This window comes from Phalacrocorax aristotelis, unplaced genomic scaffold (assembly GCF_949628215.1).
Source record: "Phalacrocorax aristotelis unplaced genomic scaffold, bGulAri2.1 scaffold_119, whole genome shotgun sequence".
Lineage (NCBI taxonomy): Eukaryota > Metazoa > Chordata > Aves > Suliformes > Phalacrocoracidae > Phalacrocorax > Phalacrocorax aristotelis.
In genome coordinates, this window is record NW_027441177.1 from 103,496 (window position 1) to 170,734 (window position 67,239).

The 67,239-nt window shown below is 51.2% G+C and overlaps 2 protein-coding genes and 1 long non-coding RNA gene across 3 annotated transcripts; 2 read left to right on the forward strand and 1 right to left on the reverse strand.

Annotated features, from left to right (window-relative positions):
• Positions 1 to 4,956: 4,956 nt before the first annotated feature.
• Positions 4,957 to 30,411, reverse strand: LOC142050998 (protein ELYS-like). The gene is made up of 24 exons (XM_075080192.1): positions 30,291 to 30,411; positions 28,829 to 29,082; positions 25,878 to 26,058; positions 24,883 to 25,090; positions 23,494 to 23,610; positions 22,448 to 22,532; positions 20,311 to 20,461; positions 17,738 to 17,870; positions 17,469 to 17,650; positions 16,934 to 16,995; positions 14,183 to 14,273; positions 14,006 to 14,095; positions 13,699 to 13,843; positions 13,194 to 13,198; positions 12,833 to 12,928; positions 11,977 to 12,070; positions 10,379 to 10,502; positions 10,193 to 10,249; positions 8,833 to 8,979; positions 7,458 to 7,645; positions 7,142 to 7,286; positions 6,934 to 7,047; positions 5,775 to 5,922; positions 4,957 to 5,689 (listed from the first exon to the last, which is right to left on the reverse strand). The coding sequence occupies exons 1-24, from the start codon at positions 30,409 to 30,411 to the stop codon at positions 5,553 to 5,555; spliced, it is 3,075 nt and encodes a 1,024-aa protein (XP_074936293.1). The 3' UTR covers positions 4,957 to 5,552.
• A 15,922-nt stretch (positions 30,412 to 46,333) lies between these two features.
• LOC142050994 (uncharacterized) lies at positions 46,334 to 47,264 on the forward strand. Its single transcript, XR_012658245.1, has 3 exons — positions 46,334 to 46,459; positions 46,547 to 46,728; positions 47,204 to 47,264. It is a non-coding gene; the product is annotated as an uncharacterized LOC142050994 (long non-coding RNA).
• A 4,932-nt stretch (positions 47,265 to 52,196) lies between these two features.
• Positions 52,197 to 55,402, forward strand: LOC142050995 (forkhead box protein J1-like). Its single transcript, XM_075080189.1, has 2 exons — positions 52,197 to 52,713; positions 54,602 to 55,402. The coding sequence occupies exons 1-2, from the start codon at positions 52,213 to 52,215 to the stop codon at positions 55,400 to 55,402; spliced, it is 1,302 nt and encodes a 433-aa protein (XP_074936290.1). The 5' UTR covers positions 52,197 to 52,212.
• The last annotated feature ends 11,837 nt before the right edge of the window (positions 55,403 to 67,239 follow it).

Genomic DNA, 67,239 nt, shown 5'->3' on the forward strand with positions numbered 1-67,239 from the left:
CAAGGCAGCCCTTTCTCTGCCCCTCGGGGCTCCCTCCAGGTGTCCCTGGGGCTCCAGGGGAACCTGCTGTGAAACAGCCTGAAGTCATCCCTCAGCTGGGGAGAGACATGGCTTTCCAGCACTGTTATTTCTCCTGTGAGGAAACGATTTGGGCACGACAATCACTTATATTGCCCCATCGTTAAACAGGACAGCAGGAAGGTGACAGGGAAGGATCTACTTTCTCCAAACAGGCATGTGGTGTTCCATTGAAGAGCCAGAGCTGTGACATGGTTGCAGAGCTCAGCACAGCTCGTCTTCAAGGACAGCATCTTCCAAACTCAGCAAGGGTCCAATTCCAAACTCAGTCTGAACTCGAAAGGCAACTCAAGGGCACCATAAGGAGTGTTTCCTACTTCAGGAACAGTTAAAGGAGAAACAAAGACACTGTGTGGGCACTGCTGGATTTAGTAAGGGCAGGGGTAGAGAGATGTGAGATTCTCTGTGCCCTCTTTGCCTCAGCCTTCCCCAGCAAGGTCTCCCGGCCTCTGTGACTCAGGGCAGGACTCTGGAGGAGATCAGGCAGCGGGGGATGGGATCAAGCCAGGGGTCACTTGAGCAAACGCAATCCTTCCCAGCCCATGGGACAGGAGGGACAGCATCACGGGGAGCTGAGTGAGCAGGCCAGTGTCCCAGGGAAGCCTCTCCCCATTGTCTTCCAGTGGCTGTGGAGCCTGTGGGAGCTCCCTGAGCCTATGGAAAATGCCAGTGTCGCATGCACCTGGCACCAGTTCCCAAAGGACGTGCAGAGGAGGGAAAGGCCGTGCCCCAGGCCGTGTTCACTCAGATCCCATTTCTGAGTGTCTGAAGGAGAAGGTGACTGGATTTACTCAGGTTGGCTTGTCTGTCGCCATCCTCTTTGTCACCAAAATCATGATATCCAGGAAAGATTCAACCAAAGTCCTGCTCCTAAAGAGGATGTAGACTCGATGGTGTCACAGGACAGGGACTGCCTCGGCGGGTAGTAGCTCTGCAGGGAAGGGTCTGCAGGGCTTTGGGTTCCCTTAGGCAAGAGATGAGCCATCAGCAAAGGTGGCCACCAGCACCCTGGGCTGTAGGAGCGCTAGCACGGCCAGGGGAAGTGATTATCTCCCTCTGCTCAGCGCTTGTTACACCACACCCAGAAGACTTGCCCAGGTTTTGGTTCTACACAGTGTCAGAGAGACACGGGCAAGCTGGAGGGACACAGAAGTTCATTGGAGGGCCACAGAGGTGGTCACGGCTGGAGCACTTGTCCTCTTAGGAGAGGCCAAAGGAGCTGGGCTTGTTCACCCCGGAGAATGGAGGCTTTGCGGGGAGGATGTACTAGACTTGCATTGCCTGTGGCGAAGCTTCCAAGAAGACTCTGTGGTGCAAGGCAGGAGCACAGGAGGCAACGAGCTGAAACACGAGTGGCTCAGGCTCAATATAGGGAGAAACGTCTGCAATGTGAGGACAGTCAGACATGGGAAGCCATCCCCCAGAGAGTGTGCGCTGCCTCCATCCCTGGAAGTTTCAAAGACCCATCTGGATGAAACCGTGAGAAAGCTGGTGTGATCCTGCTTTGAGTAGGATGTTTCCTACAGATATCTAGGAAGGTGCCTTCCAGCCTGAATGAGGCTCTCATTCCTCCCCGTGGTGAGTAATTTTGTTGCCATTAAATGGTGACAGTTGGAATGGAGAGAAAAAGTGCTGTTCTAAAAACTTCATGCCAGAACATAATACGGAGAAATAACTGTCTTGTCAAGGAAGAATGTATGGGAGGCATAACATTAAAGAAATAAAGTTTACTGTCTTCAAGAAGAAGAAGAAATTATTTGAGAGCATAGTACTGCTGCTGGATTTACTAAAAGTAGAAACAAGGCAAATTACATGGTAGGTTGACCCCAGCTGGCAGCTAAGCCCCTCCCCAGCTGCTCGCTCACTCCCCCTGAGCGGGATGGGGGACAGCATTGGAAAGTCATAAAAAATCAAGGGTCAGAACAAGGAATTTGTCTCAGGTTGCTTTCCTTCCTTGGCCTTTGCTGAGGGGACTGAATAACCTCCTCTTTTGATAGAGCCAGAGAATGGTTTGGGTTGGAAGGGACCTTAAAGATCATCTAGTTCCAAACCCCTGCCATGGGCAGGGAAGGATGAATCTGTCCCTGGGTGGGATCAAGCCACCAGCCTTTCAGTTAACAGCCAAATACGCTGGCCAATGGCACCACAGAGACTCCCAAAGTGAGCTGTGTAGTGCTTCCCATCGGCAGGCAGATGCTCGGCCATTTCCAGGGAAGCAGGGCTTTGTCACGTGTAATGGTGACTTGAGAAGAGAAACACCATCACCCTGAATGTCCACCCTGCTTTCCCTGACCCCCAGACCTCCCCTCCATGGCATTTCTGGAAGCAGCCCTGTCTCGTTCCTGCCCACTGCAGACCAACCACCTGCAGTACAGTGCTGGGCACCAAACGCACTCCTCCTGCAGCCTTGCACAAGCGCTCCGACCTCAAAGAGCACGGAGGTGCCTCGGGGAGGTCCTCCCCTCACCAAGGTGAGCTGCCTCAACTGGTGTGTTTAGGATGCATGAATGGTGACTGGAGAAACAGGGACATCCTTTGAGGATGAGATGAAAAGCCTGGAGAGCTTTTTAGCTCCTCAGTTAGTCATTAGGTAGTGATTGGCAGTGCCTACGGATGCAAGAGGCGGGTGGAGGGAACTCTAGCAAGATCAAGGCGTTGGTTGAGGGTTTTAGCAAATAGGATCATAGAACCATAGAATCAATAAGATTGGAAAAGACCTCTAGGATCATCAGGTTGAACCATCAGCCCAACACTACCATGTGTGCTAAACCATGCCCTGAACTGCCATGTCTACACATTGTTTGAACACCTTCAGGGATGGCGACTCCACCACCTCTCTGGGCAGCCTCTTCCAATATCTGACCACTCTTTCAGCAAAGAAATTTTTCCTAATACCCAAATTAAATCTGCCCTGATGCATCTTGAAGCCATTTCCTCTCATTCTACACTAGTAACCTGAATGACCAACACCCACTTCACAACAGCCTCCTGTCAGGTACTTGTAGACAGCGATAAGGTCTCCCCTCAGCCTCCTCTTCTCCAGGCCAAACAACCCCAGGTCCCTCAACCTCTCCTCATATGACCTGCTCTCCAGACCCTTCCCCAGATCCGCTGCCCTTCTCTGGACACGCTTCAGCACCTCAGTGTCCTTCTTGCACTGAGGGGCCCAAAACTGAACACAATATGCAAGGTGTGACCTCACCAGTGCTGAGCACAGAGGCACCATCCCTGCCCTGATCCTGCCGGCCACATTATTCCTGATACAAGCCCGGGTGCTGTTGGCCTCCTTGGCCACCTGGGCACTCCTCAGGTTGCAGGCAAGGCTTCCCTCGGGCAAGGAGGAGCTCTGAGCACATGGAAGCATCAACAGGGCAAACATAAGTTCTGTTTCTCCTTGAAATGCTCCTTCATTCTCTGATGCCTGCTCTTATTTGCTCATTTCCATTTCTTTCTCCCGTTGCAGAAGACTTGAGGAACGAGAGCGACTTTCTGGGAGAGCTGGTGTTTGGGGGTGGAGATACCGTTGAACTTTCCTGTGACAGCCAAGGCTCTTCTGTGTCTGTTTTCTGGTTTAAAGACGGTATCGGGACTCGTCCATCCTCCTGCATCACCCCCAAGTGCACCCAGGTCCTCGAGCAAAAGCAGTGCCACGAATGGGTTTGCCTTTGCCTGAGGCAGGAAGAACCCAGACTGTTTTCCCCAACTTATTTTTTACGTGCACTACAGGGACTCTGTCCCCTTCCACAGTGCGTAAGGGGGCTGCCTGGGCAGGGCCAGCTCGACTGGCAGATCCCCTCATGCTGACTAACCAGGTGGCTTTGGCTAAATGTGTATCCCAGTGTTTAACTGTTCCACCCCCATTTCTCTCATTCTATTCTTTAACAGTCCGTTGCATCTTTCCATTTTCCCAGAGGCTGGTGCGTGACAGGGGGTGTGATACACCCGCTCCGTGCCGTGCCCTTTGGCCCAGGTGTCTGTGAGGGTGTTTCAGAAATGAGTCCCATTGTCTGACTCAGTTCTCTCTGGGGTGCCATGTCGCCACAGGACTTGGACTTGTTTTTCGAGCCCCAGGAGAGTGATCCGGGCGGTGGTGTGGGGCACGGGGTATGTTTCCAGCCAGCCGGGCGTTGCTTCCACCATTGTAAGCCCATGGCGCTTGCCTTGGCGGCTCTGTGGGAGTGTGATATAGTCAATCTGCCGGGCCTGCCCATATCTGTATTTCAGCCATGGTCCACGTCCGATGCTTCCCCACAAGGCGACAGGACCCATCAGTGAGCAGGGCACACTGCTGCTCATTTTCTGGCAGTTTGTTCCACAGTGGGGCCTCTTCAGCACGTGGCACCCCCTCCTCTGGGGATATTCCAAAGCCTTTGCCCTCTGCCCAGTCCATGGTCACTTCCAGGATTCCTGGGCGACTGGGGTTTCCTATTCAAGCCCGCTGGGTGATCAGTGCGACCCATTTACTCCATGTAGCACCACTCTGTGCTAATCCCACCTGGCACTGCTTGTGGTTCTCCCGAGTGCGGGGGGCTTTGAAGAGCTCTTGGCGCACAACGGGCACCCAGCCTCTGTTCGCACCATACCCGATCGTTGCTCATGGGCTCTTACCTGAGCCGGTCACACACCGACTTCCTGCATCCTTCTCTTCCTGCCTATTAACATTACAATTGTAGTATCAAACTACCAGCAATCAGGCTTGCACTAATAATCCATGGTTTCGTCTGGGTTTAAACCAAGTTCGAGAGCAAGGCACACCACACCGATGGCTGCTGTGGGATAAGCCTGCTCTTGAACCACGCCGGGTGATGCACGGCCCAGGAGTGAGTGACCTGAACCAACAGGCACATCAGGAACCGTCACCTGCATTTTTCCCTCTACCTCACGTATGGGTCACCCACACAGCTCAGTGCATTGGAAAACGCTTTTTATTTGAGGAACAGCTGTAATTCAGAAGGAACCGCAGAACATTTCTCTCCGAGCATCTCAAAGGCACTCGTTATCTTGACTGCTTTGGTGAGAACAGCATTCCTGCGATGGAAACCTGCAAGTTTTGCACAGAAGACAAAAGTACCAACAACATAAGAAACAAATGCAATCTTACTACGTGAAATTCTATTCTTTTCTTGCATTTTCCAATTGGCCTAGACTAAGAGGTCCAAATATACCAGAACTGAGGTTGATTTGGCCACACCACCTGTAGGAAAAACATCTGACAGCTACTGGCCTCTTTCCTGCTCTTTATCGTTCTGCCTATTTTTAAGTAAATAAGGCAGAAACAAAGCAGAAACATGGCAGCAAGTGGGAAAAGGTTACTATTTGATCACACAATCAAGTCTAGCAGGATCCATACACCAATAGCTTGATGGTAATCAGGGTTTTAGTTTTAGCCATCTTAAATTCTCTAAACATATTTACCATAATATAAATATATGTTTTTTGCATAACAAACATTATCATAACAGAAAAACTCTCTCTCAACTGGGTTTCTGCTCATTTCCTACCCATAACTCTCTAACTTTGGCCAACACACGACTGCTGAAAGGTGCCCTTGGATGCACATTTCCTGCATTAGCTGGTTTTGTTACTGTCGAGGATGGCTTCGGTCTTGCAGCTGTAAAGCACGAGGGAAAAACGATCAGCCTTGTGCAATCAGAGCGATGGTTAGTTGTGCGTTATATTCCCCCCCTAAAAATTACCTTCTCTTGGTCCGGACGAAGGCAGATGGTAAGGCTTGGCTCTCTCTACAGCCAGCTGCCTCTGACCTCTAGGAAGGGTCTTGCCGTGCTGGGCCGAGAGAGAATTTCTGGCAACTGCTCTCTGTCTCCAGCGAGGAGCACGATCATTCTGGTGAACAAAAAGCGTAAAGCAAGAAGTTTCACCCTGTATCTTTAGCCAAGTGGAAGGAAGACTAGAATAATAGCAGAACCTACAACTTTAAGGTAAAACCATGCCGGCACCCTGCAGAACCTGATTCTGACACACTTGTCAGCACCCACAAGTTTCACGTGGCTGACAAAACAGCAGCCTTTCCCTTGTTTTTCCTGAAACGCCACTGCCCCAGGTGACTGAATCTCCAGGGCAGCGGCGGGTTACATTGGACAAGAGGAAGTGAGGATTAAAATGAGGAAGAGAAAGCTACCTACACACCCCTTCCCCCTGGATGGAAGCTTTCAAATGCAGGACCTCAACCTTCCAGAACTACCCCATAAGTTTGCTTCCCTGGAGAACTATGGTTCCGGAAAGCAGCACATGGATCACAGAACCACAACAGAAGTTCACATAACACAGAATTTGATATGGCTACTTTGAGATACAGAAGTTAGGTAAGAATTTCTGTCCAAAAAGTGGTAAAACGAAAGCTGTGGAATTGCAGACCTCACGCTATAACTTGAGGAAATAATAAAAACATCAACCCATGATGCAAATGTTGCCTGTGGGTTGGCACCCAGAGCTGCGTGTGAGATACAGGAGATGACATACAACACACTCTTCATTCCACAGTGACCCAAACAACTTCCAATCATCCGAACCCTACATAACGTACGTCCCTGAATATCTGAATGGTAAGAGTGGCTGACAGGAGATACTTATTTAATCCTCAGACACAAACAAACTGTTCAAAGTGGAGTCAACAACAGCCTGGAACACAGAATTTCCAACTGCACGGGGTAGCTCTGGAGTAGTGACACATTCTGTTCAACTTTTAGGTTCAGCTGTAACGTAAGGTGCAGAGGCTTATTGCAAGTATTTCAAAGAAGGGTGTAATAAAGAAAGCAGGATTCTTACTGAGCGCTGTTAAACCGGTCAGTAACCCCTGAGAGAAACTGGCACACTTGGCAGGACTTTTACGCTTACCATGAGATGAACGTTCATCGCCTGGTTCAGCCGTGCTGCTGCCATACAGTTGGCACGCTGCAGTTGCCGGGCTAAAAGAATTTCATGACTCTGTAAAAATTTCTCCAAACACTTCTACGAGAAATAACACATTTTAAAACATATATGATGACCCTGCCTCTTCTCTTGGCAAAGAAGGGATTCAGATTTTCCTCTTGCCCACACTTACTTGTTCAGAGTCTGTGAAAGGCAGCCTCAGGAAGTCTCCCACTAGTCCCATCTCCCGACAAATGTCATACATGTCTTTTAATAGCTCTTCCTCCTTTAACTGAGCGGCGTCTTCCTGCAGCAGAGCCCAAGCCTCCGCCATGCACCTGTAGTTAATTTTTTGAGATGTAAAGGCGTATTAATAGTATAACTAAAAAGATGCCCCACAGTTATTGTGCTCAAAGTTTAAAGGAAATTTAGGGGATTGTGATTTCTAGTGTTTGTTCTCCACCTTTCACAGTATTTCAATGCCAAAATGGTGGCAGATATTTCTTTACCTATTGGACAACAGCACAGTGAGGAAAAGTCGCTCTTCACAACTGCTTGCGAATGGTGGCTTCATCACCTGCATGTATCTGAGGGCTCGCCCATGCTCTCCTTGGCACATGAGGGACCGAAGAATTCTCACGTGTTGCCACGACACAGGTTTGGTTGTAGCTGGGTGAAAGAGCAGGGCCAGGGAATTCTGCAGAAGGTGGAGATCAGGTTTACTAAGATCACAGAATCCCAGGTTGGAAGGGACCTCAGCAATCATCTAGCCCAACCTTTCTGGGAAGAGCCCAGTCTAGACAAGATGGCCCAGCACCCTGTCCAGACGACTCTTGACAGTGTCCAACGTGGCCGAGTCAACCACGTCCCTGGGGAGATTATTCCAACGGTGACTGTCCTCAGTGTGAAAAATTTCCCTCTGGTGGCCAGTCGGAATCTCCCCAAGAGCAACCTGTGTCCATCCCCCTTGTCCTCTCTATGGGACTCCGTGTAAAAAGGGAGTCTCCACCTTCTTTGTAGCTACCCCCTAAGTCCTGGTACACGGGGATGAGATCCCCTCTGAGCCTCCTTTTCTCAAGGCTGAACAAACGCAGCTCTCCCAGCCCATCCTCGTATGGCAGCTTCCCAGTCCTCTGATCATCCTGGTGGCCCCTCTCTGGGCCCCTTCCAGCCTGGCCACAGCCTGTTTGTATAGAGGGGATCAGACTGGACACACAAGCACACAACAAAACTGTTCAAAAGTTTCTTCAGTAAGGGTGAATGTCCCTGATACCGGACAGGTAAATATACATTCTTTACTATTTGCAGGAAAAAAAAATCAGTTAGCCATACAGAAAAAAACCAGAGTCTTTTAAAAGGAGTGATTCACACTCGGCTAGGGTAACCTAATCCCCATAGGCAAACATCACTTCTTATAAATACAAGTTATTCTCCAAAAGAGGTTGTATTAAAATTGTGACAGGCAAAGAGCAACCTTCAGCATCAGAAGGAACATGAATTAGATTGAAGAGTCACTTTCGCGGTCTTCTGTCTCAAATCTTGCTGCTAGGATGGTCATTTGACTATTTAAAGTACCCAAACCACTGCTTTTGAGAAAGCGCTCGACTGCTCTGCTGAGAACAACCTGAACAGATGGCTTTGGCAAGTCACACGTCAAGCATTAACGCTGACTTCTTCATTGTCTTAATCCATTTCCTCTCAACGTAATTAAAACCAAACTGCAGATCATCACGTATTGCTGAAGGTGCTGCTGAAGCAGGATTACAAAAGAAGCTTCCCATGTTTTATCACCTGTTATTAGCTAAGCACCAGGTTTTTAAAGTCATTTGCTAGATCATAGCCTTGCACTACAACGTATGCCTAACTAAACTGTCACATGCTTACTTCATAGTCCTTGTGGTCTAGAAGCCAAAATCCTTGGATAAGCTTAACAAGGCCCGAAGGGATGGCAAAGGCAGCTGCGAAGGAGTCAACGGAAGGTTCTGTTTTGTTCGGAAAGGAATGTATGATGTCCAGCAGCAAGTAAATTGTCTGATATCAAGTATCTAATTAAGGCTGATAAATTTGCAAGACCAACAATTTATCACATGAAATAATATTATTCCTATGATTAATATAATAGGAATAAATAATAAAAGGAAATAAGAATATATATCATAGTGGTAGGACGCAGAAAATACTCATGTATTAGTCTTGCCGTTTTATGCTGTTGCAACCTGAAGATAGTCAGGCCCTAACAACAAAATTGCATTCTGAATAAATAACCAGAAAGACAGACTCTCTGATTTCTCTAAGGCATTCAGAAAGGTTGCCTTTCGATATTTAAACAGTTCCGTTGGAAACTCAGGCTCCCTCTTTAGTCACTGCAGCCACCAGCTGGACATTCAAAACACGAGAACGGCCAATGCTTGATTATTAAAGCAAACAAATTCTACAGTTGGTTTCTTCCCTCCTTTCCAGCGTATATAAAACAAGTGAAATTAGGGTGTCCTTACAGCACAGCTTAGCTCTGAATGATTAAAACTGGATTTAAACCAGTATGTGGATCACTCATCGGCAGTGTCACTTTCTCTTTCTGACAGCTGGTTTGGGGGGTCTATTCTCATCAGAGAGCTCCGGGGTGCAACAGCTTTAAAGCCCCTGCTCTCTAGGCTCCCCTCTCGGCTCAGGCAACAAACAACCAAAGCAACACAGTGTATTTCGGCAGCTTAAAAATTCAGTTTCTGCCCAATGACTTTTCTCTTCTCTCTATTATTGTGTGTGCCTACACTTGTAACAGCACAAAAGCAAGCCCTCTTAGCTGTGCTGGAAAATGGATGATTTCAGCAAAATCAGGTCCTGGTAAAGCACTGTCAGAAATCCTTTTGCTCTGAAGCAGCACATTCTAGTGCAGCGCTTGAGGAAGCAGCTGTTTGCTACAGCTGTGGGTGCTTCAAAAATGAAAAACAGTTTACATTTTGAGAAAATCTAGGGGAGCTTTCTACCTTTAACATTGCTTAGTAGACCTGTTTTCTCACATCAGAAAAGACTTTGCAACAAACCATTTTAAAAATTCCTAAAAAATCCACAGTACAAAGAAATCAAACAATGCTTCTGTCTGCGACTTAATTCTTAACTACACGTGTTCATCCGCAGTGTGTTTGAAGCACAAATTAGAAAATGCATCGAACACGTAGGTGACAGACATTTCAGACCCCTGATGCGCGTATACTGGAGGTGTAACAGAAATAACTCCAAGGGATACGATTGCATGTTTGTGGCTTTCTTCAACACCTTCTAGCAAATAGAGCTCCAGCAGTGCCTGGAATGAAAAGGTAGAAGCTTTTTAAAACTCCTCTCTTTGAGAAATCATTGGCTTTGGGGGAGGGCTGGGCTGGGGCTGGGGTTTGTTGTGGCTGTTGTTGTTGCCTTCAGCGAACACAACACTCACCCGTAAACTAGGAGGTGGGTATTTCCCCGTTCCTCCTTCATCTCTCTGCCACAACTTCTCAACTCGGTCTCCTAACTGGGAAACCATCCCATCGACCATCAGGCAGTCAGAGTCCCATTTTCCTCTGGAACAAAACGTAGTGAGGATTTGCACAGAGGAAAACACTAATTCCAGCCTCTCGGTTTCACAGATTTCCTCCAGCCAAAAAAAACCCAGCTAAAGCTCCCACGACTCCAAGAAAGGAACAAACAGACAAAGGCATGATCGTGACTTGAAATAGACTGGAAAGAAATTTTGGAGTCAGGTGAAAGGTGCTCATTAGATCCTAGTGAATTATTAAAGGAGCTCCAAATAGGAATCCAAAAAGCTCCCTTATTAAGGGGAAAGTTGCAGCGACCTTTTAGTTTTCAGGTTTTCTTTTGTGCCGCATTACTTGTAATACAAGGGCAGTGTGAGCAAAGCTAACCCAAACCCCACGCCTCCAGTGGGAGCGTTCCCACACACAGCGGTGAGACCACAGCACGGAAATGTCAGGCTTTGGTCTCAGCACCTCGCTTTTGTTACTGAAAAACAGTCACGGTCAGAAAGCTGAGCCCACAGCTGAATTCTGGTATCACCTGAAGCAGCACGTTTGTGCCTCTGCACATGCCATCACAGTGACGGAGGGCTGGCCTGTTAAACACGGCATTGCTCAGAAGCCCATCGCAGGCTCCTGCGGGCTGCGACGCCAGCCTTTCATTTCCCGAGGAGGACGAGCAGAAGCAGCACGCTGGAGGTGGTGCTTCTAAGGAGCCCGTGAGCCTGTACGAGAGTTACCTGAGAAGGACGCGCAGGAAGAGGAGCTTGAAAGCCAACGCCTGACATAGAGCAGCTTCCACCTGGGCTCCTCCTGCTGCACCTTGTTCACGGTGCCATGGCCACGGCTACTTGAGGACTTTCTTTAGGTTACAGAACAGTTGCCAAAGAAAAATCTGTTCTCACCTAACCCAAGGCACATCACCATTATGCTCGTGAGCCAGCCCAGGAAAGGGAGTTCCCGTGAGGAAGGCACTTTTATCCAGTAGCCAGGAGCGCGCTGGCTGTGCCAGCTGCATGTGACTCTGCCCATCTCCTTCAATGACACCGCGGTGCTTGGGAGTAGGAGATTTGGGCCAATCCCCTTATCGCCATCTATCACTGGTCATTGAGAGAGATTATTTTTGCTTTGTTTTTTTTTTTTTTTTTTCTAAAACATGCTTTCTTCTGTGTCCAGAACAATTGCTCTGCAAAGGCCGTGCCTTGCTGACCTGGCCGTGACTGATCCTGTCCTCACCACACGACCTTTTCCAGTGGTAACAAATGACACAGAATTGCCAGTGAATTACATGCACGTCTAAACAATGATGACACCAACAAAGGGCACTAAGCAGAGGTATATATCAACATTTCAACACAGGAAAGGAACCTCTCTGTTCAGCAGGACACACGCATCACTCCAGTCAAGAGTGTTGCCAGCAAACGCATGAAGCATAGCAAATACAGCTGCTGATGGAAAAGCCACTTGCTGCCGCTTCTGAATTTGCAGCGGAACTGCTCTAGAGCTTTCCTGCACGTCCTACCTTGATAAACGCTCCAGTTTCTGTCGATGACCAGCGTAGTAGCTCCGAATCAGAGGATAATTGTAGAAAGGTCTAGAGAAACGCATCTCATCACCTACAGGCAATAAATAAGAAGTTAAAGAAGTCATATCACATTTTCAACCTACAGTTTTTGACTAAAAAGACAGAAGAACACACAAGCTGAGCATCAAAAGCACAGGCCAGCCTCCGACTTTGAAAGAAGCCCATCCTCCTTCTGCCTTTGCTAAAAGAGACCTACGACACAGGAGTCAATTCCTCCTTGTCCTAAGTGCCATTTCAAGCTTACAGGTGATGTAGCATCCAGAACATGTAGTGTCAGCTGAAGTTCACTCTAAAAAAACCCCCCAATTCTCAAAGGGAATGGGTTTTTAAATGTGTCACGTGAACACGCGTAAGACAGTTAAGGCTGACAATAGGGTTTATAACCCATCCAAATGATGAACTATTTCCAAGGTGTATTTTTTCCTCAAACAATCCATAAAAAGTTCAAAACACGCACGTCAGGCTTTTACTGTAAAATCAAGCATTCCCGTGTTGGTGCTTTAGGAGTTACTTGTTTACAATCCCAAGGATTTCAAGCTGTGGCCACGAGCAACTCCTTCACTCAGAGGCTTAGTGCTGTTTCTGAGAAACACCCCGGAAAGAAACTGCTTCCATCATTCTACACGACGGAGTTGAAAAAACAGTGAAATCTCAATTTCAGCAGCAGAACTTCAGCATCTGCTGTCACTGAACCGGCACGACTTGGTATTGATGAAGCCTTGACAAAACCACGGGGAAGCATGTGTTCATAGGAAGCACTGACTGCTACAGATGCGTGACAGTTTAGGCTTACCTGAGCCCTCTGGCAGGAGACGGGACCCACAGAACCAGAGGACCACTCGTGCATACAAAGCTGCAAGGCTGGTCACCGCCAGCTTATTTGTCAAGTCTGCAAAACATGAAAAGAAGCTTAAGAGGACTGTTGGTGTGCAATTTCTTTTGTTTTTTATAAAACTCCCCTCATTGCACTAAAGAGAAAGTAGAAAAATAACACGGTAGGAATCTTTGCCTGTGCATTTTTCACTCCGTATCACTTCCTTAACTGAAGAAAAAGCCCACAATCACAAGCAACCCCTACAAAGAAGAAGATTCACTAAAGGTTTAATAAAAAAAAGTGAAGTCGGAACTACTAAATCCACTCATGGATAAGGCACCTGTTCTTCACGTAGCAGAGAGGTTTACTCTAGCAAAGGGATTTTCTCTTTTCTCCTCAATATGCCAGGAACAAGTTCTAATAGAAACAGCTACAGAAACTCATGCAACTCACTTCACATGTTACTCGTTTAGGCTTCCTCTCTGATTTTAGTAATTTCCAGCCCAATATTTGCATGCAATTACGCACTGCTAGCTGACAATCAAAGGGAGTATTTGTCACAGTGCCACAGCCCGTTGCTGTAATTTCAAGCCGGGTGCTTGCACAGCTCCTTGCTGAACGCAGCCTCCCCACCCACTCGCACGAGCTCCCCAACAAACTCGTGCCCTGAACTCAACGCGCGTTAAGTGGCAGCCCCAACCCCTCCCATTTAAGCCCCTTCTCCCCGCTACATTTGACTTTCTGCCAATCAGCAAAACCAACAACAGCTCCTCTTTCCACAATTACAGCCCCAGCATCGTTCCAAATCTTCATAAGACACACCAGAGAGTTAGAAATACTGTGACAAACCTTTTCCAGCGAGCTCTTGTGCCTCTGTTAGAAAACAGTTTAAGACTGTGCTAAGGTTGCTCAAAAGCAACTGGCGGTGCTGCAGAGCCTGTAACCTCTCCGGGTCAACGGAGCTGCAGGAGCCGTCAAACAGCGCAACACCTTTTCAAGAACAAGTATGAAATCGTTAGCCTACAGAGCCATTTCAGAGTTTCAAAGTGCACTTCCAGATCTGCGGGCAAGACCATCTACCAGCAGATCACTGAATAAGCTCAACTGGAAAGACTGATTCTAGGTTTGCAGCATGGCTGCACTAGTACTCACAGATTTGCTCAAATTTGTCTTTTGTATAGATCACTCGGCTCCACGTCCAGTCAAGGGCCAACTGTAAATTAGCAGCAGAACTTGGCTGCTCTTTAAAAAGAGAGAACAAAAAAGAAATGAATCAAGAATTCCAAACGAAGAAACCATGCAACATAAAAACCACATAACAAGTCTTACCTTTAGATGTCCAAAGCTTAATGCAGCCAGTCAGAAGCCCTACAGAACCTGTCTGGGCAGCAGCTGACAAGACCGCCTCTAACTGCTCCTCCTAAAAGTAACAGGCGACATCAAAGGAGAATCCTACCTGCTTTCAACATCCAAACCACCAACAGTAAGTGCTTGTTTCTAACTCTACACTCACTCAGGCATCACAGGCTGGGCTGCTTGTTGCTTTGAGGAGCACATGGAATTTTCCCCATGACATGACAACTTCCCAAAGGCTAATTCTAATCTTTATTTGCATGCCTCTGCATTATCCTCTCAATTTACTGCGTTCCAATTAACTATTCCCAGCAACGTGCCCTGCTTATACCCATGGCACATGGGGTGCAGAGAAGTTTGCCATCAGGAATGCGCGAAGGGGACAGAACAAACAGAACTCTGCAACGTTTGCATGGAAACAGTGAAGCCAAGATCAAGCAGCTTTCCAGGCTATGAAGACATGAAGGAGTTACGACACCCCAAACATTAAGTTGTCATTTCCCAAAACGACAGAAAAGAAGTGAAACATTGATGTTCTAATAGGTTTCAGTTTTAGGCGCTTCAAACACTGTGTTCTAATGCCGTGGCAATCCTTCAGAAGGGCAAAGCACAGGCAGGCACAGACGTGCACTGTTAAGGAGTAGCTGAGTGCAGCTGGTGTTCTGATACTTCTTCCAGGTGAAATGATCACAGAAACATAGAATCATAGAATCATTAAGGTTGGAAAAGCCCTCTAGGATCATTGAGTGCAACTGTCAACCCAACACTACCATGTCTCCTAAATCGTGCCCTCAAGTGCCACGTCTACATGTCTTTTCAATACCTCCAGGGATGGTGAGTCCCCCACCTCTCTGGGCAGCCTCTTCCAATGCCTGACCACCCTTGCAGTGAAGGCATTTTCCCTAATATCCAACCTAAACCTCCCCTGATGCAGCTTGAAGCCGTTTCCTCTCGTTCTATCGCTAGTGACCTGGGAGAAGAGACCAAGCCCCACCTCACTACAACCTCCTGTCAGGCAGTTGCAGAGAGCGATAAGGTCTCCCCTCAGCCTCCTCTCCTCCAGGCCAAACAACCCCAGGTCCCTCAACCTCTCCTCATGAGACCTGTTCTCCAGACCCTTCCCCAGCTTTGGTGCCCTTCTTTGGACACGCGCCGGCAACTCTATGTCCTTCTTGTCCCGAGGGGCCCAAGACTGAGCCCTCAGCAAATTTTCCTTTTTAGGGCTTTTGCTTTTTGTTTGCTTGTTTCTTTGGCTTTTTAAGCACATTCAGAAGTATCTTTCCCTTCTAAATAAAATCATCACATTCAAAGCCATTTCTACACATTCGAATACACACATCAGATATCTATCTTTTTCTGAAAACCAGCCTCAGACAAGGAAACACACCAAGTACAACTTACGGTGGCAAACAAAACCCCAAACCAAGCTTCTTGCCCCTAATTCTGAGATTTGTCTTACTCACATTCACAAGCAATTCCTGCTCAAATGCCTAACAAGCCTCTGAATGATCTAGTCTCAATTCAGCAAAGGGTATGACAAATTTCTGCATTTCCCAATTATTTCCAACGTGGAGCTGACATCAGATCACCCAATCTGAATGGAAGAGCCTACATCAGGCTTGCAAAAGAGACAGCCTATGGGCCAGGCCAACCTGCCAAGACGTTCATGTTAGCTACCACACTGTGCACAAGTGCTCTTTGCCCCAACGCACCCCCACAGATCTGGTGAGGAATCCAGTAGAGAGGAAGATGAGGGCAGGGAAAGCCTGCTCTCCCCTTCCTACTAAGTGCTCCTCTGCCTGATGACTCGCTCGCTCAGCATTTCGCTTGGAGCCTGCCTGGGTGAAGATGGGTTCTTCATCACAAAGGCTGCATCTCTCAGGGAAATCCTTCAGAGGAGAGAGAAAGGTTGGTGCCCTGCAAATGGGAAACCTCTGAAGGAGGGGGGTGAAGTCACTGCGGTGGGATAAAGCAGAGAGAAGGTGGTGGGTGTCATGAGCTAAAGGTGACTGAGGTGTTGCAGCAACAAGAGGGCAGTCCCAGAGGAGTCAATTGGGCACCTGTAGCACAAGGCAAAGGCTACAGAGGTGAAGATCTGCTTTGAGAGGCTGCAGAAAAGCTGACTGATGAAGGGAAAATACAGGGAAGTCATCGGGTAGAGCTGCCAACAGCAATTGTTTGCTGCAGCTCACTGCCTTGGAAGCAAATGATCAGGTATAGTCCCGCAAGCGGATGTTCGCAGCCACTCGCATGCGAGTGAGACACCCCCATCGTCAGGTTCTGCACTGAATCTAATGCTTTGAGAGACTGACGGGGGAGAAGGTTGTTCTGAGGGAAAGATGCTTCCTTTTCTCCGTTCTGTCCTCTTTTCCAAGGTAATCAGGGTCAAAACCCGAACTCAGGACCACGCAGGCAGTTGCACTCATTGATGAGAGAGAAGGAACAGCTTTCCCCGACTTTCTCTTCCTGCTCCTAGAGCAGCGCTCTCTTCCTTTCTAGACATTCAGGCCCTGATCGTGCTTCAACAGGAGACAACGGTGGGTTTACACTCCCAAGAGGGGACCTCAAACATTACATTTGATAAAACTGGTAGGGTACAATTGCAGTTACGCGTGTGGATGGGCAGGAGGAGCATTAAATGGTCCCTGACACCGAAAGCAGCGCCATGGAAAGCTTAGGAAAGGTCCATCTCTTGACATTCTCCATAAAGATACAGTAAAAGCTCACCTCCTTCTGGAAGCTGCTGCACGTCACATGAACAACTCCAGAGCTCAGCAAGCACGTGCCATCTGCAGAGACAATGAACGTTGGACAACATTCCATACTCTCACCGTGATGGTAGCACCAGTTTGCATTTTTGTCACAGCAACCTCTGGAAAGGTACAACTGAGTACCCGTTCTCCTCATCACATCACTTACAGACTTTTTTAGAAAAATAATGGCTGAGTGTAGAAATTTTCCCTCCGGGGCTATCGAGGTGCTGCGCTTTGAGCTTCAGCACAGAGTCATTTCATTTGATCACCAGCACCACCTCACGGGCTGCATTACAGAAGCACCCAACCCCCAGACCCAGCCGCCTGTCAGGCAGGTGTCACAACAGCACACACTTGGTCAGTACAACGTCACCAGAGTTGGGTGGGTGGGGGGTTGGGGTGTTTCGGTTTGGTTGGGTTTTTGCGTGACAAACAATGAACAGGAGAACCAAGAAATGGCATTTGAGCTCGTTTAAGCTTATCACTATTCAAAGCCGTGTAATACCTACCAAAATTATAGGTGCTTGGATGAAAACACAGCTCAGGTTGTGGATAAGAAGGAGGAACTCTCCAGCTTAGGCTGCGCTCCTGCACCACAACATCCAGAAGGAGGTTTGGAGCAGTCGTGCTTGTTACAGCGTCCAGTGACCACAGTGCAAAATAGGGGCAGTCCTGAAGGGATTCTTCTGGCCTGAAAGAAAACAAGTGCAGAAGCTAAATGCCGACTTTCCAATGAATTATGGGGAGGGATACTGAAACCAGCTTCATAAAAACCTACCTTAGCGAGCCTGGCATTTGAGCCTGATACCAGCAGTCAAAGTCAAATACACCCAAATAAGTAGATGGTTTTCCCTGGCCGCGTGTATTCACTTGCCAGCTGAAGACTGAGACACTGATGTCAGGAGATATGACTGGAAAAGACAAGACATTGTTTCTTAGTGGGAGAAAATACAATCTATCTGACATTTTCAAAACATCACTTTCTATTTTGGCTTTGTTCTGTTACGTCACTCATGAAACGCAACACTTGACTAAGAAGAATTTTAAAAATGTACACCATAGCATCACCTCTGTGATAGGTTTCAGTCATGCTGCCCCCCTTTGCGAGTTCAACCTGTATCTGTCCTAAGACAAATCCAATACACAATTGTCAGGTAATCAAGTTTCCCATACAGTAAGAGTGCATCAAGATGGTTAGAAAAAAACAAAAACCAAAAAACAACCCACCACCCTAGGAAAACATACATTGCTGCTTTTAGAAAGCATACAAATTCTTGTCATATACACTTGATCACTCAGCTGGCATGATTAATTTCCAGATTCGACTCGATTACGAGTGTTACGAATAGCTCCTTTCCAGCACAGTCAGAATGAAAGAACACAATTATCACACAAAACAAACACCAAAACCCAACCCCAACAAACAGGAGATTGGAACAAAGAGTTTAACATCAAACATTGACCATGTTACACTCGGGTTCTCTCAAGAAGTGGCATGGTCTGTCGCCTCTGGGGAGAAGGCATTCTCCAGATGTGAGCAAAGTGGGGGGTGCATCCTTTACCCTGACAGAGCAGGGAACCAGGAGACAGGTCATTTGGCAAAATGGGTCTCTGTTCTCTGCTGAGTTCATCAGGGCTGCTCAGGGAGCCTCCCAAACTTTACTGTGTTTCATCGTGAGCTTCTGTGCCCTTTCACTTGTGTGAGCCGCTGAAACTGCCTTTGAAGATGTCAATTAGTTTCATAAATCAGAAGCCAGCTGCATTTCTAACCTCAACCCACATCCAACAGAAGCTCATGTGGGCCTACAACTTGAATAGTTTCTGGATAAAAGCTAATGAGGAGCCATCAGAAAAATGACAAGCATTTTTCCATGCCTCAGACTTCATGAAAAGGGGACCGAAAGGGCCTTTTTTGTTGGTTTTGGTTTGGGTTTTTTGGCAGGTGAGCCTGTTGGTTGTTTTTGACAAGGTTTCAGAAGGCCCTCTCCTCAGAATCGTGACACAAGTGGAGAAAATCCAAAGGGGTTTTCATTAGATTTTGACACGCTGTTGTTAGAGGGTGGCACCCCAAAAGAGGTGGAAGCTGCCTCTTCAGGACTAAGTCAAAGCTAATAAACACAAATAGCCTAGAAAGTCATGCCAGTGTCGTCTTTGTAACAAGCAGACATAAGTTAAGGCCAGTAAGAAGAGAGGGAAGGGCATTCACACACCCAAACAAAAGGCTGTGAAAGTTATCACTGCAGCCGGCTCAGAGATGTGCTCAGAGCATCACTGGATGTGCAAACCCAGAGATGCACATCTCATTATTGCAAGGTAATGAAAGACACCAGAGGAGTTTTAACTGTCGGTCCGGACGAGGGAAGCCAGAAGCTATTGCTTTAAGAGCTTGTAGGTGTAGGAACCTATTAGACACAGAGAGGGCAAAGTGCACGGGCAGATCATAGACTCGTAGAGTCATTTAGGTTGGAAAAGGCCCTTAAGATCATCGAGCCCAACTGTAAACCTCATACTGCCAAGTCCACCACTAAACCCTGTCCCAAAGCGCCACGTCTGCACGTCTTTTAACTCCCTCCAGGCATGGTGACGCCACCACTTCCCTGGGCAGCCTGTTCCACTGCTTCGCAACCCTTTCTGTGAAGAAATTTTTCCTAAGATCCCAACTAAACCTTGTGCTCTAGACCCTTCACCAGCTTCGCTGCCCTTCTTTGGACACACTCAGCACCTCAGTGTCTTTCTCGTAGTGAGGGGCCCAAAACTGAACACAGGATTCGAGGTGCAGCCTCACCACTGCCGAGTAGACGGGGACGATCACTGCCCTACTCCTGCTGGCCACACTATCTCTCATACAAGCCAGGATGCTGGTGGACTTCCTGGCCACGCGGGCACACTGCCGGCTCATCCAGGTGGTTGGGGAAGGTATCAAACAGATCTGGCCCCAACACTGAGCCCTGGGGAACAGCACTCCTGACCGGCCGCCAGCTGGATGCAGGTGCAGGCATAGGTTGGAAGAGGGGAAAAAAGAAAGTTGAGGGAACATTCCTAAGCAATGGAGGGGATGATCTTACTGTTCAAAGACGAGAGCTGGAGGAATAAAATGACTGACAGGCGTTATAGAGGTGACCCCACCATACATCGCTACAGCATGTCAGCAAGCATTGAAGGGAAAAATAGGGTTTATTTTAACAAGTCCCACAGAATTTCAGCACCCAGTTTTTCCTTTGAAATAAGCCCAAGAAGTTAGTTTATACAGAGACTTAAGACTTTCAGGCTGTGGGTATGGAACAGCATTCATTGCTTGGATGCCAAAACCAATTAGTTTAGAAAAACCAAACAGGGACATCAGGAACAAACCTTCATCAACGCTGCCTTCTCTGTCAATGCAGTTGGGAAAGGTTTCTATAGCCTGACAGCTGAGTAGTTTGGTCTTGCTGCTCTGCCCTCTCAAGGGAAAGGCTCCGCCCGTCAGATCTAAACTGTACTTTTCAACACAGGATGCCAAACGCTGTGGAAAAAATCACAGGAGAGAGAAGGGTCATTCTGAGAGAAAAGCAGACATTACACCTCAGTAGGAAAGAATGTCTATGTCTATTAGAACCTGCATATTGTACTGTATCTCTCCCAGGCGCTTAATCTGATGGCAAAGAGAAACTACAGCTGACAAGCAAGAGAACTGAGTGTCAAACCGTAACGGGTAAGTTTGGCCGTAAAAGCTTTGCACATTTTCAAAACTGAGCATTTCCCTCACAATATTGGTTCTAAATGTGTTTTGCAGAATTCCCTGCACCATCCCGGTTTCTTCACAAACCTACGTATTTAGCTAGAAAGGGAGATCTGAAATAATGCCATACATAGGCATGCAAAGCGCTTTGTTCCATGACTTGATCACAGAACTGATGAAGTTAGAGGAGTCACGGCCTTCCAGCAGCCAAAGCTCTCTTGCGAGGCATTATCTATAGGCACACACCGCTAGAGTGAAAGCCCATCCCTCGGGAGTAGCCATGAGAACTTCTTACTGAGTCACACTCTTCTCTCAAACCACGTCAGCTCCTGCCAGCTCCTCCTCTCACCTCCTCAGGGACTGATGGGTGAAATATGCCTCCCTGCCTTCACCAAGTGCAGCCAACAGCAAAACAACCCGGCGGACATGGCATGCACGTGGGCAAGGCGTTTAGGATCACAAATCCCTACAGAGTCAGCAAACTACTTTGAGACCTACAGAAACTCCAGCAGGATTGTGTGGAACCTCTGAGACCACCATTTGCTAAGCAAGCATTGACTGAAATACTGTCTTTCCAAATACAGCACTTGGTCAAATGATCTACCCTACAACACATGGGCGTGTGGATTGTGGACAAAGAGCAGCTCTACAATTAAAAACCAACCAAACAAAACCAAAAACCAAGCAGCTAAAAGTCTCCAAAAACCTACCAGAAAATAAAAAAATTGATTGTACCTCATTCTACCCAAGTTTCCTAAAGTTTCAGAGCTCTAGAAGGAACTGGCATGAGCTGGCACGAGACAATCCATTCTCGTATGACCTGATATGTTACATTTAACTCACCTACTCTGAGAACAGGCAAGCTTTCTCTTAACCATTCTAGGAAATACTACTAATAAATATCAAGGCTGTAGAGCACAGATCCTCTCCTACCGCACCTCAACAGGAAAGACATGCTCTGAATTAAGATTACTTTCCCATCAAAAAGATTTTGCAAGGGTTTCAGGCATAACACTGAATAAAATTATACGTTCTAAAAACGCATCTTCTATCTGTTAGATAGCAGAGAGGTAAGGCTACTTCATCTCTATTTTAAACACAACCTCTTTGGAGCCACTTCTAAAAATTTACATATACTTTTTTGACCAAATCAGACCACTCTTTACTGTATTTGCGTATTTTGCTGGCTTCAAGAGCAGAGTTCATAGGTAACGCAGCCAAAAAGTAGAAAGAGTTCTCTTTAGAGCTACTAAGTTTCAGGACCAGCACCGAAGAGACCCTGCAGGTGAGCATCATGTGAAGTCCTGCTGACAGAGCTCAAAGGGAAAGCAAGAATTTAAACCTGAAGACCGGAACAGAATAAAGCTGTACGCCCGTGTTTTAAGGAAGGGAGACAGACAGAACCTTATTCAACTCTGCAGTTTGGTTAAACAGAGCTACTCAAAGCCCTGTCTTCTCTTCCTACATGCCATTCAGTTGGTGTTTAAATGAAGAATCATTTTATTTGTAAAAGCTGCTGCCTCTTCAGGAACTGAATTTATATGGGCTCTTTGCAGACGGCCCTGGCTGGAACACACGACACGGCGGTATGAAATTGTACGACTTCTTTTCAAAAAGTATGGACAAAGGCCGTGCCCAGGAAGACTCAGCAAAAGATTCTTTTTAAGTCATCTCTGAATTGTCATGGTCAATAATCCCCCTGCCAACTTCACTGATGCTCCCTTAGGGAAAAGGACTCTTTCCAGCCTTTCACGGACGTGCACGTCTTACCTCGTACATGACTTGTCCTGAAGCCAAGCGCCTCCTGTCTGCGAACGCTAACTGCAACAGATGTAAACTCACGGCATCGCCTTCACTGGAAAAGGTATAAATGATGACATTTGGTTACAAAGCTGCTTTATAGTCCTCGTTACCCTTTCCTTAGATCTAGGCTGAGGTTTCCTTAATAGCATTGTCTGGCTCAAAAGAAAAACAGCCCTTCCCAAAACCTGAGAATTGGTCACATTTAGCCACCAAACCACAAAGGAGGAAATTTGGACACTAACAGCTTCTGGGGCAAAGGCTACCCATACAATCTGGAAGCTTCAAGGTGTTCTATGGAATAAAAATGGTTGGGAACAGTTCTTTGCATTGAAGAGCTCGCAATCAAAACTGCTTTACAGTCAAACTGAAAAAGATTGCCACTCCATGAGCAGCCGAGCTGAGTAAATAGCTTGCTGATGCGGAAGGGGGCAGATCTTTCTCCCCTTCCCTTCCCACCAAAGCTCCAGTCCCTCCCCTGCACACACGGCACCTTCCACACCCTCGTTTCAGTCATTAGCCCAGCAGGAAACCACCGACTTGGCTGCTGAACACCTTCCCTGCCAGCCGAGCTGAGCTGGCTCACCAAGGCTCAGGCTGGCACCAGGGAACCGGCCATGCTGTCACCTCCTCCTTTAGGGGCAGCAGGCTGGTGGATCCGCACCTTTAGTGCTCTGGAGCTGCAGCCTCCACTGCGCTCCATGGTATCTTAACACCACGGTGTGAATATCAAGCAAACCATGAAGCAGTCATCAGGAAACAAAGGAAGCCATTTAAGAATGCCAGCACAGAAATAGAGCCACTGTCGCTTTGCTGCCTTTCAGCAGGGAGGAACTAGTAGGTCCCTCTTCATCCCTGTTACATCCTGTACAAATCGCACCGTCAGCTCCTTCCATACCGGAGAGAATCTCCTGCACGGCTAATTCAACAAAACAAATACATGTGGGTCAACTCTAGGTGAACAAATACTCAAAAAAAAAAGAAAAATCAGTGGCCGATAGTAAGCTTTTATTCACCTTTCTTGCGTCGACTGAACAGCCCACAAGTAGCAACAGTTGCGAGGATCATGCTCAGGCTCTTGAAAAGTAACGGCGCAGACAGGAATCCTTCCTCCTTCAAGCTGACAGTGGTGCCTGCAGGGTTAAAAAAACCAAAGAAAGCAGGTGAGCCTGGTGGCCCTGCCTGTTTGTAGAAGGGGAGAAGCATCTTCTGAGCAAAGAGCCCCTGACGTGCTTCTCCTCAAGGCACAGAAGGTCACACTCCCGTCTCAAACAAGGGAGTCACGGGAGCGACTGCTTTTGATGCAACAGCCACGAGGTGAGGAAATTACTGTCCCTCACGGGCAATAACCTGGCTTTATCTCCTCCTCTGCCTGCGGAGCAGGAACATGAAAGATTCCTTCAGCTGCCAGGCAAAAGATTCTTCCTACTCTTGTCGCCTGCTTCAATATTGAACTGAAAATGCAGCCTCTCTTCTGCACAAGCTGAAAACAGTGCCAAACACCAGTAGTGTCTTGTTTCTTTACTTGGACTATCTAAAGCGTTTCTCCTCCAGACTTCTGAACCTTCTTTGCACCTTCACAATCTATTCTTGCCACCTCACTATCCCTCCACTCTCTATTCATGCCGCCAATAGTTCCCGGTGAGTCACTGCAGATTTGCTTAAGTGAATCCCGATCTGAATTGGGTCAGATATTCCAGGGGGGATTGCTCTTTGGCAGAGCTGAAATCATCTCCCTAATTTCTCTGTTGCTTATCCCTTGACACAACCCTTATTCCACCTCCAAGTGTTCCAAGCAGACTTTCATTCCCATGCATCGCTGCCTTGGAATGGGTCAGTCCCCTCTTTTGGTCGAGGCTGAAATGTGGGAGAGAATGTCTTTTCAGCCACAGATCAGCTCTTGAGCTTTCATGTCTCACTCCTTTCAACCTGGACGCTTTAAAGAATATTATCACCACAATCCCATCATTAACATACTTCAGCCTTTCAATGGGTGCCCTCATTGCAGGAGCTGGTTCTGAGAAATAATGTCTACAATCTCTTTCATTGAAACACACACAACTCCTGCTGTCACTGAATACTGCTGGTGGAACAAACTGCCTTATGGAAAGCAGCTCTCTCACGCCCTAACTGCTTGACAGAACCCAGAGAAGGGAGCTTTCCGCAGTTCCTCAGCCCACAGGCACAATAAGGAGAACAATCCCAGCCCGCTGGGGAGAAGGCGGCCCACTGAATCCAGGTATGGCTCAATGGTTACTTCAGAAGGGGATTCCTAAACACTCCAAGATTACACTCCACATTTCCCTCCCTGAAAAAGGGCTCTTTAAATTAACAGACTTCCTCCTCAAGCAGAGCCTTGAGAGCCCTGCACCTCCAGGCGTGACCAAGTGCAAAGGCCGACTTACTCCCGCTGCAGAGTTTTCATATTCCACAGTGACAGGGAGCCGTCGGAAAAACCCACGGCGAGCTGGTTGCTTCTGCTGATGTAGCACAGGGTCGATATTGCTGTTCCTGAAGAACACTGTAACTGAAGGCAGAGATGTCTCCCTGCTCTGGTCACGGTTGCTCTTCCTTGTGAAACGCCAGCAGCAGCTCTAGTGACAACTGTTAGACCTGCACGCACAAAACCACACAATAAAGGAATGCGTTATGCCATTCAGGTTGCATTTGAAACACTGACGTGACAACATGTATGATCTAATTCTACCGTCCCTGGCAAAATACCCATTGATGCAATACTTTGTCTGCTCTTCCCATTTTGTACGCATTCAGAGCACATAGGAACTCTCTGACTGGACAGGTATCCTCGCTCCTATTTCAAAACCAGGTGAAAGCGAAACCTCCATAGACAAATTCTTCCTGGGCTCTGCACATCAGGAGTTTGGGCCTCATGGTGAAGCTACTTGAAGTGACACCAGCTCCCGAGGCCACTCTTGTAAGAGCAAAAACAGCGTATGCAATCCGAGTACACCAAGTACAGGTTCCGTTTGGTCAAATGCAGGGATTTTGGTAAGGCATATTTACTTTAAAAAACAAGCCTAAACTTTGCCCCAAGTCAATGAACAGAAGCAGAAGAACATTCCCAGGAAATAGGGCACGTCCGACACACCTTCCTGTCAGGCAGCTGCACCGACTCGGATGGTCAAATTCCTACCCCTCACTGGCGAGAGTCACCGTGACAGAGGGACCCTGGTGGGAGGGGGTATTTGTAACCTTAGGAGGAGTATGAAGCCACTCCCATTTTTAATCCATTCAGGACTAGACGATGTCAAACCGCCACCTGTAATCAGCAGCCATAAACGTCTGCACAGCAGTAGCTTCAAAGTGGGATGCGTGTTGTTGATTTAAAAGACACAAGTTTTCTTACTTTTCCGTTCAAGTTTAGAAACCGCAAGCTCACCCGATGGTTCATTCTCCCTCTGACTGCAAGAGAGATCATCCAAACCAAGGTCCACCACAAGCAGATGACCAACATCTGTCGCCACCGCTGCCACGCCACAAAACCCTTGCAGAGCCTGGTGCAGGTGCCAAGGCCTCACGCTGGCTCCTCCGGCGTTAGTTATGGGCTCTACAGCAGTTACCTACAGGAAAACTACAAGTTAGTATTTAAGCTCTTTGACAAGCTAAATAGAAATCACTCAAAAGTGAAACCAGAACCAGCCCATCAGAAGCAAGAAAGTAAATACAGGGTTGTAAGACTTAAAAACACAGCATTGATCCCAATTATATCCAGACAAAACAAACAAACAAACCAACCCCCAAAAATGTCCGGTACAAAAATCCGTTACTGCCTTCCGTTTACTGGGTTTCCTGCAGGGATTTCGCTGAGCTCACCCCAACTGCAATGGTGCAGTCTATTATCACAGCTTACCAAGTTCCATTTTCTACTTAGAAACCATTAACTCGAAGACAACACAGAAAATCCGTTAAATGCAAGAAACTTGACCGTATTTAAGGGACTGGAGTAAGAAAGACCAAACTCACTCTCGCTCTCCCACGGCCCCCAGCCCGTCAGCACTGGGATACAGCCCACGCCTTCTTTGCCAAACAGGTATTAGGGCAAATCTCGGCTCTCAGTCAGACGCGGCAGCGGCCAAGTTGCAGGGGAGACACACCGCTGCCACGGCAATGGAGTATTGTTACAGATAGTGGAAGGGAGATACCAGCTTAGGGAAAGTTACACCAGTCCTCATTTAGAATCAAAAGAGCAACCAGGGAAAGCAGAAAAGTTTTCAGTGCCGAAACAGCGGCAAAAAGCCCAGCAGCTGGTTCGCCAAAAGCCAGCTCCCGCTGAGGAGAAGCGCACGCTGCTCTGGAACACGCGGAGCCGCCTGCCAGCAGCTTTAGTACAAGGCCCTGATGAAGACAGACCTTTCAGCACCTGCAGCCCCTCCCGGGACAGCCCTGACTGCTCCAGCAGAGACACCAGCACGTGAGGGCTCCTGCACTAAGGCTCCACAACAAAAGAACACGGGCTGCCCTTCAGCCTCCTTGCATAATGTCACACAGTGACACCAGGGAGCTTTACATCAACACCAACCTGTTACACGACAATGGAACAGAGCAGTGAGCACCACAAGGATTCCTTTTTTTATATATATTGGTTTTTCTCCCCAGAGGTGGGGAAAAATTGACCAAACCTCCAAGCCCCAAAGTTCTCTCCTCTCCCGTATCAAGCACTTGCTGTGACTGCGCTGCCTGGCAATCTGCTACAGAATTTACCTTTCCTTTGGGCCACAAGAATTCTACTCCTAGAAGTGCCTGCAGTAATTGACACAACTTTATATTGTTTCACACTTCCTGGAAATCAGATGAAATCTCCAATCTTCTCAGCTACTCAAAGCACCACCAAAAGTGCGTTGATTATTCGAATTCTTGCTGCTCCAAGCCTTGATGACTCTCAGGAGGAAAGCAGAAACACTGCACATATCGTGCTGCAGAATCAGCCAAAGTTCCCGTGTTGCTGTTAACTTTTTTTCTTTTAAGGTCTCGTTTTGTTGTTGTACAACTGGCCCCAAATCCACCTTTTCCACCTTTGCATACAGGTTCCCAGTTTTAACGCTTCAGTTTTCCCTGTAGAAGCTCCTGGAACTGCCTATTTTCCCACGGCACCAGGCACTCGCTTTGCACACTCTCCTACACTGCTGCCAGCTCATTCTGGGAACGAACACAGAAATCCTGTCTCAGCTCCCTCACTCTGCATGCTGCCCTTCTGCCTCACACAAACCAGGAAGAGTGGGGAAAATACCATTCCAGAGCTCTGAAACATGCAACCGTTATAAACCAATTTAATACCATTAATATTTTCAATTCGGGTTTGCTTTTACAAGTCTGAATGGCTGCACGTCTATGTCAGCACACAGCTTGCCTTTCCATCTCAAACGCTGAGATTTACCAGGACGATCGGCAAACCCACACAGCGGAGCACCAACCCAGCTCAGCTCGTTAGAAATCACCACCACACAAACGCGCACTGCCAGCAATCACACTGTAGCGCTACAGACAAACAAACCCTGCCTGGATTCTAGCAAGTCAAACCCAATCACGCTCTGGAAAGCTGAGTAATACGGAAGTATTTATCTGTCGCAGATTCTAAGGTGGTAAAGATAGAGTGAACCTTGATGTTCCATTACCTTAAGGTGACTCTTGTCTACATTCAGATAAGGAGCCGAGGGGAAAGGACGTCATTTGAGTTTATGGGTTAGAGAAGGCAGGGAAAATTAGCAACATTACACCAGAGTATCCCACCCGCACAAGCACCATATGCAATAAGCAGAGGTTCAAGGGCTTCAGGCTGAAAGTCAGTCTGTAACCACCTGCCAGGTAACGCAGTGAAGCCTGTTTTTTCCCATCCTAAGTCAACAGAAAAATGTGCTTTGCTCTAAAGTCACCTGCTTGCTAGTCCGAGACTCCTGGGAATGTGCCGAAGTCAGCTACAGCACAGCCATGGAAGTCTGAGATATTTTAAAGACAGTATTTCTGACATAATGAACCATTCAGGACATGTATGTTACCAACACTTGAAAGGCAGGGTGAGGACGAGGTCTTTGTCACTCTGGCTAAAAAAAAAGGTAGTTTTCAAGGCCTTTTTGTCAAAGTGGAGAATTAGGTAACTACGTGCTCTACTGTAAAACCAGAAAACTTGTTTGACTCTCTCAGCAAACTCAAAGGATAACGGTACCGTTAACCCCACCATTTCACATCAAGGTGCTCTCGACTGGACACTCTGCAGTGACAGTATGATGACACAATAGAGAAAATGGACGTCCTAGCAAAGAGACGCTCCAAAGCTGCTCCTGAAACAGCGTTATGCAGCACCTGACAACGTTTCCCCCATTAAAAAGGACCTACCCTTCCTGGCAGAACTACTGCTGTAACCACGCTTGATGTTCCAAGGTCGTACAGGCAGAGAACACTTCCCTCTGCTTCTCTCAAGCCAACCAGCAGCCCCGTTCCCGTCTGCCAGGAAACCTCCTTCACCACGCGGATGGTGGGAGGCTGCTCACGGGCTCCACTGAAACGGTGTGCAGAGAGCCGCTCTCCCGTCACAGCGCTCACGACCTCCAGCTGAGGGCCACACGCCAGCCAGGCCAGCCCATCTCTCCCTGGAAGAAGAGAAAAGGCTGGCTAAAGCAAACTCCCAAGAGAGGGTTGAAAACAACAGGAAAATCACAATCACTGCCCCTTTGCTTCAACAGAAGTACCTCACAGAGCAAGAGAGGCTTACCCAATTCCGGTCGATTATTGAAAATCACCCACTGAATCCTCAACCAATGCATCGTAAAATGAACCACCTTATTATTTTGCATTTGGACTTGTCATTCCTGCACTGAAGAATTCTGGTTGTTTGGGATAAAGATTACAATAGATTGGTCTCTAGTCTTTATACCATATTCAGCTTGGTTTTGCTAGAAATCATCTAAATACATAGGAGAATACAACTCCTAAAGCATATACTTCAAATATGGCAAAATCTCAGCCAATTCTTTTCTAGTTTACTAACTTTGCTCGACACACGCCTACTTTGGGCAGGGATTTGGACTTCAACAAGGAATTACCTTAAAATGGGCACTGCGGGAGCCAATTTCAACTTTTACACACGCTGATCACAGAGAGAAGTTAGCACATTTAGTTTCACTGAACTACTTCCAACACAAAGGGAGTATTAACTCAACTACTGCACTTACAGTCACACAGAGAGATCCTACATGGTCTTCACAGGCGCCCGGACACCCAGGCAGGCCCCCAGCGCTACCTTCAGATCACCGACAAAGTCAGCTACCTCATCTGCTCAGCCGCTCTCAGCAGCTCTCCCGGGACACTCCTCTGCGTCCCATTAAATACTCTGCAAACCTGGCTGCAGCGCCTAACAGGGCTTTCCTCTTCCTTCTGTTTTTAGTCAGGCTAGGAAAGAAAAAGCAGGGGGGGTTGCCTCTCTAACACTGTGGAAGAACTAGTTCTGCACGGGATGTTATGATGGTACAAATAAATACAGCCCAAAACCACACCAGGACTTTTTTGAAAACTGCCTTTCCTTCAATTAGAAGTTGAGGAGGGCTCACGGACTTGCCCGTGTTATTTTAATAGCTCAAGACTGGCGCAGGCTGTTGTCCTTTCAAAGTTTAACTCTACTAATGTTTTAATGTTAACATTTTTCATCATTTTGTCATAGTTCATCCTTTCTGTTCTCTCAAAACCTGACGCGCCTGAGCAGCACCAACCTGACACAGCTGATACTGTGACCCCGTGCCTCAGGTCACCTCCAGGCAGTAACAACTTCACAGCAAGACCCAATTTCAAGGAAAAGGCTCACCTCTGGAAAACCGCCCACGCAGCACAGAACCTCGGGTGAGCTCATCTTCCCCAAGAGCCTGAATGGTCACCTCGGGAAACTGCAGCAGGCTGCTCGTTACCTGAGCCACGAGGTCTCGCATTCTTCACTGTGAATAGAGAAAAAAATGCAAAAAGAGGCTCCTGACAGCCATCGACATTTTTGAGATTGACAGAACTTTCATCCCTTTGCCGTGAATAATCTCCCGTCCACCTCCTGCGGCTCTTTTCCTTAACAAAAGGGCACTCAGGACAGGTTTGGATCTCACAGCAGAGCAAAAGGAGAATCCTTTGCTTTTCTGATGCCTACGAGATCACCAACAAAAAGGGACGCAGGGGTATTGCCAGGATAAACAACACGGGGAAAAAGCCCAAGACACTGGAGTCAAGTCAAGCAACACGGCACGAGTCAGAGACCGAGTTTTGCATTAAAAAGCTCCAGAAAATAAATAAGAAAGAACAAGTTGAGAAATTACATGTTTGAGCAGAATCACATCCAGCCAAGTCAGTGTTCTGGGATGTCACCGTTGACTGACATGTAGTACATGAAAGTCAGATTCAAAGGCCAACAATGTTACGGGCTTACTGAAGGAAAAGCTAAAGATACGGTCAGTCGCAGCTGAAGACGTGATATCACAAACCAGGTTCACTTCAGTGCCACCAAAAGAGAGGCCTTGCTGCTGCCCCCCTCTCTCCATCTGCTCCTTCCTTCTGCTCCTGTATCCCTGTGCCTTCCCTTGCCCTGACCTGCACACGTTTTAGAGCTCCTTAGGAGCCACATTAACTCCCCAAGCAGACAGGGAACGCACCCACAAGAGCAGAGAGTTTCCCACCAGCTTAGAGAGTGAAACGGGGTTGCAGAGAGAGCCAGCAAGCATAAAAGCTGGCACAAGGAAGGAGGCAGGACACTGCACCGGGGAGAAGGAGAGGGGATTTGCCCATCTCCATTCTGTGGCCGTAAGCCATCCTGCTAGCTCATGCACGTGTGAAACCACACACTCACTTTGCAAGGAGAGCTGCAAGAAACCCCTTTGCTTTTAGAAAGGGCAGCACCCAAGGCACTCTCAGTCAACTCTGGACTCCCTCGTGCACGTAGAGGCTCACTCTCGCACGGAGGGAGGCTGAGGCTGACGGGCGTCATTCTTTCACTCAGCCAGATGTGGAAGCTAAAGTGATCTCAGGGAAGCGTTAGTTACTTGGTGGTCAGAGAAGGGACACCATTGCCTGACACTGCTCGGGTCACATTGTCTAAGGAAAGAGGACAAAGAGTGGGAAGAAGCCAAAGAAGAAGAAATGGAAGAAAAACTATGCTCTGTTGAGAAAAAACAGCATCCACTTTGTTGAACAGCAGGGAAAGATCACAATTATAGAGCTTTCTGAATTACTATTAATGACTGGTTCAGTGACATTTTCCCCAGAAATACAGCCCCCAACAGCCCTGATCCCGTATCTGATGCAGACCACAGATTTCATTTCCCTTTACGTGAAAAAACCCAAACCCAAGACACATCAGCGTTTGACACTAGAGCCACTTTACCCAGCTGCCTCCTATGGTTATTCTCCAACACGACTATTCCTGCATGCAGGAGCTGCAGTCCCTCTCCAACGCAGCAAAGCTAGCAAAAGCTCCTCAGGTCACTCCTGAAAGTGTGCTCTGTTGCACACTGCTTGGCGTACCTGGACAGACGGGCGCAGGCGCTGAGTGTCTCAGGGCAGAGCACACACGCAGCCGTCCTGACAGAGGCAGAGCCCAGCAAAGACAACGTTCCCAGTGCTCCCACAGCGCTGGCCCCTCGCAGCACCGGTTCCAGAGTCACGGAGTCACAAGGGAGAGAAAGGCCTTCCGGAATCCCTGGGGGCAGCTGGTCCAGCCCCTGCGCAGGCAGGGTCACCCAGAGCAGGCTGCCCAGGGCCAGGGCCCGGCGGCTGCTGAACCCCCAGTGCTCAAACACACCCCTTGCAAACAGCCGCCCGACGAGGGGAACTGCGGAAACGTTGGCAGCCCACGCGACAGGCCCAGGGGTTTGGGGACTCGCTCCGACCAACTGAAGTATCCTCTCCTCCACACCAGTAAAACACCACCACACCAGCAGGGGCTTGTCACCATTCTTCCTCCAAAGCTCTGTCCGACGGCTCACTAGGCAGAAGACACAAAGTTAAGGGAAGCCTGATTAAGTTCGTTTCACTGCCTTAAACCAGCAAACCCCAGGCATGTGGATGCAGGAAAACGAGCTGAAGCAGGCAGGGAATGAGGAGCCGCCCTCAGCAGAGCAGGACACGGCACCGTGTGCCCAAACACAGGTGACAGCTGCCAGCCAAGGCTGACACAGCCACCCTGACTGACGGGCCTAAGGCGGCACTTGAACCACCGCGCTCAGCCCCACACCCCAGACGGGGGGTCAGCGGTGCCGACAGGATTAAGTCCTGACTGACTCCCGACAACAGACGCTGACGCTGACTGGCGCCAGCCAGCTGAGTCCGGGCAGGTGATGCTGGCCGACTGATGCTGGCCGACTCACTCTGGCCAACTGACGCACGGCTCGGGTCCTCCTTCTGCCCTCGCACCTGGGCATCACCCCTGATGGAGCTGGGCGGGCAGAGGGGTCCCTGGCGCTGCCACTCATACCTGTCGGGCAGAGCTCGGGAAGCTGGAGAGGCCCCTGACTAGTAGAGGCGCTACTTAGCGACACGGAGCCGCTACTTAACAGCAGCTGAAACATCAGTGTGCCCTCAGCACTATGCCAGCGACGCTGAAGGGCATTAACTCTATCCCAGCTACAACCAGCACAGCTCTGAAGTTTTTAACCACCTCTCCCGTGGAGAAGAGTGTGGATGAAATGCCCAGCTCCCCGTTGGCTGCAGACCACAGGAAGGCACCAGAGATGGCTCTATAATTTTGTGTGAGGGAAAGGGCTGCGGACAAACCAAACGCGTTTGATATCTAATACTGTAATCACCTGCGCAGTTAGGCTCTCTTCTCAAACTCCTCCTTCCACCTGTCAAGAGGATTTAACTACATACGTAAAAAGGGAAAAAAGCTTCCTGCCTTTTTTCCCTTTAAGTGAGACAAGTCCTTTCCTATTCAGGCTCTGCTTAAGTCTTAAATAGAACTGGTGACAAAGTAATTCCCTGATCTCCTCTTTCTGCTTTCAGAAGATCAGATGTGATGTTTTGAAGTAACAACCATGGGAGCTGCACTTACATCCGTCACAGGAACTGCTTCCACAGCAGGCACTAACAGCGGCATCGGACATTGTATCTTCACAAATGAGACACAACAACTCATCTGGACTAGGATCACCAGAGCAGGATGAGGAGGAAGAAGAGGGCGATGGCTCCTCTGGCAAAAAGGGAGGCTTTTCCTTCTTTCCTCGCACAGAAGCTTCCCTGGAGGGGGAGAGGGCCTGGTGGGAGAGAAAAGTTTAAAGATGGGTCAAAGAAAACTCTTCCAAGCTTTGGATTTTATCAAAGGAAGAGAACAGGTGGAATTCTTCTCAGTCCACATTTGCCTTCTAAAACATAGGCCTTCAGATTAAACTACTCTTCTAGAGCCACAACACCAGAAGAGGGAGGGGGGAACAATTTTCCTGCTGCAGAACTCTCCCTTTCCTTTGATCAAGCAAGAAATTAGCTCAGACCAGAAAAATAACTTTTTGACAGCGAGAAATCAGGTGAAATGAATCCCACCTCTCCTTTGCCAGACGGCAAACGTACATTGCAGGCGCAGCACCAAGTTAGTCTCCGGTCAAGTTAGTCTCTGAGTGATTACATTTTAGAAAGGGAAGGAGCCTGTGTTACAGCTTCTCCAGAAGGAGATCCATGGCAGCAAAACAGAAGTGCTACCAAGTGCAGTTTAAAACAGCCGCTCCTCTCAGCACACAGGAGTGTTTTCTTAATTTACAGCAACAGGAAAAGTTCTGTCTCTTCCACACACGGGAGTTCATAGAAGTCAGAGGGGGAGGACATCTCAGTCCAGCGGCAATTTCTTACGTTTTGCAAGGAGCCTTTGCAACATCAAACAGAACCAAAACGACCTCTCAAAGAGAACAACTCCGCTACAAACACCACCAAAATGCTTTGCAGAAATACACGTTCTTAGCACAGCACAGGTTTAACCAGCTTCCAGGGGCATGAACACGGGGACCACCCTACTGCGACGTTAGACAGTATCACAGATTTTAAGATTAAGACGCAGTGACAGTGCTTCCTCCCCCGTAACTGCAGGCGCTGGCCAGTTCGGTTGCATTGCCACTCACACTTGTGCGCGTGGTTTCTCTTGTTCACTGCTCGGTCAGTCCAATTCATTCCATACTTACGCAGGAAGAGCTGGCATCGCGTATTTGCCACTGCTTGTCAGCACAGCACCCTTTGGGTTGGGATCTTTCACCTCCACCATGGAACTCCACGGAATTCCTGTGCTCTTTCTATCTCTGGGAACAGGCTCAGAAGTTTTGTCCTGCTAAGAAAAGAGGTGCAGACTTATCTCGTCTGAAGAACCACGTTTAAAATGACATTTCCATGAGTATTTGAAGCAGCAAAAGCCTCTCATCCTCTCATTTTACCCAGCATAAGTGTTGCTCAACTAAAATACTCCTTTGCCTCAGTGAATAGAGCCGGGATGTTCCAAAGGCTTGGGCAGGGTTTTGAACTCACTCGACATTCTTTGGCTTAGCTTCAGGTTCCCTAAGGGCGAAACACCCCTCAGCTCACCATCCACTCAGAGAAGGGGCACAAACCCGCTCCTCCTCCAAAGCGCAGTGCAGTGAGAGCTTAATTCCCTGCTCTGGATCCGTCCCTGGGGAAACTCCTATTCGCCACCTGGGTACGAAGGTTGGATTCATGCCTCACGCACACACCTTCAGTGAGTAACGTTCAATGGCATGAATACTCAGCCAGAGGCTTGGGCAATTAAAACACGCAACTATTCAATAGGTGGGGTCAGCAGCAACAGCTTGGTTTTATACGAAATACTAAAAACCGTGAACCGTCATTAAAGGACTTGAAAACTGAAAAAATTTCCAGCAATATTGAAATACATAAAAATATGCAAGCAAGCTCTCAGAGGGCGATTGATGGACTTATTTAACATCTATGACCTGGAAAAAAGAGCGTTTCACGTTTATAACTCCAGGTGTCCCTTGAATCCTGAAGGGCTTTGCAACACTGCCTTAGAACCTCTCGATTTCAGTTTTACTGAAATAAACTCAGCAGTGTTTCTTGAGAGCTCAGGCTCAAGTGCAGCTTTACCAAAAGGAAAAAGGGTAACTGTCCTCTTTCTCCTTTTCCAGCCTATTGAATTATATCATGCCCCCAGCCCCAGCTAAGCTTACGCTAGGAAAACATTATCAGAGAGACACGTGACTCACTGCTTATCGTCTCCTCAGTTGTTCAAAAGCGCAGAATCAAATCTCACAGTCGGCACGGAGGGACGGACCGCGCGGAGGGACGGACCCCGTGGAAGGAGGGACCGCGCGGAGGGAGGGACCGTGTGGAAGGAGGGACCGCGCGGAGGGACGGACCGCCCCAGACCCGCGGCGGTAGGTATTACAACACTCTGGTGTCGCTCTCGTTTTCTCTCTCCCCCCTTTCTCCCTTTTTTCTCTCTTTCTCTGCTTTTCTCTCGCGTCTCCATCGCTGGCCAAATGAAGGGACTTGGCACTTTGATTCCGTTTTGAGTCTTAGTTCTGTTCCCGAGAATGTAGAAGGAACGTGGCCACGGCAACACGTTGGAGTCAGTCAGAAGTTAAGCCCAGCCGCCCCCAACCTCCCAGAATTCCCTGAGGTCGGTTGGAAAGCAAGGGGGTTTAACCTCTGCCAAATTGTTCAGCCCGACAGTGGATCGTGACAGACTGGTAGGAGTGTTACGGAAAAACGCGGTAAAATCAGAAACAACTCTTTAACAGCAATTTAGTATTAAAGAGCAGGCATTCTTTATTCACAGCGCCGGATGCACGCGGGATCGCTGCTCCTAACGTGCGTACCTTACGCACCTTTCCCGTACAATTTATAGATCAAAAATTCACATATTCATAGATATTCATTATTGTCCTTTCTACCGATTGGTACAAACTTGCTCGTTCCGTATGTAAATTACTGCGCAGACTCAGTTATCCTCTTTGTTGTTCTCTTTTGAGTAGGTGGTATTACTTGGGTCGGTGGTGGTCCGTGAGTCGGTGGTCGCGATCTCCCCCTGTCGGAATTACCTTTTACCTACTTGGCTCTTAATCTTGGCAGTCCTGGCCAGTTTTCTCAGTCCGCTACACGAAACCACATTTTGTCATCCTTTTCTGACAGAAGCACATTGTCTATTGTTTCGTTCACATTAATGATTACCGAGGGACTAAAACGCAGATCAAAGAATACACTGATTGGTATACTCCATGTCCCCAGACTTAACGTCCAGTTGGATAAGGCTGTACAAGAAGTATAGCAACATCTATGGTTGGTTAATTTGATCGCTCTGGTTACAGGAGCAGCAACAAAGAGGCGGCTTTAGCAGTTTTTCTCCAGCAGGCATGCCCTGCTGCAAGGTCTGGCCTATCGGCCCAAGGACTGGACTAGAAGCAAATAAAGAGGAAGCCATCAGCTGCTTCCGTTTGCAAGAAATACCAAGTCAACAATTGCTAAGTTCTTCCTGTTCATATCTCAGGGTCCTTTAGAGAGCTTGACATCTCCGCGTGATTCCCGCGAGGCTTCGGCTACCACGCGGGCTGTGCCCCACAGCCTCGCAGTTAAATTCCCCTTCCTGCGCTGTAGCTGCTTTGTGCAGTGGCCATAAGCTGCTCTGTTCCTCCTGCGTTTTGCTGGCGAGACGGCTGTACGAGGGCGATGCTGGCGGCACACACCGGCTACGGGGCTGCTCCAGTCCTCCTCTACACCCTTCCCTGTTCCCTCTTGCTCCTTCTAGCAAGAGGTTGTAAAAGTAGCAAGTCACTTGAGCAACTCTTCTCTAGCATGCAAGTCCTGTCAAACCAGTAACATGATACACCTTAAAGTCTCTGTTCCTTTATGGATTATAGAGCTGAGACAGAACACCAGCAACACCACCATCACCACCCCCAGCCACGGCAAAAAAGATGACATTTCTTTACAGCCAGCCACCAGATGAGCCGGTAACAGGAGTGTGTGCCACTGGGTCGCTGAGGCCAGCAGGGACTGGGGTCCATTTCTGAGCAACGCTGTCCTGTATAGAACCGAACCGGTTCCTGCTTTTCAAAAGCTTTCAATATTAGACATGAATGAACTGGTCAGTAAGATACCTAAAACAGAGGTTTTCAAAAAAGAGGATTTCAAAAACATTATTTTAGCAAATGGATTCATGAGCAGAGGGACCACAGAGACCTTTCACGCTTCTACAAAAGCAGGTCTTATATAAAGATCACAAGCAAAACGAGCTGAAATTAAAAATGCAAAAAAAAAAAGAAATAAGGGAAAGAAAATGGATTGGGGGGCAGTGAAGACAAAGTATTGTCTAATCCTTTTGTTATTTAGCTGTATAATTATTGATTGTGCTGACAGGTCGCTGACAGTTTTTGGGGGGTGTGCCTGGGTCTGCTGGTTGCTGCCAATTTTGGGGGAAACTTGAGGATTTGGGGGTGTTGCTGTGTCAGGTGCATGCTGCTAGGTCTGGTGGATGCAGCCAGGTGTGGGGTGCGTCTGGATTTAGGGTTTGTTCCTGGACTGGGGCAATGCTACCAGGTCTAAGGGTTATTTTGGGTTTGGCGGCTGCCGCTGGGTTGACGGCAGCCTCTGTTCCAGTGGACACAAACCCTGTCCCTGCAGCAGCGCCAGCAGTGCGTCTCGTAAGGCGCTGGGCACTGCTGTGGTCACGCTGCGCTCTCTGGCTGGTTGTTTCAGCAGGTCGGCTGCACGGCTGGCCTCCCTTGAGAGGCGCTGGGGTGCCACCCTCAGGTGGATTTCACTTGCTGTGTTTGAGGTGAAACTGTGTCCCTCATGTTCAGAGCGCTTTAGGATAGCTTAGGAGAGCTCCAAAGGACATGGCTGTCTACGTGAATGGTTTCTCCAGAGTGGGGGGCTGGGTGTTGCACAGCGTTTCTAAGCCGGGGGTGAGTATGGGTCAAAGAGTCCAGCGGCCTCTGGCCTCCTCCTGGCTCGCAGAAGCAGCAAGCTCCTTGGAGCTGTATTGCGCTTCTGTCCAATATACTGTTCGAAAGGAAGGTTCTGGGGCATGATGGAACTCGGGGAGCCACAGGGAAGAGGAGGTGGCACAGCGCACTGTCCTAGCCCTTCTGGCTTTCAATCCCCGTGGGCATTTGTGACCCTCAGGTTACCCCCCTCCCCCTGGGAACATCTGCTCCTTCTCTGAGTGGCAGCCTAGACTCGCTGAGTAGGCAAGCGTGGCGTGCTACCTAGGTGCAGCTTCTTGTCTGCTCCTTGCGCTCGTCTTGCTTTGACTGCGTAGCTGAAATAAACCCGTGCTTCACCGACTGAAGTTAAGTCTTCCCACAGTGTGTGAGGCGCTCTGGTTTCTCCACCCCCGTGTTTCTCTTGGGCCTGAAGTAGGAACCTGAGGAGCAGGGAAGGCTCCTGGGACAGTTCACTTTCCGGGCAGTGCTGAATCGCAGTCAGACCTTGCAGCTGAAGGTACGGGGACAGAGAGGGAGGAGAACTGTAGGAGAGGAGGAGAAATGCGCTTGGCTGGGGAGAAGCTTCCCTGCCAAAGGGCTATAGGCAGCCCTGTCCTTGAGCGTGTGCCACGCTGGCCTTTCTTCTGCTTTAACTTCCGAACAGCGTGTGCCTGGAGAGCTGTTCTTTTTCTCTTTCCTTTTGGGTTTAAGCTTCAGTGCCTACAACCACCGCAGCTGAAGCTAAAACCACCTTGAGTGTCTGGACTGCAAGTGGCTACAAGTGGCCACATCCCGTAGAACGCACTACTCCTGGCCTGCTGGTGAAAGACTCAAAATCCTGGCCTTTCTGAGGCCTCTGTTGCTGCTGGTAGCGAGCAGTGACAGGGAGGCCATTCTGCTTCAGTGCCTTTCTAGAGAAGGCAACGAGACATTATACTAACAGCACTGGGTCTTGTGACTGTGGAAGCAGGCTAGAAGACCTTGCCAAACTGTTTGCTGAAGCTTCTGGGAGCTGCTTCTTCCTTTACTCTTCTTGCAGCCAAATGAGGTAGAACAGGATCACACTGTCTTGACCACGAGAGGTGCAAGGACCTCGCAGGGCAGCCGGAAGGAAGATGTTGACCGAGGCCGTCACCGCGGCACTGCTCTGTCGGTAGTCAAATGCTAGAGAGGAAAAGGCAGCTCCGAAGAGGGGGGGACGGTTCTGGGCCGGTGGGTTATGGGTAGCCGTAGTCATTGGCTATGTCCATGCTGGCCTCCCTCTGCACACAAACGTGCAGCTGCCCGGTGACACCTGCAGGGCCGCCCGCTCCCGCTCCTCCTGGGCCAGCGCCTTCACACGCTCCCGCTGGGGCCGCTGCTCGGGTGTGATGGGCACCGACTGCTCCTGCTCCTCCAGCGGGGTGGGCGCAGCCGTGAGCCCCCCCAGGGCCCGAAGGACAGCGGGGAGTCGTTGGGAGGTTGTGGCGGCATGTGCAGCTGCTGCGGCAGCCCCTCCCATGGGGTTTGGCCTCTGTGGGCGACAAGCACAGCCCGCTCGGCTGCTGGGGTTTGGCGGCAGACCTGGTGCGTGCCTTGCTGCTCGATGGTGCCGCCGGTGCCGTGTCCTTCTTGCCGTCAGCAGGGGCTTGAGGCATCCAGTGCTGCGCTGGGTCTTAGGGCTGCCATCAAGGAATTGGGTTCCGGGTTGGGTGGTTGGGGCATCAGCCCCACCACCTTCACTGTGTGCCCCAGCAGGTGGAAACTGTGGCTGGAGTTGAGCAAGGGCACCCTCAGGACGATGCGGAGCGTCCTCAGCGCCGGGTGGGGATGCTGCTCCTGGGGACTCTGGTTCCAGGCTGCGGTGGGGATGCCGGCAGCGGCGCAGGGTCAAGGCGGTGGGATCAGAGGTGGCACCCAGTGGGCCTAGGACTGGCCCCATCAGGGTGGGCAGAGGGGACTCCCGTGTCTCACTGGAGCGGTGAGCGCGTCTGCCCTGCCTTGCCCCTGCGCCCACTGCTCCGCGGCTTCCTCCTGGGCTGGGGCCTCCTGGGGCCTCCCCGGGGTGCTGCAGGGGCGTGCGGCCCAGTGCTGCCGGGAGCTGCGGGGCCCGGCTGGGCCCTGACACCGGCTGTGCTGGCACCTGGCAATGCTGTGTGTTCCCTGGAACGTATCGCAGCCCCCGGGCAGCGGGGGGCCGTAGCTTCCAGCATGGGTCTGTGGGACTGGAGCAGTTGAGGGTCACAAGGCTGGGGTGGGGCGTGGGGTGGGAGTCCCAGAGCAGCAGTTCAAGGCCTCCGTGCTGTGGTGTCTGGGTGGGCCGCTGCATTAAACCTTTCTTCTCCGCCCCATGAAGAGCCTTTGCCTTCTGGCTTCCTCTCGGGTCCTACGTCGCTTGGCAGGCACGTTGGTGGTATTGGATGCTCTGCGCTTGCTGCTTCCCACCCGCAGCCCGCTGCCACCTGCACTGCCCTGTCGCCGTCCAGCTTTCCCTTGGCCTGCTTGCCGCCCGCTTCTCCCCATTGGGGCCCCTCTTGGCAGGACACAACGCCCGGCGGCAGCAGCAGGTGGGTCAGACCCATCCGAGGCTGCCTCCGCAGCGCCGTCTCCGCCAGCTTGTGCAGACGGAGCAGCCCATAAGTTGAATACCGGCGATCCTTTGGCCTCCTTGCAAAATGCACCCCAGTGACAACAGGGAGCTTTACATCAACAGCAACGTGTCACAGGACAGGAACACAGAGGAGTGAGCATCACAAGGTATCCTTTTCTTTATACATTGTTTTTTCCCCACAGAGGTGGGCAAAAATGACCCAACCCCTGAGCCCCAAGGTTTCCTCCTCTCCCATATCAAGCATTTGCTCTGTGGCTTTGTGCCTTAAAAGAGGGGCTGGTACCCTGAAAGTGAAGGTTTGGAACTGAAAACTGAGGCTTTGAGGGTGAAAAGAGGGATTTGAGCCCTGGAAGTGAGGATTTGGGTGTTAAGAATGAGGCTTTGAGCTTTAAAACAAGGGTTTGGACCCTGAAAGTGAGGTTTGCAGTCCTAACTATAAGGCTTTGAGACTAAAAGAGGGGTTTGGGTGCTATAAAGAGAGTCTTTGGGACCTTAAAATGAGGCTTTGAGCATTAAAAGAAGGGTTTGAATAATCAAAGGGAGGGTTTGGAATTTAAAAATGAGATTTAGTCCATGAAAATGAGGAGTTTGGACCCTAACAGTGAGACTTTGGGACCTCTGAATGAGGCTTTGTGCCTTAAAAGTGGGGTTTGCACCTTGAAAGTGAAGGTTTGGAACATAAAACTGAGAGCTAAAAGAGGGATTTGAACCCTGAAAGTGCAGCTTTGGCTGCTAAAAATAAGGCTTTGAGCTTAAAAAGCGGGATTTGGACCCTGAAAGTGAGGTTTGCGGTCCTAACTATAAGGCTTTGCTGTTACAGGTGAAGTTTTTGGTGCTTTAAAGGGGGGGTTTGGGACCTAAAATGAGGGTTTGTCCCTTAAAAGTAGGGGTTTTGACCCTAAAAGTGAAGGTTTGGAATTTAAAAATGAGGCTTTGAACCTTAAGGGAGGGGTTTGTACCCTGAAAGTGAAGGTTTGGAACCTAAAACTGAGGCTTTTAGCCTTAAAAGAGGGGTTTGAACCCTGAAACTCACAGTTTGGAGCAAAAAATGTGAGGGTTTGGGACGTAAAAAGGAGGCAATGAGTATTAAAATAGGGGTTTGGACACTGAACGTGAGTCTTTGGGTGTTACAAATGAGGCTTTGACTGTTAAATGAGGGCTTTGGTTCCTAGAAGTGAGGGTTTGGGTGTTAACAATGAGGCTTTGAGCCATAATAAAGGGGTTTGGACCCTGAAAGGGAGGGTTTGGGACGTAAAAATGATGCTTTGAGCCTTAAACGACAGATTTAGACCCTAAACGTGAGGCTTTGCAACATACAAATGAGGCTTTGACAGTAAAAAAGACAGGTTTGGACCCTGACAGTGAGGGTTTGGAACTGAAAACTGAGGCTTTGAGAGTTAAAAGAGGGATTTGAACCCTGAAAGTGAGGATTTGAGTGTTAAGAATGAGGCTTTGAGCCTTAAAACAGGGGTTTGGACTCTGAAACTCATGGTTTGGAACGAAAAAATGACTGTTTGAGCATTAGAAGACCAGATTCGATGCTAGAAGTGAGGGTTTGGGACCTAAAAATGAGGGTTTGTCCCTTAAAAGTAGGTGTTTGGACCCTAAAACTGAAGATCTGGAATTTAAAACTGAGGCTTTGTTCCTTAACAGAGGGGTTTGGACCCTGAAAGTGGGGGTTTCGTACCTGAAGATGAGGCTTTTAGCCTTAAACGAGGGATTTGGACTCTAAAACGTGAGGCTTTGGAAAGAAAAAATGATGGTTTGTGCCTTAAAGGACCAGAGTTGATGCTAAAAGTGAGGGTTTGGGACCGAAAGAGGAGGCACTGAGCATTAAAAGAGGGGTTTCGATGATGAAAGTGTGGCTTTGGGTGTTAAAACTGAGGCTTTGAGTGTAAAAATGGGGCTTTGGACCCTGAAAGTGAGGGTTTGGCTCTTACAAATGAGGCTTTGAGCTTTAAAACAGGGGTTTAAACCCTAAAAGTGAGGTTTGCGGTCCTAACTATAAAGCTTTGAGGTTAAAAGAGGGGTCTGGGTGCTATAAAGTGAGTGTTTGGGACCTGAAAATGAGGCTTTGAGCATTAAAAGAAGGGTTTGGACAATGAAAGGGAGAGTTTGGTATTTAAAAATGAGGGTTACTCCATGAAATGGAGGGGTTTGGATCCCCAAAGTGAGGGTTTGGGATCTAAAACTGAGGCTTTGAGCCTAAAAGACAGGATTGGACCCTAACAGTGAAGGTTTGGGACCCCTGAATGAGCCTTGTGTTTTAAAAGTGGGGTTTGGACCCTGAAAGTGAAGGTTTGGAACTGAAAACTGAGGCTTTGAGAGTCAAGAGAGTGATTTGAGCCCTGAGAGTGAGGGTTTGGCTGTTAAAAATGATGGTTTGTCCCTAAAAAGGAGGGGTTTGGACCCTGAAAGTGAGGTTTTGGGTGTTAAAAATGAGGCTTTGAGCCTTAAAAGAGGGGTTGCGACCTTGAAAGTGAGGGTTTGGGACTGAAAGCTGAGGCTTTGAGTGTTGAAAGACAGGCTTGGGACATAAAACCCTCCCTTTTAGCATCGAATCCAGCATATTAATGCTCAAACCTTCATTTTTTAGTTCCAAACCGTGCATTTTAGAGTCCAAAGCCCTTGTTTAAGGCTCAAAGCCTCATTTTTATGTGCCACACCCTCATTTTCAGGGTCCAAACCCCTCTAGTAAGGAATAAAGCCTCATTTTTAGGTGCCAAACCCTCACTTTTCAGGTCCAAACCTGTCTTTTTTAGGGTCAAACCCTCATTCTTAGGTCCCAAGCCCTCACTTTTAGGGTTCAAACCCCAGTTTTAAAGCTCAAAGCCTCAGTTTTACCACCCAAAGCCTCACTTGCAGGGTCCAAACCCCTGTTTTAAAGCTCACAGCCTCAGTTTTACCACCCAAGGCCTCATTTTTAGGGTCGAAACCCCTCTTTTAATGCTCAGTGCCTACTTTTAAAGCCCCAAACCCTCACTTTTAGCATCCAAACCCTCACTTTCAGGTGCCAAAACCTCATTTTTAATGATCAAAACCCTCCTTTCACCCGCAAAGCCTCAGTTTTAGGTCCCAAACCCACACTTTTAGGGTCCAAACCTGTCTTTTAGGTTCAAAGCCTCAGCTTTAGGTCTCACAGCCTCACCTTCAGGGTCCAAACCCCTCTTTTAATGCTCAGTACCTCCTTTTTAGGCCCCAAACCGTGCCCTTTTAGCATCAAATCCAGTCTCTTAATGCTCAAACCATCATTTTCTCATTACAAACCATGCGTTTTAGAGTCCAAAGCCCTTGTTTAAGCTCAAAGCCTCATTTTTAACAGCCAAACCCTCACTTTCACAGTCCAAACCTGTCTTTTAAGTTCAAAGCCTCAGTTTTAGGTCCCAAACCCTCACTTTCAGGTGCCGAACCCCTCTTCTAATGCTGAAATCCTTATTTTAAGTCCCAAACCCTCATTTTTGGTGTTCCAAACCCGTTTTAAGGCTAAAAGCTTCCCCTTTTAGGTGCCAAACCCTCACTTTCAGGGTCCAAACCCCTCTATTAAAGAATAAAACCTCATTTTTAGGTGCCAAAGACTCACTTTAAAGCACCCAAACCCCTTTTTTAACAGGAAAGCATCATTTTTAACACCCAAACCCTCACGTTCAGCTTCTAAACCCCTCTTCCTCTTCCTCCCCAGCACGCTGGGCACGCGACGTCCTGAAAGCGCGGCACGGTGTGGGCCAGCTGCAGGGGCCCTGCTTTTATAGGTCCCGAGCAACAGCGAGGTGGCTCTTGGCAGCAGGAGCCCATTGTGGTGTTGATTGTGCCTGTGGGTGACGCGTGTGGCCAAATATGGGGGGTTTGGGCGCGGGGGGGCGGTGGCCTCAGAGATGGCCAGATGTGGGAGAAGGAGGAGGGTGGTGGGGCTGAGGGCTGAGTAATACCCATGTGTCGTAGGGTAGAGCATTTGACCAAGTGCTGTATTTGGAAAGACAGTATTTCAGTCAATGCTTGCTTAGCAAATGGTGGTCTCAGAGGTTCCACACAATCCTGCTGGAGTTTCTGTAGGTCTCAAAGTAGTTTGCTGACTCTGTAGGGATTTGTGATCCTAAACGCCTTGCCCACGTGCATGCCATGTCCGCCGGGTTGTTTTGCTGTTGGCTGCACTTGGTGAAGGCAGGGAGGCATATTTCACCCTTTAGTCCCTGAGGAGGTGAGAGGAGGAGCTGGCAGGAGCTGACGTGGTTTGAGAGAAGAGTGTGACTCAGTAAGAAGTTCTCATGGCTACTCCTGAGGGATGGGCTTTCACTCTAGCGGTGTGTGCCTATAGATAATGCCTCGCAAGAGAGCTTTGGCTGCTGGAAGGCCGTGACTCCTCTAACTTCATCAGTTCTGTGATCAAGTCATGGAACAAAGCGCTTTGCATGCCTATGTATGGCATTATTTCAGATCTCCCTTTCTAGCTAAATACGTAGGTTTGTGAAGAAACCGGGATGGTGCAGGGAATTCTGCAAAACACATTTAGAACCAATATTGTGAGGGAAATGCTCAGTTTTGAAAATGTGCAAAGCTTTTACGGCCAAACTTACCCGTTACGGTTTGACACTCAGTTCTCTTGCGTGTCAGCTGTAGTTTCTCTTTGCCATCAGATTAAGCGCCTGGGAGAGATACAGTACAATATGCAGGTTCTAGTAGACATAGACATTCTTTCCTACTGAGGTGTAATGTCTGCTTTTCTCTCAGAATGACCCTTCTCTCTCCTGTGATTTTTTCCGCAGCGTTTGGCATCCTGTGTTGAAAAGTACAGGTTGGATCTGACGGGCGGAGCCTTTCCCTTGAGAGGGCAGGGCAGCAAGACCAAACTACTCAGCTGTCAGGCTGTAGAAACCTTTCCCAACTGCATTGACAGAGAAGACAGCGTTGATGAAGGTTTGTTCCTGATGCCCGTGTTTGGTGATTCTAAACGAAATGGCTTTGGAATCTGAGCAATGAATGCTGTTCCGTACCCACAGCCTGAAAGTCTTCAGTATCTGTGTAGGCTAACTTGTTGGGCTTGTTTTATTTCTTTTTTTCCTAAACCTCTTGATCAACTCTTACTCTATAGAAAACTTGATTAGCTAATAATTGTGTATTTGATTTGGCTTAGGATGGATACAATCTGAACTTGAAAAGGGGGGCAGCATGACTGAAACCTATCACAGAGGTGATGCTATGGTGTAAATGTTTAAAATGATTCTTAGCAAAGTGTTGTGTTTCATGAGTGGTGTAACAGAATGAAGCCAAAATAGAAAGTGGTGTTTTAAAAATATCAGATATGTTGGTTTTTATACCAATAAGAAACAATGTCTTGCCTTTTCCAGTCATATCTCCTGACACCAGTGTCTCAGTCTTCAGCTGGCAAGTGAATACACGCGGCCAGGGAAAACCATCTACTTATTTGGGTGTATTTGACTTTGACTGCTGGTATCAGGCTCAAAAGCCAGGCTCACTAAGGTAGGTTTTTATGAAGCTGGTTTCAGTATCCCTCCCCATAATTCATTGGAAAGTCGGCGTTTAGCTTCTGCACTTGTTTTCTTTCAGGCCAGAAGAATCCCTTCAGGACTGCCCCTATTTTGCACTGTGGTCACTGGACGCTGTAACAAGCACGACTGCTCCAAACCTCCTTCTGGATGTTGTGGTGCAGGAGCGCAGCCTAAGCTGGAGAGTTCCTCCTTCTTATCCACAACCTGAGCTGTGTTTTCACCCAAGCACCTATAATTTTGGTAGGTATTACACGGCTTTGAATAGTGATAAGCTTAAACCGAGCTCAAATGCCATTTATTGGTTCTCCTGTTCACTGTTTGTCACGCAAAAAACCCAACCAAACCGAAACACCCCAACCCCCCACCCACCCAACTCTGGTGACGTTGTACTGACCAAGTGTGTGCTGTTGTGACACCTGCCTGACAGGCGGCTGGGTCTGGGGGTTGGGTGCTTCTGTAACGCAGCCCGTGAGGTGGTGCTGGTGATCAAATGAAATGACTCTGGGCTGAAGCTCAAAGCGCAGCACCTCGATAGCCCCGGAGGGAAAATCTCTACACTCAGTCATCGTTTTTCTAAAAGAGGTTGTAAGTGATGTGATGAAGAAAATGGGTACTTGGTTGTACCTTTCCAGAGGTTGTGATGAAAAAAATGTAAACTGGTGCCACCATCATGGTGAGAGTATGGAATGTTGTCCAACGTTCATTGTCTCTGCAGATGGCACGTGCTTGCTGAGCTCTGGTGTTGTTCATGTGACGTGCAGCGGCTTCCAGAAGGAGGTGAGCTTTTACTGTATCTTTATGGAGAATGTCAAGAGATGGACCTTTCCTAAGCTTTCCATGGCGCTGCTTTTGGTGTCAGGGACCATTTTATGCTCTTCCTGCCCATCCACACGTGTAACTGCAACTGTATCCTGCCAGTTTTATGCAAATGGTGATGTTTTAGGTCTCCTCTTGGGACTGTAAACCCACCGTTGTCTCCCGTTGAAGCACGATCAGGGACTGAATGTCTAGAAAGGAAGAGAGCGCTGCTCTAGGAGCAGGAAGAGAAAGTCGGGGAAAGCTGTTCCTTCTCTCTCATCAATGAGTGCAACTGCCTGCGTGGTCCTGAGTTCGGGTTTTGATCCCTGATTACCTTGGAAAAGAGGACAGAACGGAGAAAAGGAAGCATCGTTCCCTCAGAACAACCTTCCCCCCCCATCAGTCTCTCAAAGCATTAGGTTCCGTGCAGGACCTGACGATGGGGGTGTCTCACTCGGATGCGAGTGTCTGCGAACATCCGCTTGCGGGACTATACCTGATCATTTGCTTCCAAGGCAGTGAGCTGCAGCAAACAATTGCTGTTGGCAGCTCTACCCGATGACTTCCCTGTATTTTCCCTTCATCGGTCGGCTTTGCTGCAGCCTCTCAAAGCAGATCTTCACCCCTGTAGCCTTTGCCTTGTGCTACAGGTGCCCAATTGACTCCTCTGGGACTGCCCTCTTGTTGCTGCAACACCTCAGTCACCTTTAGCTCGTGACACCCACCACCTTCTCTCTGCTTTATCCCACCGCAGTGACTTCACCCCCCTCCTTCAGAGGTTTCCCATTTGCAGGGCACCAACCTTTCTCTCTCCTCTGAAGGATTTCCCTGAGAGATGCAGCCTTTGTGATGAAGAACCCATCTTCACCCAGGCAGGCTCCAAGCGAAATGCTGAGCGAGCGAGTCATCAGGCAGAGGAGCACTTAGTAGGAAGGGGAGAGCAGGCTTTCCCTGCCCTCATCTTCCTCTCTACTGGATTCCTCACCAGATCTGTGGGGGTGCGCTGGGGCAAAGAGCACTTGTGCACAGTGTGGTAGCTAACATGAACGTCTTGGCAGGTTGGCCTGGCCCATAGGCTGTCTCTTTTGCAAGCCTGATGTAGGCTCTGACATGGTGTAGACCTGGGCATGGTGTGAATGGTAGGGAATAAGGGCTGGAGACTGCGCTGGTTTTGGGTGAGAAGGGGTTAATTCTCCTCACTGCGGTGGTCAGGGACCTTTCCAGCTTCCCGCGCTCTGCCGTGTGGGCAGGGGGCTGGGAGGGGCGGGGCCACGGCCGGGGCAGCTGACCCTGATTGGCCAATGGGATGATCATTCCATACCACGTGACACCATGACCGGTGTATTAACGGGGGCAGTTGGCGCGTGGGGGCCCCCCCACTGCCCTGTCCCACCCCTCTCTGCCGCTCTGTCCCTCTCTCCCCCTGCTCCTCCTCCTCCTCCCAGCTCCACCAGGGCTCCAGGACCTGGGCAGCCCCAGGGAGGCGGCCATAGGGCCCGGCGGTGGGGCAGAGCGGGGCGGGGGGACGGTGTCGCTGGATGGTGTCCAGGGAAGGGAACATCAGTCTGATGCTCCAGCGGTGGCTTGTCTACCAAAGCCCAACCTTCCTCGTGGTTTCAAAGGGGACAAGGAGAGCTCTCCAGGCCTGGCCAGGCCCCCCGGTGTAGGGCTGCAACAGTGCTTGTGGTCGGGGCGGGTCGGGGCAGGACAGGCAGGTCCTGGGAGGCGACCAGGAGGGTTTTCTGGCCGCTCCGAGCTGTGTGTCCCCAAGGCTGCAGGAGTGGCCCAGCAAGCTCAGGGGGCAGCTGCAGAGCGGGGTGGCTGCGTGCGGGCACCTGACGCTTGCTCAGAGGGGCCGTGGCTGCCGGCGAGCGCACGGCGATGGAGAGGAGCCGGGAGGAGGCTGTGCCCATGCAGCGTGCTGCGAGCAAAGCCACGAGCATCCTCCGCCGTGGCTCAGGAGAGACGGGATTTTGGCGTGGGTGATGCCAGCGCTGCCCTCGGCCACCCAGCAGGGACGAGGGGTGGGCAGGAGCTGCCAGTGCCGGCAGCGTGGCGTGAAAAGCAACGGCCCCTTGCCTCGCAGGGCAGCCCCTTGTTCCAGGGATCCACCCGCCAGGGATTGAAGGAAGGAAACCAGATTGCTGCTTACGGCTTTGCTTTGAGCGTGTTTTGGATTTGAAGAGCGCGTTTAATAAAGGGTATCTTATGTCAACAAAGTGTCCGGAGTCGTTCTGTGGTTACAAGGCGAGGGCAGTCGGGGTCTTGGGGGCTCGGTGGGTGGAAACCCTTTCTGGCTGGGAGCATCCACCCACCCGTCCCCCTGCACCTCCCCAAAACCAGCCCAGCTGCTTCAAGTCTCCTAAACACTTCCCAATGTCCCTTTCAACCCGCATTACCGACCCATCCTAAATCCTGCCTCCTCCGAGCCCTGCCAGGATGGAGAAGGTGCAAATGCAAACGAAACCTCTGCAGGGAGAGCCTGGCCGGGGGTAGCGGCAGCTTCCTGGTGCGGGGTGCGGGTGGCCGGGCAGTGGGCACAGGCGCCGGGGCCCCGGCACTGCGGGGACGGATGAGGACACCCAGAGGGGACCTTTCCTGGAGGGGAAGGGGAGAAGAGGAGCGCTGAAGAGAAATCCCTCCAGCGCCAGGGAAGAAACCTCGTGCTGGGAGCTGATGCCTTGAAGGTGAGGAGGGCTGTAAGGGGGGGTTATAATTTGGTTTTAATGGAGGGGCTGATGCGTGGTGGGGGGAAGCACCTTGCGGCAAGTGGGTTGCTCGCAGACAGCCCCACCCTGCGCAGGGGGAGGGTGGGGATGGGCGCGCTGAGGCCTGAAGTGCTTTGCTGCAGGCTGCTCTGGAAAGCCCTCGAGCTCTTGCTGCCTTCAGGTGTGTTTTTGCAGAGGCAGGCCCTGCTCCCGAGGGAGGTGACTTGTTAGAAGGGCAGCAAACTGAGGGTTGGGGTTGGTTTCTGGCTGTCGGTCTGCTGAAAAGGGAGATAGAGATTCCCGCTCCCCTGGGAGTCGCCTCCTCCCTCCTCCACGGCTGGTCCCAGCACCCGCCAGCTCCCAGCCTGCGGCCGCTGGGGAAGGGCGCGAGCAGAGGGGACTCTGCCCGTGTGCTGGGGAGAGGGTTTGACCCTCCCAGCTCGTCTGGCCCAAACCCCCGGGGGTCCTGGCAGGAAAAGCCCTTGTTGTCCGCACCACTGGTGGCAGCAGCAGCCCCCGAGAGCGGGTCTGGCCGCCCCCCTGCCCCTTGCTCTCAGGGGTCCTTCCCCCGTGGGGCAGTGGGCAGGAGGAGTGCCTGGTGGTTAAACCTTCCCGGAGACACCCCGAAGCCCCCCACCCCGCAAAGGGCAGGCCTTACAGTGTAAGGGGAAAGCAAACGGCTTCCCTTGGGTTTCATGGCTGCTCTTGGCCCCCTCGGTTGGGGTGCTGGGGGTCCCTCCCTGGTCTCTGTTAAAGCCCTTGGGCGGGCAGTGGTGGGGCTTGGGGAGTTCTTAGAGAGACATGTGTCTGTAATCCTTCTAATTAAATAAAGGCAGGCCCCATCCTTGAATCTGGGGCTCTACCAGCCCCCCTCCCCCCTTCAGCTTTGCCCTGGTCACTGTGGGCTCCTCAGGGTCACAAGTGGAGGGGGGTCCCAGGCAGGAGGGAAGGGCTGGGGCTGCCCCTGCACCAGCCCCACCGGGGGCACCAGGATGTGGGGTTTGGGATTGCTGGGGATGGATTTGGCACTGGGTGTGGGGTACGGTGGGATCCCGCATCCTCCCTGCCACCTCCCCGCGTACTTCAACCCTGCCCATCCCCACCCCGGGGCTCCGTCCCTCAAATAGCCGAGTCTCAGCCCAAACTGGCAGGTCCCCTCCACCTCCCCATGGCCATGCGAGGACCAACAGCAGGGCCAGGAGCTGTGTTATTGTTATTTTTGTTGTTATTTGCATTCCCTCCGCCGCTCCCCCCAACCACTGCCGTGAGGGTTTCTGGGCTCTCCCTTACCGGGGGCACAGGAATGTGCAAGGGCTGGGTGGTGACACTGGGGATCAGGCATCCAAACAAGCTGTCGCCCCGCTGAGCCTTATTCTGGGGGGAAAAGCCTGTTTTGAGGGAGCAGAGCGGGTGATTCCGCTCCGCCCACACCCCCTGACTGTTGGTCGCAGCATCATTCGAATGACGGAACCCTCGGCCCCAGCTGCCCCAGTGCAGCCGGTGCTGGGCTCCTCGGCCTCGGGGGCCTCTCCTCGCCCAAAGACACGGGAGTTTGGGCTCACAGCCCGGCAGCGAAGCCGGACACCACAGCCCCAGCCCGGGAATAACGGACGCCTGGATCCACCGGCTCTCGCTGAGTAAGGGTGTGCTTGGGCTGGGCCTGTGCCCCCTCCCCGGGTTGTTTTAGGGGCGCTAGGTGAAGGGAGAGGCAGAAAGAGCAGGAAACCAAGGGAAGCTGGTAGCAGGAGGGGAACGTTAAGATATTTTGGCGAGGTGGTGTAGCCTGAGATTTTGTCCTGCTAGCAGCAGGTGGGAGAATCATTCTTGCTTTGCGGGATGGCAGGGCTGGATTTTGGCTGTTTGAGGGGGGTTTGGCTGTTTTTATTCTTTCTTACTTTGGCTGAAGGCTTGTTGGGCAGCACTGGCCTGCTGGGGTCTGGGTGACACCGTGGCACAGGGGTTTGAGGGAATTTCCCTGAGTTTGGGGCTGCTCAAGCACCCCGGGGAGGTGTTGTGGCTCCAGTGCGCAGCACCCTGGGGATGGGTCTCGCCCAGCGGCACCCGGAGCACCCAGGGCCAGCCCTGCCCGGGTGCCGGAGAGCAGCTGCGCTTCAGGGAGCTTCAACCCTCTCCCTGTTGCTGTTGCAGGATCTGCCCCATCCCCTCCCTTCCCTTCACGTGCACCCCGTGAAAGCAGGAGCTGCCGAAGTGCCGAGGCATGGCTGAGGGGTGGCTGCGCTGCCTGCAGGCAGGAAAGGACGGAGGGCCGGAGGGCAGCGTGGGGGACTCAGACGACCTGGACGACAGCCTGACCAGCCTCATGTGGCTGCAGGACTTCTCAATCAGCGCCTGCATGGGCAAGTCCTCCTGCTGCCCCAGTGACCCGGACCCCCAGGACTGTCACAGCATCCCCAGCTCTGCCGCGCCGTGCTCGCCCCCGGCCGCCAACCCGGCACGCATGGGCATGCCCCACACTCCCTGCAAGCCCATCTCCTCCCCCACCTTGAGCACGGCGCACCACCCCATGGCCGCGCACCCTCAGCTCATGCAGGACATCGACTACAAGACCAACCCACACATCAAGCCACCCTACTCCTACGCCACCCTCATCTGCATGGCGATGGAAGCCAGCCAGAAGCCCAAAATCACCCTCTCCGCCATCTACAAGTGGATTACTGACAACTTCTGCTACTTCCGACACGCCGATCCCAACTGGCAGGTACGAGATTTGGAGACTTCTTGCCTTCTCCCCTCTCCCCACGGGGCTGGGGAGGGCTTTCCACAGCCCCCACGGTGCAAGGCAAGGTCCCGCGGGGACGCTGGATCCCGCTGGCAGGAGAGCGATGCCGGCAGCCGGCGGGGAAGGGCTGTAACGGGAAAGAGCTTGGGTGTGCAGAAATGCCACGGCCATGAGGGCGGCGGAGGGAAGGAGCCATTCTAGGGGAGAGCCTGGGGCCGTGTTGGGAGCGAGGAGGTACCCACCGGTCTGCTGGTCCCTCCGGCTCCTCTTGGTGCTGGGGCGAAGGCGTCTCTGTGCCCAGCTCCACCTTCCTGGCGCTCTCGTGGGGTCCCCAGTCCCTCGGGGGTGAGCACACATGAAATCGCCAGGCCGAGTGCCTCTGGGGGCTGAGGAGCAGGTGTAGGAGAGGGACGGAGCCGACCCCCAGGCAGATTGTTGCGCAAATCCCTCGCTGTGGAGGTCCAGAGCAGAAATGCTGCTGCTTTCCAAGCAGGGCAGAGGGCAGGTCTCCTGACCCCTGGGACAGGCAAAGGAGGCTCCATCACTGTGACGAGCCGGTGAGGCCTCAGAGGGAAACCCAAGAGAGGTCAAATAGGGCTGCTGTCCCCAGCCAGCACAAGCGTGCCCTCGGGGGGCAGGGGCCAGCTCCCCCACGCTCACCAGCTCTGGGGACAGCCTGAAGCACAGGGGCTTTTCCCAGCCACCTTGGCTCGCTGCCCTCCCCCGGCACACGACGGGACCTCCGGCACGGGGGGCTTTCTCGGCTGTGGCAGGGCAGGAGGGACCCGGGAGGCTCGTCCCTCTGCTCGGGTTATTCGCAGCCCGCGCCCGCAGCACGCCAGCGATCCCGGCAGCGGTGCTCGCCCGGGCAGGGCAGGGCGACGGCGCTGCAAACCCCCTGCCCGGGTGCTGCCCACCTTCTCCCTGCGCAGGGCGGTCGCCAGCGCCTCTGGCAGCCCAGTGCTTTCTGTTCTTCTTTTTTCCTTTTTTCTTTATTCTTTTGTCTTATTCTTATTCTTTATTCTTTTTTCTCTTTTCTTTTTTTTTCTACTTTTTATTTCTCCTTTTTCTTTTTTCTTTTTTCTCTTCTATTTATTTTTTCTTCTTTTTTATTTATTCTTTATTCTTTTTTAATTTTTTTTCATTTTTGTTTTTTCTCCTTTTTTTTTTCTTTTTTTCTTATTGCTTCTCTTGCCTCCCTCTCTCTTTTTGGTCTCTTCTCTACTTTTTTAGGTCTCTTCTCTCTTCGGTTTGGTCTCTTCTTGGCTGTGTTCTCATCCCCTCTCCTCATTCCCATACATGAAGACAGCCTGGAAAGGTCATGCCACCTACTCTGGGGGGAGATGATGGAGATATCCCTGTGGGAGCTGAGTGCTTTGGAAAGGAGCCAACACACCCGGGCTTCAGCCCGGAGGAGGGGTTTTGGGGGTGGGGGGGTGTGCGGTGTGGGTGTGCGCATGTTTTTCAACAGCTCTAAGTGTTCAAGCCTTGGTTTTCCTCTTCAGCACTACGGGTTATGGATAAATAAGCATAAAGGTATCTAGGCAACATTACAAAAAAAACCACCCACCTCTACCATATCCAATCTCTTAATCCAGTCTTAGCTTTGTGGAGTCCAACGCTGGGGCATTTACCCAATAGCTGAGTTTCCTTTCGAATTAGTCACATCACTCCAGGCACATTCAGGGCTTCAGAACCACTCGACTGAGGCTGCCTGGCCTATGGTTTCCCGGGTCCTCCTTCTTCCCCTTTTTGAGGATTAGAGTGACATTTGCTTTCCTCCAGTCCTCGGGCACCTCTCCTGTCCTCCACGACCTTTCAAAGATAATGGAGGTTCAGCCTTGGTTTTTTCGTGTTTTGGGTCTAGAACTCCATCCGACACAACCTCTCCTGGAACAAGGGCTTCATCAAGGTGCCCCGGGAGAAGGGCGAGCGAGGGAAAGGTGGGTTTTGGAAGCTTGACCCCCAATACGCCGACCGGCTCAAGAGTGGTGCCTTCAAAAAGCGGAGGATGCCCCCGGTGCAGATCCACCCAGCTGTCACCGACAGAGCCCAGCAAGAAGCACAGAGCGTCGCCAGCCCGGCCACTTCAGCTTGCGCCTCCAGTAACAGCCTCAACGTCAGCGTGGAGCTACAGCAGCTGCTGAAAGAGTTTGAAGAAGTCACCGGTGACCAGAACTGGAACCCAGCGGATGGCAAAGCAGGGCACAAGTGCAAGCAGCCCTTGCCCGAGCAAACGGCCAAGGCGCCTCGGCTTTCCAACCCTGCCTTGCTGACCCAGGAAGAGCAGACTGAGCTGGCATCACTGAAAGGCAGCCTTGACTGGGAAGCCATCCTCAACACCACCCTGAATGGAGACTTCTCCACTTTTGGGGACCTGGAGCTCACGCCTCCCATCAGCCCCATAACACGCGACCTGGACTTGATGCTACACGGGCACCACATCGCCTCTCCCCAGGGGCAGGAGCACGTCCTCACCGAATCCAACCACGACAACCTGGACTTGGATGAAACCTTCATGGCCACGGCCTTCCTGCAGCACCCCTGGCACCAAGGGGCAAACGATTACCTCTCCAACTCCGGCAACGTGCAGGAGGTGTTTGAACTCAGCGACGGCTCTTTGCCAGCAGATGTGAGCGACTGGAGCAGTCTGGCGTCCCTCTTATAAGGGGCCAGTCACTCTCCAAAGCCCGCACAGGCTTTAGTAGGATGCTCCCCCAGAGCTGCTGGGACTTACAAGGGACAAGAGTTTCTAGAGACAGAGACATTCACAGGGACTTTTACCAGCTTCATTGTAAGATTATTCACAGAAACACTGCGGGGAGAAAAAACCAACACCACAGGAACAGCTTGATAGAGCTTTAAAGGCCACGTCAGAAGTCTCTAGTCCATGAGTTTCCTCAGGAGAAGAAATACAACACTGCTTATTTTTTTGCTTTTAAAGGAATACATGTGAATTGTCTTTTTCTTTTTCCCCGTGGCAAAGGACACGGCCTACGTTCCTTCAGGGCTAACAGAGCACCCGCTAAATCCCATCCAAGACATGAGATCCTGGTGGCTTAGGGCTCGACAGACTAAGTGCAATTTTCTCACCCCTTCGTCCCTCTGTTTCTCTCTCTCTTTTTCCTATTTTCTGCCTAGGGTAGGTCATAGGTATAGTGTGATAATTAGCTAGCAAGTACGTAGAGGTCCCTTCTAGATCCTCTGAGTTCAACCTCCCTCCTAGGGAGGTTCTACCTAGGGAAGAACAAAAGGTTTATAGATTCAGCAAGTCTGCTTCTTTAGATGTTTTTATAGAATCTATTATCGATTATATATTCAAAGGAACCTGTATTTTTAGCACTAGAATTTCCTAAGAGTGGGGTTAGGGGAAATGCAGTTTGGGAGTTGGTTTATATTTTCATTGTTTAAAGGCTTGTGTTCATCGTTCTGTAAACCAAGACCAGGCAAGGGAGGATTCCTGCAGCAGCAGCAACAGGTTTCATCAAGGGTCCCGGAATTGTCCGCGACAGGAGAGGAGCAGCGGGGACGGGGTCGCTCCCACAACTGGCTTTGGTATTTTTTCTACCCAAACCCCTCGCTGCCGTTGCCAAGGGGTCTAGACCACCATAAACCCTCTCTGCCTTTCACTAGCTGACGTAGGCTGGGGACAGTGTCCCGGGGCTGGGGAGCAAGGGTCATGCCTCTTGCGGGTTTTGGGGGGGGGTCACTGTAGGTGTTGGTATCTGTATTGCTGATGCTTCTTTTTATTTGTTGTTTTTGTGATATTTTCCTGTTTTGGGGCCTCTATATGATACTGAAGAACTGCAGATACACGTGTGCAATTTAACGTTTTTCATGGAAAGTTATTTACAAATTAAAAACAAAAATAGAGAAGAAAAAACCCCTTCTGCCTCCTTGTTTCCCTCCAGCACCGCCGGGCTCTGTCTGACCCTCTCTCCTGTGGGTAGGGGACACCTCAGCAGCCCAGCCCTGGCTGTACACCCAGCCCCGGTACGGGGGTGCCATCACCCCCCTCTGCAGCGACACAGCAATTCTCCACGGGGAAACTGAGGCACAAACCCCCACCTGCGCGGCAACGCTTACACACCGCCCGTGTGGCACCAGGGTGGCCGTGCCTGGTGTCCGAAGTCCTGGGAGCTGCTCCCAACCCCCGGAGCATCCTTCCCTGCCCCTGCGGGGAGCTCCTGGGGGTGACATGATGGGAGCGCGTGGGACTGTCCCTCTGCTTGTGCCAGGGCCGGACCCGGCACCGCAGCTGCCCTGAGAAACACAAGTGGACGTTTTTATGGACATTTTACAGGGAAGGGCCATAGACAAAGGGAGTGATGTCTGTGTATGATGCCAAAGGCTGGGGAGGGGAGGGGTGGTGGTTGGTGAGGTTGCGTTGCATCGTATGGGACCTGGGCATGGCGAAAACGGTGTGGAATAAGGGGTGGCGACCACGCTGGTTTTGGCTGGGAGAGGGTCACTCCTCTTCGCTGCAGCTGGCGAAGCAGCCAGGGACCTTTCCAGCTTCCCACGCTCTGCCCCGTGGGCAAGGGGCCGGGGGGGCGGAGCCACAGCCAAGACAGCTGACCCTGACTGGCCAATGGGGTGCTCATTCCGTACCATGTGACGCCACGACCAGCCTATTACCCGGGGCAGTGGGCGCACAGAGGGGCGGCTGCTGCTCAGGGACCGGCATCGGCGGGTCGGCGGGTGCTGAGCGGCCGCGTCACGTGCCGTGTGTCTGGGTTGTTCATTCCCCCTTCCCCCCGCCCCGGGTTTCGCCTCTCTCTCCTTATTTTCCTTTTCTTTGCATTATTGCTGTTGTTATTATGGTTTTATTTTAATTATTAAACTGTTCTTATCTCAACCCACGAGCTTTCTCACTTTTGCCCTTCTGATGCTCTCCCCATCCTGCCAGTGGGGGGCTGAGCAAGCGGCTGTGTGGGGCTCAGTTGCCGGCTCAACCCCAACAGCCTTTGCTTGTGGGCAGCCAGGCTGGGTGCCCCTACCAGCACCGCCTGGCCCCATCCCTCCCTGGCGCTGCAGAGCTTCCGAGCTACCTGCTGCTCTCAAGCCAGCGAAAGAGCACTGGGCCTACGGGCATCACAAAGAAGCGGTATTTGATGTGCATGCATTTGCAGCAGGATGATTTGGGAATCGGAATACACTTGCCCTCTGAGACAGACTGCTGACATTTCCAACAGCAAACTACTGGGAAAAAAAAACAACCCAGCAATTGCTTCATCAGTTCAACCTGACTTGGCAAGTTTCATTGAAGGGGACACAACTCTGCTTTAGAAGCAGCACCAGCAGTCGGATTTTCAACAACAGGAGACAGTGCAGGGTACACCAACAAATAAAACAACAACAGAGAGACGAAGACCCTCTGAAACAACACATGGATGTGGAGCGTGTCCTCCAGAATCAAACACAGCAGCGGGGGGAGAGGGGGGTCTCTGCCTTGTTACCCTGTCCCTAATACCTCACCTTCCCTTTAGCTGGAGCCTCTCTTGCACTTTGCTTTGTGGGTAAACAAGTTATAGCACATCAGATTTCGTCTGTTATTTATCGCTCGCAACAGGTTAAAGTGTGCATTGGGGTGTGCACGGGGATATTCGTCCTCAAGGGATAAGGAAATCAACTCATTGTTGGAACCCTGAAACCCAAATTTGCAGAGCTTGACTTGACTTACGGAAGCAATAGCACAGAAAAAAAGTGCTTTGTCCGTAATTGAACAAACGCTAAAACCAGGGGAATCAAACACGACCAGACAACTATTGCTATGAAGGGGGCCACTATGCCAGTGCAGAGAGGGGGTCAGACCTCCATCTCAAGAGCCATCCCTGAAAGCTGGCGGAACTGCCGAAGAAACTGTGAGTCTCTGCTCAAAGACTACTTTCTTCTCCCTTTTTAATTTCACTGAAGTACGTTTGCTGACCATGCTGACTTCACAGCAATCAAATCCCAGGTAACTTCTCAGTGTCGGGTGACAGCTGAGGACCAAATCTGAAGCATCCTCCACCTGAGTTCCCCACGGCTCAGCTACAGATCCCCATCTGGCATCTTCCCAGTAGTGAGCTACTGAACCACACAAAAATAATTCTTACCTGTTGTAATCCTGCTGCTGGGCAGGAGCCACTGTTCAGGAGCTGAACACAAATGACTGCCATCGTGCTTAGGAGTGATTTGAAACACTGCCCTTCTGCCACCTGCAGCACAGCTAGTTCTGCTTAGCAGGAGGATATTGTCCTCCACGCGTCTCCCAACTCTGGGGGCAAATTCTTACACAAATAACTACTTGCCAAAGTCCCGAGGAAAACCAAGTGTGGGCTGAGACATCCCCTTTCCACGTGGCTCTCTGCTGACAGGGGAAAACCCACTGAAATTCGCAGACTGACTGCTTTCACCAACTGCAACTCGCACAGCAGCTTTCAGGAACGGCTCCAGGGCACAGCAGCAATGGCACAGATTGATTTTAAAAGACCAGAGGCGTGATCTGTGGGTGTCACAGCCTTCCCCAGGCAGCCCTCCCGCTCCAGGTACCCCAGGCACACCCTCTACTTTAGCAAGAAGAGGCCCAGCAAAGCCTCCCCACACACCGGAGTGGAGAGCGAGCACCAGGGCCAGCACACGCACAGAGACGCACATTACCTGGGACGAGGACTGCATTCACATCAGGATTATAAAAATAAACACAACACACTTAAAATGGGTATTTCTTTTCCTCCCTTACCCCATCCCATCCGTTTCCAGTCCCTAACCACACTTCTCATTATTTTCCTCAACGCAGTAAGGTTATTTGGACAACACAGGAAAAAATATGAGGGTGGGACAGTACTGGCCAGGTAAACCCACAGAAATATGAACTCGTCTGACTTTTGTCACTGTTACAGAGGAGACGACAGGGTGCTGTGACACAGAGAGGGACAACATCACTGGGCTGCTGCGGGAGGTACGTGCTAGTGTTTTATCAGGTCTGAGTTTTCTATTTGCTGCTGCACAGTCTATGTTCCATATCCCAAGGCTGAGGATAGCTGTTCTCAGAGCATATCCTTTTAGAGCCCTCTCAGGTCCCTTTTTACCTATTGCCTTTGTTAGGGCAACGGCCTTTTCTCTCCCATATACAGGGCCCCTCTCCTCCCTCACATCACCCAGAGAACAGACCTGATGACTTGTAAAATAGGGACAGAAAATGTCTGTAATCTCAGTGCTGAACCCAGGGCAGAGAAGAGGTGCTTATCTCCAAAACCTCACCCCTGCTCCTGTCCTAAAAGCCCAGGAAAGAGGATACACAGACAGTGATCCCCCCCTTCAGGGACTTCAGGTATTTTGTCTCTGCTGCGGAAGTATCAAAAATACAAAGGCTGTGCTACCGTTTTGGGTTCTTAAATAACCAACCATCAAAATTCGAAGGTACCTTTAGCCAGGCTGTATATCCCCAGGATTACAGACAGCTACCAGACGCAGTACTTCAAGTTCTAAGAAAGAACAGCCATAGCCCAGACACTCTGAGGTGCAAGTTTACTTGAGTGACAAACATCAGTGACCTGACAAAGAAGTCACAGAAATGTCAGCAGCAGCACCTTTAGAACAGTGTTTCTTTGTGGAAGCCCAAGCCCTGTGCTCAGATATCTGCCATACTTAGCCGTCACAGCGCCAAAATACTAAATCTGTTACGTGTGCTGTATCGACTGAAAATAGGAGTGGAAACGTCACCTGAAAGCAGTTCCTAGGATTAGGCGCAACTTAGGAGCCCTGTGAAAAAACCCAGAAAGGTCTCAATTGCCAGAATTTGCTTTAAGATAATCTGGAAAATGCTGCAGTATTTTAGGGAGTAGTTATTACATTTGAAAACTTGCTGAGATTTCACACACTCATTGATCTGTAGCTGCGCTCTACTCATGATGAATCAGACATACAACCACGGATATTGTTGACAAACAACTCATACACCATCCAAAGTGCCCCATGAGCAGAGGGCAATTCGGAGGCTGCTGTGGAATTTAGGGGCAAAGAGGAAGGCTCATGCTGCCTGCCACTGCTAGAACACCACCGGGCTCGCACTTACAGCCACGCACCTCCCGAAGGGGAGGAAGGACAAGGACGTACTTTACATCACCACACAAGGGTTGCTTCATCCACTTACCTTGAGGAACACACTCCAAGGCCAGTAACGCATTTTGGAAGGCCTCTCCACCACTACAGCCTCCATTCCTCGCTCCCAAACAGGAGCCACTCTAACAGTGGTTTCTGCAATGTTTCCAGCTGAAGGAACAGAAAGCTCATCTGCCTGGTTCATTTTCCGTGTCAGAACAGCAGTGCCATTCTTGCCTTGAACCGCATACAGCTATTTACCTGATCCTTGACGACAGCAGCACCTCTCCTCTCATTTAGGGCAGCATTACAATACCAGGAGAGGGTGCCGCCCAACCAGAAACGGAGCGTGCATCGACAAGACAGCGCTAGGCACACCCATTTCAATTAACCCCCAGAACAAGGCCACGTTTAGAAGCGCAACACTGTGGTGTCCAGAATTACTGGGGAGGGCCTGAAAGCACTGCAACAACTACTGCAGCAATACACCCAAAGCTTGCACGCAGAGCCACATAAATTCAGGGTTTTTTGCTTGCAGATGCTTCATGGGCACCAGGAGGCTGCTGTAGTGTTTGTGCAAGAGACGCTGTAACTCACCAGTGTACTTCATTTATTCAGAGCCAACACCAGAAAGACATGGCAAAACCACAAGCTAACAATGGCTACTCATTGTGGTGGAGAGGCAAATCTTTAAGAAGGCTGGAAAACACGACCGTTCAAATAAGGCCGGCGGAGCTGACATACTACTGGGCTGTATGAATACATGAATGACAGCAACAATCCTGTAGCCAGGATTGCATTTCAATAGCGGTAATTTCAATCACTGCACCTGATTCTCTCTCCTCCGTAAATCTGAGGAACACAGAATACAGAATGACAACCTGGAGCACAGAGACCAGCTTAGGGCAGAAAAGAGATCTTAGAAAGAGAACTACTAACATTTGCTAACATGCGAAACTGATTACTGCGTTTCAAGTTTGGAAAGGATTAACGCTTCCTTCATAATACCTGCACAAACACAATACTGTTTGGGATATTGTTCTTTTGCTCTTGCCTGAAACGGACATTGTCTTTAGGAAACTAGTCGCAATCACTTATGAAGGAAACTGCTTTTTTGCATGGCTCGCCAGCTGGCACCCTTGCTCTTTCCTCTATGGCTAGTATGCAAAAACCCCAGATTTGGGGCAGAAGAATACCTGCCATCTCCTGCCCCCTCTCCCCAAATGCAAGAAATAGTCAAACACTGACAATCAGACTCTTCTGGGATGGGAACAAATTAGAAGTTTACACTACAGTGCGTATCTGCCTTTAGTCTAAAAGCAAGAAAAGCAAACACATCGAATAGGGAATCTCTCCAGGTACAGGAAGCAGGATCTGCAACTCGGCTCTCAGAAAAAGCAAGCAGACGGATGACAATACCACAGAACCACAGAGTTGCTCTGCAAAACACCAGCGCACGCGTGTGTGTTAAGTATCAACCGGTCAACTAGCGTTGGAGATGAACGCTTGAACGGTCTAAAAACACGTGTAAGACTGCATCTGGGGTGCCTCAGTTTGAACGGGACAGCTCGAGGGCACGAATGTGAGGGTGCCTCTGTACCGCTATACTTTGCGTCCCAGCCTCTCTCCTCGGTTGGCACAGGCCAGTTGCCAGATTTGCCCGACAGCTCCCCAGCATGGCCACAAGGTACCGGTACCACCAGCGCCAGGTATCCCCACGGTTGGGAGCAGCATTGTCCCCACCCTGGGGCAGAGAGGGGCAGCACAAAAACAACACCCAAAAGGGCCCCATCCCGCCCCAGTGGTGGGGATGGGGCAGCTCACCCATGGCAGCACCGCAGGGCCGCCTGTACCGGCTGCATCCCTTCCCCTTTGGAAGGAAATTCACCTCTCCACAAAAATCATGCTTGGGAGGGAAATTGTGGGCATGGGAAACCATTGGGATAGGAAACCATCCCAGGGCTGAGAAATCATTGTTGGCATGGGAAGCCATCACTGGGATGAGAAATCATCGTTGGGATGGGAATTCATGGCGGGGATGGGAAACCCTCATCGGGATGAGAAATCAGCACAGAGGACAGAAAATCATCAGCAGGATGGGAAATCATGGTGATGGGCAGTTGCTGAGGCATGACAAATCCAGCCCTGGCAAGGCTGGCTCAGGCAGGTGCTGGCGGAATGATCGCCCTGGGGACAGAACCCCAGAACAGTGTTTGCCCCAAACAAACCCCACACTGACCCACCGCCAGGCAGGTACGGCATCAGGCTCCTGCTCCTCGTGGTGCTCCTGCCCTCCAGGTAACCCCCCCAAAAGGGCTCTGCCCACCAATACCTCACCCCACCACCCCTCTTTGCTTCCCCCAACAGAGAGGTTCCCTCCCCGGCTGCCCACGGCATCGCAGGTGCCCAGCATGAGCTTCACCACCCCAGCCATGCCAGCACCGGTCAGTGCCCACGTGCTGCCCTCTGTCCCGGGGCTGGCAGTGTCTGGTGAGCCTGCCCAGCTCCACACCGTCACCCACCAGCTGTCCCAGCCCACCGTCTGGCAGGTGGTGCCAGGGCCCCTGGGGGCCCTGGGGCAGGTGGTGCAGCTCCCCAGCAGGGTGCCACCTCCCCCAGTGGCACAGCTCCCTCACGGGGTGCAGCTCCCCACTGGGGTGCAGCTCCCTCACGGGGGTACAGCACCCGAAAGGCATGCAGCTCCCCGCTGGGGTGCAGCTCCTCAGTGGGGTGCGGATGCCCATGGGGGTACAGCTCCCTGCTGGGGTGCAGCTCCAGCTGGGGTGCCTCTCCCCCATGGGATGCAGCTCCATGCTGGGTTGCAGCTCCCCAGTGGGGTGCAGCTCCCCAGTAGGGTGCAGCTTCCCCATGGGGAGCAGCTCCCCCACCGGGTGCAGCTAAACCATGGGGTGTCGCTCCCCACCATGGCTGCTCCCTGTCCCCCTGCCTACGGCTGGGGGACAGCAGGTGGTGCCACAGGCGCTGGTGCCCCACCAGCCGAGGGGGATGGGGCCACGGACCCTGGACCAGCAAGAGCCCATGGACCCCACGGGCTCCTGCCTGCTGCGTGCCCCTGCCCACACCGGCGACCCACCACCGTGCCGCCCCACGGCTCAGCCTTGGGTCCAGGAGCACCCTGTGCTCCACACCCTGCCTGGCAGCGCCCAGAAGCTATCAGAGGGCTTCAAGAAGGAAGTGGTGGCCATCGAGGACAGCGTCCCTGCTGCCAGCCCCCACCAGACCGCCCTGGCTCTGCCGACCTGCAGAACCAGGATGGAGCCTAAAGGTGAGCTCTGGGGGGTGGCAGAACCCGCGGGCAGCTGCCCTGTGCCAAGGAAAGCTTGCATCACCCCGCGCTTGGGTTGGATCTCTTTGCTTTTTCAGCAGTGGAGACCACCCCGGCAGCCCCAGAGAAGCCCGTCGACCTGCCCGAGCAGGGGCCACAGGCCTTCGCTGAGGCCTGTCCTGAGCTGGCAGAGGACACCATGGCCAGCTTGGTGCTCTCCTGGCTCAACACCTTGGAGAGCGAGGACAGCCTCCCCGATGGGCCTGACAGCCCCAGCCTCGCCGCCTTCCTCCACGAGCTCCCCGACCTCTCCGAGTACGTGGCGGAGGGCGGCTGCCCCAAGGAGCCAGCAGCGGCGGCGGGGCTGGGGGTCGGCGAGGTCTCTGTCGACGACGTCGACGACTTCACCAGCTTCCTCAGCCGGGTCCCTGACTTCTCCGAGTACGTGGCAGAGGGCGGCTGCCCCCATCAGCAAGTGGTGGCAGCAGGGCTGGGGGACAGCGAGGACACCATCCCTAATGGCCTTCATTTCCCCAACAGCCTCATCAGCGCCGATTTCCTCGATGACCTCCACGACTTCTCCATGTACACGGCAGATAGCGCCTGCCCCCAGGACCATGCGGTGGTGGCAGGGCTAGGGGACAGTGAGGACACCACCCTGACCACCAGTGTCCCCAACGTGACTGCCGAGGCCCTTGATGAGCACCCTGACCTCTGTGGGTACGTGGCGGACGGTGGCTGCCCCAAGGAGCCACTGGTGGCGGCGGGGCTGGTGGATGGCGGGGACACCATCCCCAATGTCCTCGACTTAACAACTTCACTTAACAAGCTCCCCCACCTCTTGGAGTACAGGGCAGAGGGCGGCTGCGAGGTGGAGAAGTTGGCAGCAGTGATGCTGGTGGACGGTGAAAATATCCTCGCCGATCTCCCCGACAGCCTGGACACCACTGCCTCCTGCAGCGAAGACCCTGACCTCCTGGAGTACGAGGCGGAGGGCGGCTGGTGCAACCGCCGCCTGCAATCGGGGATGCTGGGGGATGCCGACCCCTTTAGGGGTGTGCCGGCCTCCCCCTTGCAAGACACCAAGGGGAACCAGGGCGGGGTGTCGGCAGTCCTCCCCACCTGGCTGCCCTTGGATATCTCCGAGGAGAGCTCTCCGGAGACTGCAGAGGAGACTTCTGAGGTCAGTCCGGTGGACAGTCCCCAGAATGATCCCCTGCAGGCTCCTCCGGAGACGGCAGAGGAGACTTCTGAGGACAGTCCTGTGGACAGTCCCCAGAACGATCCCCTGCAGGCTCCTCTGGACAGTCCCCTGCTCAGCGTCCTGCAGTCCCCACTACTGACGCCCTTGGCCAGAGCCCAGGTGCACCCCCAGCGTCACCAGCCCCACATGGCCCAGCTGCTGGAGGAGGCGCTGCGGAGGCAGCCCCAGGTGGTTTTGACCCACTTGCCGCTGCCGCCGGGTGTCACCTCCTGCCGGGTGGGGCCCAGGTGGGGAGAGGTGGGCAGCAAGCAGGCAAACCACAAAGGCAGAGCTGCACGGGGATGGCACGGGGCAGGCAGCAGCGGGCTGCAGGCGGGAAGCAGCAAGCGCAGAGCGTCCAACATCAGCAGCGTGCCCGCCAAGCAACCTAGAAACCAGGGCAACACCAAGGGGCAAAGGCTCTTCATGGGGCGGAGAAGAAAGGTTTAATGCAGCGGCCCACCCAGACACCACAGCACGGAGGCCTTGAACTGCTGCTCTGGGACTCCCACCCCACGCCCCACCCCAGCCTTGTGACCCTCAACTGCTCCAGTCCCACAGACCCATGCTGGAAGCTACGGCCCCCCGCTGCCCGGGGGCTGCAGTACGTTCCAGGGAACACACAGCATTGCCAGGTGCCAGCACAGCCGGTGTCAGGGCCCAGCCGGGCCCCGCAGCTCCCGGCAGCACTGGGCCGCACGCCCCTGCAGCACCCCAGGGAGGCCCCAGGAGGCCCCAGCCCGGGATGAAGCCGCGGAGCAGTGGGTGCAGGGGCAAGGCGGGGCAGACACGCTCACCGCTCCAGTGAGACATGGGAGTCCCCTCTGCCCGCCCTGATGCGGCCAGTCCTAGGCCCACTGGGTGCCACCTCTGATCCCACCGCCTTGACCCTGTGCCGCTGCCGGCATCCCCACCGCAGCCTGGAACCAGAGTCCCCAGGAGCAGCATCCCCACCCGGCGCTGAGGACGCTCCGCATCGTCCTGAGGGTGCCCTTGCTCAACTCCAGCCACAGTTTCCACCTGCTGGGGCACACAGTGAAGGTGGTGGGGCTGATGCCCCAACCACCCAACCCGGAACCCAATTCCTTGATGGCAGCCCTGAGACCCAGCGCAGCACTGGATGCCTCAAGCCCCCGCTGACGGCAAGAAGGACACGGCACCGGCGGCACCATCGAGCAGCAAGGCACGCACCAGGTCTGCCGCCAAACCCCAGCAGCCGAGCGGGCTGTGCTTGTCGCCCACGGAGGCCAAACCCCACGGGAGGGGCTGCCGCAGCAGCTGCACATGCCGCCACAACCTCCCAACGACTCCCCGCTGTCCTTCGGGCCCTGGGGGGGCTCACGGCTGCGCCCACCCCGCTGGAGGAGCAGGAGCAGTCGGTGCCCATCACACGCAAGCAGCGGCCCCAGCGGGAGCGTGTGAAGGCGCTGGCCCAGGAGGAGCGGGAGCGGGCGGCCCTGCAGGTGTCACCGGGCAGCTGCACGTTTGTGTGCAGAAGGAGGCCAGCATGGACATAGCCAACGACTACGGCTACCCATAACCCACCGGCCCAGAACCGTCCCTCCCTCTTCGGAGCTGCCTTTTCCTCTCTAGCATTTGACTAAGGACAGAGCAGTGCCGCGGTGACGGCCTCGGTCAACACCTTCCTTCCGGCTGCCCTGCGAGGTCCTTGCACCTCTCGTGGTCAAGACAGTGTGATCCTGTTCTACCTCATTTGGCTGCAAGAAGAGTAAAGGAAGAAGCAGCTCCCAGAAGCTTCAGCAAACAGTTTGGCAAGGTCTTCTAGCCTGCTTCCACAGTCACAAGACCCAGTGCTGTTAGTATAATGTCTCATTGCCTTCTCTAGAAAGGCACTGAAGCAGAATGGCCTCCCTGTCACTACTCGCTACCA

Coding starts and splice junctions, on each gene's coding strand:
- LOC142050998 (XM_075080192.1), bottom strand. CDS start 30,411: ATGCGAGACCTCGTGGCTCAGGTAACGAGCAGCCTGCTGCAGTTTCCC. Junction 25,091..25,877: donor GAGGGAGAATGAACCATCGG/GTGAGCTTGCGG, acceptor TTGTGCGTGCAG/GTCTAACAGTTGTCACTAGA. Junction 5,923..6,933: donor CGATGAACGTTCATCTCATG/GTAAGCGTAAAA, acceptor TTTGTTCACCAG/AATGATCGTGCTCCTCGCTG.
- LOC142050995 (XM_075080189.1), top strand. CDS start 52,213: ATGGCTGAGGGGTGGCTGCGCTGCCTGCAGGCAGGAAAGGACGGAGGG. Junction 52,714..54,601: donor ACGCCGATCCCAACTGGCAG/GTACGAGATTTG, acceptor TTTTGGGTCTAG/AACTCCATCCGACACAACCT.